Source organism: Falco cherrug, chromosome 9, assembly GCF_023634085.1.
Source record: "Falco cherrug isolate bFalChe1 chromosome 9, bFalChe1.pri, whole genome shotgun sequence".
Taxonomy (NCBI): Eukaryota; Metazoa; Chordata; class Aves; order Falconiformes; family Falconidae; genus Falco; species Falco cherrug.
The window spans coordinates 9,771,988-9,840,866 of NC_073705.1; the positions used below are offsets into that span (position 1 = coordinate 9,771,988).

A 68,879-nucleotide genomic window follows, 5' to 3' on the forward strand; every position below is an offset into this window, starting at 1 on the left:
TTATTTCCAGTGGCCAGGGAGGCCTGCCAGGAAAAGAATTCGCCCTGTGCTGGACTCTGACACTTGGAGGAGATACTGAGCCAGTTGCAACACAGTGGCAGCTCCAGCCAAACTGTGCAATGAGAGGGAACCAGCTGGGGAGTTCGTGGCATCTGATTCCAGGTACCCCAGCATCCTACTCAGCACCCCAAATTGCCTAGACCTGCCATTCCCACACAAGTACCCCAGGAAGACCTAGGTACTGATTTAATATACCCAAGGTGCTGGGTACTGTTTTCATGTCATGCTTCTGCTAAATACAGTTGCTACCTGGCAGCAGTGCAACAGGACCCAGCAGCTTGCTCAGGGATCCAGCCCTGCCTTTGAGCTCAGTCCCTGCCCAGTGGCTCAGCCGGAGGCAAGACTGGGAGCTCATCCCTGTGGCAAGACTGGAGTCTTTGCAAAAGAAATGGTCTCTGTGCTGAAAGCCCCACAGGCTGCACCGCTCCCTCCTGCTCTGCCCCAACCATGTCAGTACATTTCCATTGCTATGTGGCAGCACCACCCATTTTTTCTTCTCCAAGAAGCTCCTGTGCTCAGCCCAGCAAGTGTCGATGCAGATGCTGGAGTCCATTTTTCCTTGGAAAAAAGGGAGCTGGAGACATGCTCAGGAGCAGGAGGATGGGATTGCTTATAAAAGTTGACTGCAAAGAGAGGCGGTGGCACCGCTGCAAGCGGTGTGCGCTATTGCAGGCAGAGCAACCAGCAGCCCTGGGGCGAGCTGGGGTTGTGGAGGTGCTGTGCATTCCCCATGCGCTGAGCTCAACTCGAGGAACAGCCCCGTGGCACAGAAGCTGAGCTGATGTTCAGTTGCACTCACAGGCTTATCCCAAAGGCCCTGTGGTATTGCTGTGTCCCGTGGCACTGGCACACCCTGCGGCACAGCGCCGGCAGCTCTGGCGACCCAGGAACACCAAGGCTGAGCACGCTGCTTGCTGTCTGTGTACAGGGGGAGGGCACTGCTCCTACTAACAGGGCCTGCACCAAGCAGGTACCGAGTGATGCTGTGGAGTAAGGGGAATGCCCTTTCGGAGGCAGGGATGGAGATCCCAACGGAGATCAGCTTCCCTTTCCTCTCTGTGGTGCATCTTGCCTCAACTCCCAAAGCTTCAGTCTCCTGCTGCTCCAGCTCTCAGGGGCCGCTGCACAGTGGTAATTACTGCAGCTCCCCAGGGAAACAGGATCTTCATCTTTCCTGTAATTACAGCTACATGTCCTCAGCAAAGGGATCAAAGGCAACAGAAGACGAGGGGATGAGGAGATTGCTGTCTCAGAAGCAGGTTGCACCAGTGTGCATGATGCAGGCACACTCAGGCACGCGCTGGCCATGAGCACCTAACAGAGACACAGCCCTGACAGCTCAGCACCATCACTTGAATCCAGCCCAGGTGGGGCACGTTATACCACTGCTGGCTGGTGGCCTCCTGAGATGAGTCTTTGACATGGGAGACACAGCAAACCCTTCTCCAGTGCCAGGCTGCCCATCAAGAGAAGCCTTTGGCTAATGGCTTTGCCTTCCATGTTCAGTCCATCAGTCTCCAGGTCAAACACCAGCCCCTTCCACCAGTACAAAATCCATTAGAAACAATTTGATTCCTTTTATTTATGCATGACATTTGGGAAAAAGCCTAATCCTATTGCAAATGGGGAAAATAAAAAAGAAAAGCAATTCCAATTTTACAGCCTTGGGACCAGAGGAGCTCGAGTGCAGCAGCCAGCGGAGATGTGGTTTCCAAGGCTGTGTCCTGTGCTTGGTACACTCTTATTTTACTCAGAGCCTCAGCTGGGGCGGATGGTGCGATGTCTTGCAGAGAACATCAGGTGCAGGGGGATTTCCAGCCTGGGTGTAGAAATGCAAATGCAACAGTAAGAACTTGCAGCCTCATGTTTTTGCTGCCTCCTGTTTTTGGCACAGTCTGCCAGAAGAAAAAAATAAAAAGCAGTGCTGGGAAGCATGCTGGGGTGTAAGCCCTAGTAGTAATCCTTGACTCCTGGTACATTGACTCTGCAAACACCAACCTCCAGCCTCACTGACAGCCAGGGGACAGTGCCCTGGCACTTAGTGGGGCTGCTTGTGTGGTGTTCCTCATGCGGATAAGCACCATGCCAAATCAGCCTTGTATCTTAGGTGGATTTAAATAACTGGTTGCGTTTTTCAAGGCAGAGGTAAGACAAGATCAGAGAAAGCAGATCTTTAAAAAGCACGGCTGAGAAATGGTTTTAGGTGGGTTAAGCAGCAGGGCTGGGTGTCCCAAGGCACCTGCAGAGCACAGGCTATGTGAGGTCTGAAACCTGTGAAGCACCCCAGCCCTGACAAATGGGGACCATAAAACTATGCCTGGCTGGAGCGAACATCCGAGCCGTAACGCACTTGCTTTCTCAATCGAGTTATGGTGAGTAAAGGTTACAGGAAGGAAGGCTCTGTACCTATATCTAATATATTTTTGCAATATGTTCCTCTCTTAGTTGCATGTTCCCGGAGTCAAACTCCCTCAGGGTGTCTCTTTCCAGTGGCCAGCGGAGGCTGTGCATGCAGAACCCCAGCACCACGGCAGCTCAGCAATCTCATGCTTCTGCTTTTTACGCAACCCTGTTGCTACGTAGTCCTGTGGGTAACTGCAGTGCTTACATTCAAACCACTCTGAGTCGACAGCCCAGTTCCTCCCCAAGTGTTTACTCAGTTGTCACGAGCACACTGACGTGTTACTGCTTAAAAGCACAGCAGCTAAAGGGAGTGACCGCTGGGCAGCAGGAGCCAAGGCAGCAGCTGGGGGGTTCAGTCTGAGGCTCTGCCTGTGCAAGCGTGGGCTCAGCCGTCGGCTTCCATACCACCCACATGAGAAGTAGCAGGAGGACTTCACCTCCCATGCACTGGTGCCCCTTTTAAGCTGAAACAACTGGGAGGGAAATGGGATTCACCCACATCCTCTGCACAAACCGCTCTTAACCACCAGCCTTGCCTTGCCGAGTGGCCTGCAGTGGGCTCTGCAGTGCACAGCAGTAGATACAGCAGAGCCCAGGTCAGAACTCTTCACTGTCCTTGCCAGGGCAACACTTCCAGAAGATTTCAGTGATGCCTTCCTACTGGTGTCAGCCCCTAGGGCAGCCTTGCTTACTGATGCAAAGACGCTCCAGGTTACTGGTCAGTAGCTCTGCCTACATGGGAACAAGCTACAGCAGTGTGGCTACCTCTGTATCAGGATGCTGAGCTGTTTTCTGTACCCCAAGCTACACAGAGATGAGACGCAGTGATGCCAGGCTCTGAGACGTCTCTCAAAGCCAGCTGCTAGTTGAGACAGGTAAAGAGGGAAGAGGATGGATCAGTGGATGGGTGGATAGACTGACATAGAGGTCTGGAAGAAGTTTTATCACATGTGTGGATCATCTTACTGTTGTCAGGTTCCTGGCAATTGAAGCTGCTTTGCAGCACCCAGCAGCAGGGATTGCTGTGTAGGAGCTTGAGCAACCCAGGGCTTTGCGCTGCCCACACGACCAGCCCTTCCTGGGAGGCCTCACAAGCCACGCACATGCATGCCTTGACATGGCCAAGAATGAAGAAGCTTGGCTGGGTACTTCCTCCTCCCCCTGCTTTAATGTCACCAAACCCAGCTGCTGCTTTCATCACATGTCCCTTGGCAGGAGGTGAAGAGAAGCAGGCTGCTGGGTACAGTTGCCAAAGACACCGCAGGAAGTCAAGGGCAGATGCATGGTGTGGCAGCCAGGACTGAGATGCTGCTCTGCAAACAGACCCAGCCCTCCTTCTGCTCAGCCTGTGCCTCCCGGGAGCACCCGGCTGGCTTTGAACCTCCCGCTGCTCCACAACCTGCTCAGCCCCGCATGCTGACTCCAGGCGATGGACACATCTCTCCTTCCTTCCTACCCTGCTGAATGCCTTCCCTCTTTTCCCTTCTCTGCTCACCTTCTCCCCACACGCGTAGGAGATGTTCTCCCTGGCTCCATTTCTTTTCCAGTCAGAAGCTAGTCATCAAAAGCAAGGTTACATGTTTCCAAGGGAAGCAATAAATTAAGGCAAATAAAAGATAAAAAACACAGACGAATTATTATAAGACATCAGAAAACTAAGGCCAAAGTTAATACTCTTGGCTTTATGGCTTGCCACAGACCCAGCCACAGGAATCCCACCATCAGCAATGCTGTGTGGACCCTTCTCCTCACAACGCTTTGCTGTTAGGGCTCTTACTTGAGGCAGCTTTTTGAAGTCTCTGCTGAGGGTGCTGAGAGGCACTGGGTGCCACATACACCCTCAACAGGCAGCCCCTGCCACAAAGGATTTACTGCCTGCTCGGCACTGGCTGGGTGCTCGCTTCTGCCAGTGTTTGTGGACCCTGCTCAGCTAGACTACCTGCAGGGTACACTTGCAATGCATCTAAATAATTCAGTTGGTAGTTTAAATATGCAAAACACACAGTGCAATCTAGCAAGCTGGTTATTTTTTTTAAATAATTTGGAACTGCTTCATTCTGGCTGCTGCTGCTTGGGAGGGCAAGGAGGGGGTTGCCTTTGCCTCTGCCCAAAAACAGACATGTTTCAGGGCTGATGACGTGATCCCTGTTGCGTTATGCAGCACACTGAGGCTCACAGGCCCTCTTCCATCAGGCAGTTTGTTATGATAATGTTAATGCACAGGCTGTCGTCATCTGGCAGCATAACCACTTGCCTTATGAAATAACTCAGTGTGACAGCTCTGCTTGCTAGCAGGCAGGCCCATGTCTGGCTTCTAATCTGGCATCAGAAATCACTCCCCTTCCTTGAGCTACAAACTAATATCAAACATTTCATTTGCATTACTCCAGATAATCTGTTGGAGAGCGTGGGGAGAAGAGAATTACAGCTGAGCTCCTTCAGGAGCCCACACACAAAGCAAACGTGCAACTACCATCCCTACCATGCTGTATCTGCTAATGCTGTTTGCCATCGGCACCATGGCTGTGCTGGAATTCGCATTTCACTTTCCTAATGTCAGCCGGCATTTGTAAGTTGAGCGGATTGGATCGCATGATGCCCCAGTGACAGATCACTAGTGACTTTCTTCCCATGTCAACAAAAGCGAAAGTCACGAGGATAATGCAGAATTGCTCTGGGCCAGCATATGTTCAGCTGAAAAGGTCTCAGTGACTTCCCAGGCATATGCTGTCTGGCACAGCGCTGGAGCAAGGCTCTCTGAACAGCCTGTACAACGCAGGCTGAAGGGATTAATCTAATGCTGCATCGAGATGCTAATACAATAAGGGTTCTTTGTGGCATTAGCAGGAATCATGAGACCAGCTCTGAGATGTCATTGCCTGGCAGCTGTAGGGAGTGCCGGCCCTGAGCTCTCCAGCAGAGAGGAGCTTGTCTCCTGCTTCAAGCATTAAAGCTGCTCAGGAGCAGTAAAAATGCAGTGAGCCTCGCTGTTTTGGTGAAAGCTCATGTGGGAACAGCCCACTACCTCTGCTGTTGAGTCTAGGGAGAGCCGAGGGAACAAGCGTTATTTGGAAAAGGAAAATCACTTTTCCTTGAGTTTTCCAAGAGCTGAAAAGCTGTGGATGCCAAGAGGATGCTCGGGACTGCAGTGCCAGGGTCACATCTTACCCCGGTGAAGTCACCGCCACCCACGGGACTGGGGTTTTGCTATAAAAAGTGTTGCAAAACCTGCTCAGGCCAGTGAAACAGTTTGTGTCAGTTCCAGCAGACATGCTTTCATCTGCCTTGCCAGCTTCGCACCCCCAAAGCTGTTGGGCCTGATGCTGAGCTAACCCCAACGCCAGTGGGGAAAGCTCCATCCCACTCAGCACATTTGTGCCAGTGGAAAACCAGCATCAAGCACCAGCAGAGGACGTGGGGGAGATGAGGGGCAGGGAGATGGGGGGAGTGGGGATCTGTCACAAAAATTCATTACTGACTCATGCTGACCTCAGCCAGTTAGGAATTTTTGTGATGGACCCTAAGACCCCACACTGTGCCAAGAAGGACCCAAAGACCCAACATGGCACCATGGGGGGACCCAAAACTCTCACATAATAACAAGAGGGTACCCAAAACCCCACACCATGCCATGAGGGGACCTGAAGAGCCTACATGGCACCATGAGGGACCCCCAAAGGCCCCATAAAGTACTATGAAGGACCTGAAGATCCTACATGGCACTATAAGGGACCCCAAAGGCCCCATAGGCACCATAAGGGACCTCCAAAGTCCTCCTCACCATGCCATGAGAGACCAAAAGCCCCCACACAGCATCATGAACAGACCAAAAGCCCCTAGACCGTAAGGGTCCCAACCCCCCCCACAGCACCATGAGGCACCCAAAGCCCTCACCATGCCATGAGGGGACCCTAAAGACTTTATATGGCACCACGAAGGGTGTGAAAACCCCCACTGATGGCACCATGAGGTACCCAAAGACCCCACAAGACTCCACGAGGTGAGGAAACCCCCTCCTTTCCATGCTGTGAGGGCACCCAGACCCACACTGCAGTGTGAGGGGACACTGAGCCCCCACAGCTCCCTGTGGGGACACTCCCTCCTCACCTGAGGGGACCGGCCCGCTGCACCTGAGGGGACCGGCTGCCTCGCCTGAGGGGACCAGTCCACAACACCTCGCCTGAGGGGACCAGCCGCGGCACCTGAGGGAACCGGCCTGCTGCACCTGAGGGGACCGGCCCGCCCCGCCGCGCCTGAGGGGATCGGCCGCGGCGCCTGAGGGGACCGGCCCGCCCCACCGCGCCTGAGGGAACCGGCCCGCTGCACCTGAGGGGACCGCCCCGCCCCGCCGCGCCTGAGGGGATCGGCCGCGGCGCCTGAGGGGACCGGACCGGCTGCCTCTCCTGAGGGGACCGGCTGCCTCGCCGTACCTGAGCGGACCGGTCGCAGCGCCTAAGGGAACCGCCCTCCTCCACCTGAGGGGACGGGCCCGCCACGCCACGCCTGAGGGGAGCGGCGGGGCGGGGGAGCGGCGGGCGGGCCGGGCCGCGCCGTCCGCGCCGCCCACATAAGGCGGGGGCAGCGCATGCTGCTCGGCGCGGCGGCGGCGGTGGTAGTGGCGTCTCGGCCGAGCTGGGCGGTGAGGGATGGAGCTGGGGTGGCTGCTGTGGGGCGCGGCGGTGCTGCTGCTGCTCCACGTCCTGATGGAGCTCAGCCCCGCCGTCAATTTCGCGCTGCGCATCGGCCTCTACTGCCTGCTGTGCGTCGTTGCCTCGGCGCTGACGGTGCCCGCCTGCCTCCTGGTCAACGGCGGCCGCACCGTCAAGAACATGAGGTGGGTGAGTGGGGGGGCGCCTGAGGCGGCGGAGGGAGCGAGGCAGCCCCGCGGACACGGGTGGAGTGGCAGGGCTAAGGCACGGGTGGGTGAAATGCAGGCTGGGGGGGTCGGTTTCAGTCCTCACCTGGTGGTGGTGGCAGGGGGAGGGGAGTGGTGGTGGTGGTGGCCTCTTTTACCTCAGGCCTGTGGCAGCAGACCCTCGGGTGGCCACCCCTGTGGCAGCAGGGTTGCCTCTTGGCTCATGGAGGGTGCTGGGAGCTGCTGTGGCCCATGGCTGTGCCCTTGCCCTCAGAGGGCCCTGCTGAGGGATGAGGGGCCTGGCAGGTGTGAGGATGGTGGCAGGTGACTGTGCCCCAGGGGCCGCACAGCTTTTGGGGAAAGCTCCATGACACCAGTGTTTGCTTGGAGCTTTTTTTTTTATTTTTTCCCCACCTCCAGAAGCAGAGGTGATGCCAGCAGGGCTGCCCACTGGCACACGGTGTTTAATATGCTGCCCTTGGCCTGGTGCAAGGAGCAGGGCAGCCATGCTGCGGCCTGGAGCACACTGCTTGTCGTCAGGCCTGGCTGCCTGTGTCCTCTGACAGGGTGCCTGGGGCGGTGGCTGAGGAGCTGCTGTTGTCCAGCAGCTCCTCTACATGCGAAGGCACATTTTAAGGGCAGGGCTGGCACATCTGCTGGCAGCACAGGAGAATGTGGGCTCCTTGCTTTGCTCTCCTGTAGGCAGCTATTTATGTGCTCTAACTATCCATTGTCAGGGCCAAGTTGTGTGGGTGTGGGGGGAAAGGGGAGCCCTGTTGTCTTCCTACATCCCTTTGGATCAAAGGTTAGGCAGTGTCTCAGCTGATGGAGTTGGACTTTGCTTTACAGTCTGGCACTCACAGGCAGGACTTGGGGTGGAGTGAGTGGGCGCAGGGCACCGACATCCTGCCTTGTGGGCTCTGCTCTGCCTGCCCAAGTCGATGGTCTGTGATCTGCTGTGGTGCTGTGGCCCAGACACTGGAAACAGCAGTCTGCTCTGGGATCTCCAGCCTAGCTCCGTCTCCAGCTTTGGCTTGCTCAGGAGTAGCTTTCTAACGCACAAACAGCTGTGCAGCTGGGAGAATTTATGATGTCAGTTACAGAGGCACTCTCAATTTTTTTTTTCTTCCCCACCCGTAAAACTTTGCAAATAATCTTCAGTAAACTTAAAGGAACTACTTGGGAACAAGAGCTCCTTGCACTGGACAGCTTCTCGTGTTGAAACCCAGAGCTGAATTCTGGCCAGAACCACCCTTTTCCTGTAATTTAAGCCCATCGTTTCCATGTACTGGCATTGGGTGGTGATCCTAGTCAAGTATCGCAGCCCCGGGAGGTCTGTGGCTGAGGTGATCCAGTGAGTTCCTTATTACTGCAACATCCCAGTGTGCATACTCTGGCTCGGGGAAGGGGGTTGGAGCAGAGCATGTGCTGGTGGACAGACAGTGATAACAGTGTCACTGCCTGGTGCAGAACGCCCCGTCCTTGCTGTGCTCCTGGCTCCAGTGCCAAGCTGGTGTGACTTGGAGGAGGTTGCCCTCTGTGTCTGGTAGAGATAGAGCTGTTTATCTAACAGCAAAATGTCTTGCAAGAGCTTCCAATCTGGTTAGCACACTTCATTAATCCTTGAAATCAGAGGATCCTAAAAAGGCCTCTGTCACAGCCTGTGAAGCAGAGCGCATGAAGCTGGGGTCTGCTGGCTTTTGAACTCAGGCTGTCACAGATACACTGAAAAGGCACATTTCCTTTCAGTTTTCTACTCTCTCCTTGTATCTGGCAGTAAGGATGCCAGATTTACAGCTCTCTGCAGCTTTGACTGCACCAAGTCAGGATCATTCATACCAGCAGAGAAGCAGCTTGCAGGGTTAGAGGGGAGTAGGACCCATGTGCTTAACCCTGTGAGTGACATGGCCAGCTCAGCAGGGCTGCCAGTCACCTGGTGGTTCTTTGCTTGCTCTGAGCTCTGCCCCTTTGCCTCTTTCAGTGACTCAGGCTACATCTTGTGCAAGGAAGCTCTGGCTACTTACTGGTAGGAGGAAGTTGGATGGTTGCTCTTGAGTAATGTGTAACCAGCCTCTCCTAGCAGTTAGTGAGCAGTGTGACTTCCAGAGCAGTGACCTCTATTTTGGTTGGCAGTTGGAAGGGAGGAGAAGTGGGATGTAGGTCAGTTTGGTGGCATGGCATCCACCATGACCTCACTGATTTGTGTCACCGTGCCTCTCCTCACCTGACCCCTCATCTCGTCACCTGAACTGCACTCCCATAACCTCTGTGCAGGCCCGTGGTGCTCAGGAGCTCTGCAGCCTGTGTACTTCCCAGTGTCCTTTCCCTGGGTGCGGCTCTAAGCTTTGCAGCAAGTTTGAATGACAGGGACTGAACAGGGCTGTGTCACCTGTGGTCATTGTCCTGACCTGAACTCCAGTGTCAAAGCCCATGCCTGGGCGGTCTGCATGGCAGGGCACCCCACAGAGGTATGAAATGCACTGTGAGTAGGTGCAAGCTGGAGAAGGTTGCATTGACAGAGGTGTGTCGTTGAAGAGCTGGTAACAGGGGTGGAGATACTTCTAAGAGTGGATGCTGGAAGCTGCTGCCAAGCTAGGATGAAATGCTGACCAGGTGCTCGCCTCCCACCCTGGGCGACAGGGATGCTTCCTGGGCTGATGGTGCTGCATGGCTCTCCAGCTGGACTGTGTGGTGGGGGAGAAGCTGGTGCTGTCCCATGGTCACCTCCTACAGAGAGGAAAGCTCCATCTCTTGTCAGCCAGGGAGAAAGTGGGCCCTGAAGCAGGGCATCCAGATGCTTGCTGGGAGGGCAGGTCAGCTCCTGAATCTGCTCTAGGGTAGGGGAGAGCAGAGCAGAGGTGGTGGCTGCTTCTGGCAGCTTTGTTCATGTGCAAGCTCCTCTGCCTCCTGTTCTGGCAAATGGCTGCTCCCCTGCCCAAAATAGCCACTGTGTGCTGCCAGCTTCTGGCTGTGTCCTTTGGCCGAGTTGGAGGATCCCCAGCTCCCACCTGTCTGGGGGTGGCATAGATGGGCCCTACTCCCAAGAACTGGCTGGGTCTTGGCCAGCGAGCCTGGGTGGGATGTGTGCAGCAAGGGCATGGCAGCCTGCTCCATGCGTTGGCAGGGCTGAGTGGAGCTGCTGGCGTGTCCAGCATGCTAGCTGGGCCCCCAGCCCTCAGGGGTAGCGGAAGAAAGCTGAGAGCTTTGTGAACAGACCTGTAGATCTGCTGGGGAACTGAACTGACGGGCAAAAGTTATTAGCTTGAAGATGTGTTTGCCAGAGGCACCTAGCCTCTGCCAAGCTGTGTGGGGAGCATCCCATTTGCTGCTTGCATCCTTGCATGGTACAGGCAAGGGTTTCTCACCTTCATTCTCCATCTTTCTTGGACTCCTGTGGAGTAATGGCACCCTGTGTTTGTCTGTATTTTTAAGCCGCATCTTCCAGCATTGCAAGGAGCAGAACTGGCAGAGCCTTCTTGGGTGATGGGTGTTCAGGCTAATACCCGTGTGCTAGGGAGTAGCAGCTCCTAGGAGAACTGTGTAAACAACTTGTGGGGCTCTGCTCATCATTGGTAGCATTGGAGCAGACTACAGCCATGGCATAGGCCGAAACAAACAGCACTGAATGGGTAAGACTGGCAGCAGCAGGAGTGGTCCCTGATCCAGTGTTGAAACCAGCATCCCTCCCTCCTGGACTTTGGAGGGCTTCCAGTTTGCCCTCTGTTTGCAGGGCTCTTGCAGCTGTGCTAGGCTGGACTTGTCTCTCCCAAAGAGCCTATAGTGAGCCTGGTTGTGAGCTGATGCTGACAGCCTGAAGGAAGCATGAACCATTGAGTCTGGCTGTACCAGCCTCAAACTTATAATCAGCTTCTCCTAGACTTCCAGTAAAATTCCCATACTGGGAGTGGACAGGGCTTAGCATACAACTGAAGCACGTGGAACTGTGCAGGACAGACACCCAGGTGGGCCACAGGGCAAATGAGACTAGGTTCTCTGTCACAGAGCTCTTCTTGTCTCCTTCCACCCACCCTGTGTATAGCAGACCCTGGCACCTCCCTGTCCTCTGCTGACTGCTCTTCTCATCTGCAGAATCATCAAAACTGTGGTCAAGACCTTCAAGTATTTCTTTGGCCTGAGGTTTGAGGTGAAGGGACTCAAGAACTTCGAAGTGGAAGGCCCTGCTATCATTGTGTCCAACCACCAGAGCATCCTTGACATGATGGGTGAGGAGCTGCAGGGAGGGAGGGGGCAGTTCCCTTGCTCACCATCAGAGAAATCCTGCTCGTATCTCCTGGCCAAGCAGCCCCCTGCCCTGGCTGGTCTGTGCTACTGAGCCAGCTGGTACAGCTTTCTCTCGGTGCTGGCTGCAAGGAAGGGTCTTTCCTAGTGCTGAACAATCGCACCCCTGCTGAGCTTCATGTGCTTCTTGGCTCCCTCTTACTTCCCTGCCTCTCTGATAGCACTGGCTGGCCTGGCATGTGTGTCAGTGTGCTGGGCGCCCCTACTGAGCACCCTGGGGCCAAGGAGTGAGCTGCCTTTTGAGGGGAATTGCTATGAACTGCAGCCACTCTGCTGCTGTAATTCTGCTGTGCTGAGTCTTCTTCTGCTCTGCTGATGGCAGCAGAAGCCAGCAGGGAAACGAGGCGCTGGCCTGTCCCTAGTACCCCTCTCCACACCTCAGATTGTGTCTCTTGTCCCATCTGAGTGCAGGCGGGGGGGGTGACTGCTGGGTCTCACCCTCTGCCATCACGTTAGGGCTGATGGAGGTCCTGCCCAACAACTGTGTCCAGGTGGGCAAGAAAGAGCTGATGTACACCGGCACTGTGGGGCTCATCATCTACCTCGGTGGTGTCATCTTCATCAACAGGAAGAGCACCACCAGTGCCAAGATGGTGATGGCAGAGGTGGCCAAGACTATGGCAACTGACAATGTGAGTGTGACTGTGGTGCTTGGTGGGGTGGCATGGAGGGATGTGGCACTCCTGGTGCTGGCTCACCTGGTTACAGCCACCTGCAGCTCTTGGCAAGGCTGTCTGGTGGCTTGGCCTTGCCAATCCACACTGCAAGTAGATTGCTAGAGCAGAGCTTTACCTTACCACATACAGGTGAAGGTATGGGTGTACCCAGAAGGCACGAGGAACTGCACCGGGGATTTGCTGCCATTCAAGAAAGGAGCATTCCACCTTGCTGTCCAGGCACAGGTAACAGTGCTTTGCCCCTGCATGGGGACCCTGAATGCTTTTGCAGTGGCCTTGCAGACTGGTCATGCAGTGGAATAGTTTATTTGCTCTCAAGTAAGCTATGTTCCCAGGTCATAGCTGAGCTCCTCAGCTAAACCATTAGGTATCATAAGTCCCAGCAGGAGCAAAGAGCCTTTTCTGTCCTGTGTGACAGGGACTTGACCCCTGTGGGTGGGTGACTGCAGACAAGAGAAGCTGCTTTGTCCTCTCTCCTGGCTGCCCCAGTACTGCAGTCCCAGTGTCCCATCTGGAGGGCAGAGCATGGGGCACTGGCACAGTGGACCCCCTACCTCTGGGCTTTGCAGGCACCTGGCAGTGTGGCGGTGCAGTATCTGTGCCCTGCTCCTGGGAGCATGGCTGCAGCACACAGCTGGCTTCTGGCAGGGAGCCCAGCGGGCTTTAAAGCTTGCCTAGGGAATCCCAAAGCTGTTGATGCATTTCTCGGTCCCCCAGGTTGCAATAGCATGGTGTTGATCCAGGATGTTAATGCTAGTACTTTAGAGCAACATCTGAGCTTGCTCTGTGTGGAATTAGCTGCTCCCTCCCAGACAGCCATCTGGTACTTCTTGGTGGGCCTTAAATGCATTCTTTCTCCAAAATTACAAGATCCACGAGCAGTTAGTGGGGGAGCAGGCAAACTGCTCCTTGGCTTTGGAGAGCTAGAGCTGTCAGTGCTCCAAAGGAGCAGCAGTGCTTGTCTGGGCAGGGTTCTGGGGCAGTGTGCCAGGGACGCTGAAGACCTGGCTGTGCTGCGTGGGCCCAGGTGGTTGCTGGCAGCTGGGCCACCCTGCTTGGCTCCCAGGTGCTGGGACCTAGGTGCTGGAGAGGCAGCTGGGAGGAGGTGGGTGCCTTGCCTTCCCATGCATGCTCTGCCTCACTTCTCAGGACCGGGATGACTTGAGGCCTGAGGGGAAACTGCTTTCCCTAAAAGAGGTGTTGTAGCAGGGATCCTGGAGAAGGGAGTAGGTGCCAGATCTTTTGCTGGGTCTGATTGGCCAAACCCAGGGTGTAGCCTGCGTTGTACCATATATCCCCATTCCTGCCAGGGTGATGCAACTGAGGCAGGGGCTGGCAGCTGCTGGAAGGAAAGTACAGTGGAAATGGTACCCACTTCTGCCAACAGTCCCCCTGAGTCACCGGCTGTAGATAATGTCTGTTATCAGCACTGAAATAATGACTCTGCCTGCCTTCCTGGCTGTGTGTCTGCCTGACTGAAGCTTCCCTGGGAGCAATTGATTGGAAGTGGTGACTCCTTTTATTAGAAGCTGAAGGCACACCAGCTGGCCTGCTTGTACAGCACAGCAAGGCCTGTCAAAATAGGCATCTTTCAATGTTTGCAGGTCAGAAAATACCTGGGTTTTGAAGCCTGTCTTGGGATGAGGAGCCCTTGAGAGCCAGTGCTGACCTGAGACTGAAGTGTAACTTGGCCCTAGTGCCTTCAGTTGCTGGGGAGTGGGTTTGGTCCCATTTGACTCTTGACTGTCCCAGCCTTTGGAAGTGCATCTAGCTTGTGGGGCTGTGTGGACCCTGTGTGTCTGAGAGCTGGGCCCGGTCAGCTCTGCTGCATGAGGTTTGCTGCTTATCTCTGGCCTGCCTTCCTGCATTGCTGCAGTGCAAGTAACTTCTCTTTTTCATCTTCTTCCCCAAGGTACCAGTGATCCCTGTGGTGTATTCCTCCTTCACCACCTTTTATAACCCAAAGAAGAATCTGTTTACATCAGGTACTGAAGAGCCCAAGCGTCTTTACAGTCACTTGGAGACAGGGTTGATGCCATACCATGTGAAGATCTGGCTCCCAAGGGTGTGGGAGGGAAGCAGAGTTGGGGTGAACAGGATTCCCTCTGGGAGATGTGTGGAGTCAGTTCAAAGCACTTGGCACCAGACCCTGGGCTGGGTTAACTCAGGAAAGAATGTAATTAAATACAGTGAGGGATGTTCCCATTAATAATTGGACACCGCCTCTCCATGTCATAACTGGCACAGCCCAAATCGTGTGGTGAGGGCTTGGGGGAAGAAGCAAGTGTGCTCTGCCTCCTGATCTTTCAAAGCAGAGACCCCTTTCAAGGAAACAAAGGAACCTGGTCATACCAGGGCTCTGAAGTCTGTCACTACAAGCGCTGGACAGAATGTTGGCTTTCAGTCAACTTGGAGCACTAATTCATTTGTGGGAGGAAGCTGTGCTTGCTGTGCTCCCTGCCTGGATGGCTGGAGCCAGCCAGAGGCAGGAGGGTTGGACAGAAGCAGATGAAGGGAGCACCTGGTGCTGGCTGTGCCTGGCACAGCCCTGAAGCTGAGTGGGTCCATGGCCCTGGGCTGCCCCTGCTCTCTTGGCCATCAGGCTGGGGCAGAGCAGGCAGCAGCCTTGCAAAGGGGCAGGCTTTTGCTGGGGTGTCAGTTTGGGGCACAAGGGAAATGCTCACCTGGCCCAGCTGTCTGAGGGCAGGGTCTAATCCCCAGTGCAATCTTTTACCGCTGAGATCAGCCTGTGTCCCAGGGGTGGGTGCCTGAAGCCCTATAAGGGTATGAGGGCTGTGCTGGGGCTGTCCAGGGTGCAGGGAGCAGGGATCCTAGGAGGGAAGAGAACGGTGCTCCTGTGGTGTGTGGATTTCTTATAGGCTCTTCTCTTTTTTCTAGGCAAAATCAAGGTTGAGGTTCTGCCTCCAATAGAGACCAAAGGCCTGACATCAGATGATGTCTCTGACCTCACTGACAAATGCTTCTGCACTATGAGGGAGACCCTCTTCAGGCTGTCCGGCCGTCCAAATGAGGCAAAGGACTCATCCTAGATGCTTCTTCAGTGGTGTCACCACGTGGTGGTGGCTGAAGCGACTTCTCTGTTGCCAAATACTGAAGGAACTCCTGTTCCTCAGCAGTGACTTCTAACTCTGGGAACACCATGGAAATGGCACACACAGGGTGTCAAGCCAGCGCTGAGGTTCCCTGTTGAGTGGATTTCTCTTATGGGTTCATTTTCTCACAATGAAACTTCTCCTTTTTCTGAATTTCTCAGGCATCAAACTTGTGCTACCAAAGGGCTCAATGACCAGAGAGGTGAGTTCTCCCAGCCCAGGCAGCTGGCATGGGCTGACAGCGAAAACCTGGCTGGAGGCTGGGCTCTGCCTCACGTGAGTGTTCCTGCAGGCTCAGCTAGTGCTGGCCTGGCCCTGTGCCGTCCCAGATGGAAACCACCAGGCAGTAGTTTGTACCTGCATAACTCTGCTGCTCAAACAGGGCTGAGAATCGGGTGAAAATCTAGGATCTGGCTCCTCAGCAGTGCTGGGAGTGTGGCATCCTCCCTGGGCAGCCCAGAGTGCTGCCATCTGGCACGGTGCAGCCCACAGGGGCCATCTCTGGGGCAGGGCCTGTCACCTTGAGAGACCCTTGTGTCACAGCAATATCTTGTGCTGGGGCTCTGCGTTGCCCAGGTACTCCTGAGCCAAGTCTTTCACTTCTGAAGGAAGCACCTAGGGCCAATAACCTCAGCTGGGCCACAAAGGGGAATGTGTGGAGCCAGTCTTGGTGTCTCTTAAGACTTGATTGCCTTGTCTGAACAAGTGCCCTTGGTCATTGAGGGGGTGCAACAGTGGAGAGGGAAGCTGCAGTCTGACCAAGCCAGCATATATGGTCTGGGCAGTGTTTAGGTGAATGCTGTCCAGTCTTGCTGGCTTAGTCACCTTCTGAATGAAACCCCATGCCTGTTTCTACCATTCAGAGCCACCAGCTTGATTTTGAAAACTGCACAGATCTGCTGGAGTCCTGGGCAAACCTGTCCTCATGTGTGGTGGCACACCTCTGGATACTGTGTGTGTTGTGCACCTGGCTTGGCTCAGAGCCTCCTCGGTGTTGGGGAAACTGTGCTGCCAACCGCCTGCCGTGGCGGTGGTTCAGCCTGGTTGCAGCAGGCATCCTGGTGTCTGCAGTACCCACTGAAGATGCAAAGGGCTCTGTCACGCTCGTTTTGCCGCTTGTCATGGTCAGCACTGGCCGAAAGATGGTGCCTATCCCGTGTGTCTTTGCTGATCTCGGTGGAACCGCTCTGCAGGGCTTGTAAAGCTCCTGCAGTGCTGCAGGGTGGGTGAGCTGCAACTGGACAGGGGCATGGAAGGCTTCAGCTCTCCCTTTGGGGGAAATGAACTCCTTTCCCTGTTCAGATAAACGGGTTTCCCCTGTGCTTTGGGGTGATGGACTAGCAGGGCTCCTGGATCCCGTGCTGGGACCTGCCCAAGTGTTGATGCCACCTGCAAAGAGCAAGGCTGGGTCAGGCCCATGGTTCTGGGGGGCTTTAGCTCTCCTGTTCATGGCGCAGGCTTTATAACTTTGCGATAAGTCACCTGTGGCTACTTGGTAACCACTGAATCTGGCTTTTGCTGCCTGCGTTGGTGGCATTGTGGTCATATGGCATTTTGGGGTTAAAGCCTCAACTGGGACTGGCAGGGAGTTCCCATAGAGCCATTGGTCCCCGAGGGAGGGAGCCTTCGGGCTGTGCTGGTGGAGGCCAAGGGGCTTTACTGGAGGGGCCTTACAGTACAGACTCAGGGGTCAGACCCGCTGTGGGACGGGTCGGGGTGGGAGGATGGGAACCAAACCAGCACTTTGTAAGAGTGGCAGATAAAGGGCTGTCATGGAGGTTAAGCCCAGGAGGGTCCTGGGGGTGATAACCACATCCACAGAGTGAATCCTGCAACATCCGAGCCTGGGAGGAGGGAGCAGTGCCTCTGTGCAGTTCTCTGCTGTTCACTTTTAATTGGGTTGAGAATAATGTTATGTGCTTTTAAGGAGAGAGGAAAAAAAAAAAAAAGTACACCTATGGTTATTTAAATTAAAGAGACTCCTGGTCTTCTGTGGGAGCTGAGGGAGGAGGGCTGCTGCAAGGGGGAGAAGGGTGCTGACCCCTGGGCTCTTGCAGGGGGTGGGTTTGGTGATGGAGGGGCAGGTCCCTGTCCCCACCTGTGCCCCACAGGCAGAAGAGCTGTGCCCCAGCCTCATGCTGAGCCACAGCTTGGCCTGAACTAGGAGGACAAATGCCTGCAGGGTCCTCTCACAGGGGAAGAGGAAGGTGCGTGGATGTGAGCCCATGCTGGAGCAAGCACCTTCCCAGCCAGTAACGATTCCCCAGCCTTGGTGTGTGCAGCAGGAGGTTTTATTTTGGTACAACCCCTGCAGCATGCTGTTGCCCACATGGCACACAGCTCATCCTGCAGCTCCACTCTAGGTAAGAAGGAAGGTGTTGTACCATGTCTGTGGTGTTTGCTCTGCTGTACCAGTGTCCTTGGGCTTGAGCAAACAGTGCTGGCGGGGAGGTAGGGGGGTGTGTGCCGCAGGCTGACAGCGCCGTGGCTGTTGAGTCTGGGAGGGACCAGCTAAATCGACACCCGGTGCTTGTGCCAGTGTAAACACCTGGGTGTGCCAGACCTCTGTTCCCCAGTCCAGGCATGCAAAGGACTGTCCCTCCTTCCTTGGCCTCACCCTGTTGGCAAACTGAGTGGCACGGGTTGTCCCCGTCTGATCTGTACTGATGATGGGAGTGTCACAGGGAAAGGTTTTCTATTAAAGGAAGTGAAATCAGATTCTCCGCACCTTCAGGCCCCAGTAAAAGCATCACCCTTGTTGCTGCTCTGTGGGGCACAGGGATGGTGCAGAGGACTGCAAGCAGGGACAGGTAAATTCAGAGCAAGCTGCTGCAGTGGCCACGCTAAGCAGCAGTGAGGCCCAGCCACCTCCAGCACTTCGGGAGGGAGGCTGGTTCCAGAGAGCAGAACAGGAGCTGCAGGGATGGGCACCCGCTCCCTGTACCCAGCCAGCGCAGCACCTCTGCGGGGAACAGTCACACCCGTCCCCTGCTCTGATGCCCAGCTGGGGGCTGTCCCCTCTGCCACAAGCCCTTTTGGGCTGTAGCCCTCCAAACGCGGGGCTTGTCCCCACCTTTTTTGGGTGGGAGTAGGCAGGGGGAGCATGGCAGGGGGCAGCTGTTCTCTCCGGCCAGGTCCATGCTCCGCTGGGCAGGCAGCGCAGCCAGCCCTGTGCTCCCTGGGAGCCCACGTGCCAGGGTAACGCTAAGGAAAAGCCCAGTAAAGCAAAGCACCACGCGGCTTCGTGTACAGCCAGTCTCTCTGGCACAGCCGGACAGGCACTAACGGCATGAGGTAAGGCATTTATTTTCTGCCTCTCCAGCAGGAAGGGGGTGAGATGCTGAGGGCTCAGAGTCCGGTTTGGAAGTAACGGCGTGACCTTTGATAAGGTGAGCTGGAAGAGCAAATGATGGAGATGCTGATGGGAAACCAGCCTTCTGCTACCCCGTGCCTTCCTGTAGGTGGTGTGGCTTTGTCCCCAGCCTGGGGCCTGCTCCAGTTCCTTGGGTGCTCTGCTAGAGTTCATTCTTGCAGGAACCTGGGAAGATGGAAAAAAAAAACCAAACACCCAAACAATGCAGCGATGCTGTTAGCCAGGGTTTCGTTTGTCTCTTTCCCCAAGAAGGATGAGGTTGACCTCAGCCTCTCTGAGCGTCACCCACACTTGCTGCTTTCCCTTTGCCAAACAGCCCCAGGCTGGCTCTGTCCTGCCACATCTGGGAGTGTCACTCTCGCCTCCCCGGTGTGCCGCAGTCCTCGCCTTGGCCTGGGAAGGTCTGAGCGAAGCGTCCCAAGGCACGGGGGACAATAACACTGGCTGTCCCAGGATGGAAGGCTGGGACCAGCCTGTCCCCACTGCAGACACAGCCAGTGGCTCTGTGTGACAGTAATTGAAAGCAGGTGCTGCTGGTCCCCAAAGTCCCCAGTGCCCGGGGGGCTCTGTGGGCTGGGGAAGGGACCGCACGGGGCAACTGTGGCACAGCGACATGCAGTTGTGAGCCTGTCGTGCTGCTGACTGGCTGTGTCACAGCCAAGCATTGCCAGTCTGTGCTGAACTGCAGGTAATTCAGACTGAGAGGGGCTAAAACGTTTATGGCTTCAAGAGATCTGACCTTGTGCCTTCACTGGTGGTTTAAAGGAAAAGTTTTTCAGTCCCTACACACATCCCCACTGGGCAGATAATTGGAGAGTGCAGTTGTGTCTCAGCATTCATTGGTGACATGCTTCACAAGGCACAGAAAATGGATGGCTGCTTCACTCTCTGTGGGATGCCCTGCAAGCCCCAGTGCTTGCTGGAGTACGAAAGGACAGGCTCATGTCCTCCAGGGACTTTCAAGACCATAAGAGGGACAAAAACAAGTTTTGCTTGCCAGAACAGGCTTGGCAGAAGTTAATTTCAGGACTTAGGAGTCATCCCTTGGAATAAATCCATGTTACCTTGTGATACTGCTCACATTCCTTGGTGCTGTCACTAATAATATGTACAGGGCACTACTAGGAAACTCTGTCTGCTGGAACACTCGGTGGTTCTGATGATTACCCCTTTCTGAGATGTTTTTTAAGTGTCTATTTGCAGCTATTTAGTCTTCAAACAAGTTCTTTGAAGTCTTTTATATCTAAGCCATTACTGCAGGCAGTGAACTGGGACTGGATATGCCCTGACACAGTTTCCCCTTAGACTTTCCACCCCTCTGCCATGAGCACCAGGCTGCTGCTGCTGCTGCACACCAGCTCCTGAGCTGGCCCAGCCATGCCTAGTTTCTGGGCGTGTTTGGCTGGAATTAATGGGAAAATGAGCTGCAAAGAGCTGCCTAACAAAATAAAGCGTTATATGGTTTGTGCTCTGCTTTTGAGTCAAGCTGCAGTGCTCCAGAGGGCTCTGCACACACCTCAGGGACCCGAGGGGACACTGCCCTGTCCTGCTCTGTGGTGCCGTGGGGACACAGAGGGCAGGACCCCCCGCCTTCAGCCATTTCACACATGACAGCTCTCACCAGCCTCCCTTCTTCAGTCTGCTACTTGCGAGACCCTCTCTGGTCCACTGCTTGGCAAAGGACTGGTCTGTAGGCTTCAAAAAGAAATGCCTAAAATTTCCCAGGCTCATAAATCTGCCAGCTTCTGCATGCTCCCTAAACTTTCCTGATTGACTTTTTGGACAGTTAATTTCCTAAGGGCTGGAGTTCCTTTTCTAAGGACTAAGTTATAACGGTACAGGAAGGGAATGCAGCCAGCGAGGGTGATGACTACGTGATATGACCCGCTGCTCAGAGTGGGCTGTCTCTGCCCCAGAGCCACATTTCCATGTGCTGATCTTAGGATTTTTGGCTGCTACAAGGGCAGGCAGTCAGATGGTGCAGCCATAGAAACAGCTTTGAAATTAAGCTAATGGGCTGTTTGTGTTCATCTTTTATTAATTACAGGCTGCTGAGCTTGAGGGAGATATAGATTAATAATGGCATATGTGTTACTGATCTCGTTGGCCCACATCTGCTCACCGTGGCCGGTGTGGGAGGAGTGACATACTTCACCCCTGCTTTTTCCAGGCACTTACATGTTTCCAGCCGCTCCTCAAGGAAAGAGATCTGCTCACTCAAGGAGTCAATTCTGTCCAGTTGTTGGAGGGAGTGGGACAGCCGGCTGATGGGGTCTGCGCCGACATCCTCCGGCGCAGATGGCATGAGGTTATGGAAGGGGGCCAGCACCAACTGCAGCTTCTGCAGGGAGAAGGGGAGCTGTGAGTGTGTCCTCCCCAGCCAGGAGGACCACCCAGCGGGACGCAGCACACTGCTGCCGGGGTGCACCCCACCGGGGCGGCACGCCGAGCGGCTCGTGGGGCTTTGGTTATGTTCAAAGGGTGTCGCTGGGCTGGAAGAGCTGCTGCATGGGCACTGCTGCAGCGTGGAGCACAGCTGGGATCGCTGGGGCCTGAGGCCAGCACAACGTTAAAAATAGAACCGGGGCGGAGGAAAACCCTGGCTGCAAACAGCCCCGGGTGGGAGCTGGCTGAGTGCGGTCTTGTGCTGCAACAGGGCAGGGGAGGCCGGACACGGCAGGGCCGAGGCGTGTGCTGAAAGCTCACCTGCTCCAGCGCTTCCACTCTGCTCTTCAGGTCTTCCATTTCTTCCTTCATTTCACTGGGAGGACCTGAAAAAGTGACCAAGAGAAGGTCACTGAGTAAAAGCCCATTGCCTGGGGTGAAGCGGAAGGTACTGGGGAGAGACATTGCTGCAGGGCTCAGGCCAAGCTCTGCTGCTTTCTGCTCCCCTCCTAGTGAGCCCCCCAGGTCTGCCCCGTCAGGACCAGCCCTCAGAGCATCAATCGGATCCAATGCCTGCTGCAAGCACTGGCATCTAGTCCTGCTGCTAACGTGCACAAGCCTCTCCTTGCTGCTGGAGTACCTGCAACGAAGTGGGGAATTTTTCAGGCAGTGGGGTGATGCTTAAAGGATAAGACATCTGATGAAGCCTGGCCTTTCGTGCCCATGTTGTCAGATTAGTGGGCATCCGGGTCTGCCCTGTCCCAGGGTGTGCACAAAGGATCGTCCACGCTGAGGGCCCTGAACAGGGGATAAAGGCAGGTGGCTTGTGGGGCACGTGCAGACGGTGCCCTGGTCTCCCAGGCGTTTACTGCATGATGCCTGTGCTGGCCACAGCGCATTATTACTCACGGTACGAGTTTGAAGTGTCACAGCGCGTACCAAAAGTAATAATGGGCCATCACCAGCGGCGCCCGCCGCTCCTCATGGCTCCGGACTTGCCCTGCAGGAAGGATGATGATGATGGAGAGAACAGCCATGTCCCAGACACCGCAAGCCACAGCCAGGCTCTGTCACCCTTGCAGACAGACCAGGGGCCGGATTTGTGCACAGGAGAGGTTGTTTGGGTGGTAGAGGGACTCCTGGGTCACTGAGAATAAAGCTGAGGGGTTCTGGCTGTCACCCCCCCTCCTGTCTCTTGTCATTCCTGCTCCAGCCACCCTGCAATGCTGAGTGTTAATCCCAGCTTTCACTGAGGGCCCCGAGCAGCCAGGGGCTGAAACGGAGGGACAGGTTACCTGCTTGGCTGAAGGTTTCGGGCTCGGGCGCTGGCACCAGGGGCTGGCACGCCTTGTTGTCGGCAGTGAGGCTGAAGCCATCCCGGCAGGCACAGTGGTAGCTCCCAGCCGTGTTGACGCAGAGCTGGCCGCACCCGTGGCTCTGGCTGGCACACTCGTCCATGTCTGAAACCACAGCTACAGCTCAGCGAGGGCAGAGGTGGTGAGGAGGCGCTTACCAGGGGCGAGGGGCGCGCACGGGCTTAGGCACAGTGAGGATGCAATGGGACCCCAACAAGTGCCCAAGCCATGCGCCCCAAACAACTGGTATTTGTGCTGGGCACAGGTCTGGGTGCTGTCAGCACTGCAGGGTGTGAGCAAAAGACCTGCCAGTGCTTTTGCACCCGGCTGGAGTAAACCTGGGCCAACCTCGAGGGGGATCTGGCCTCCTTCCCTCCGCCCGCTCCCCTCCACAAAAGATCCAGAAACAAAAGCTGTGGTCAGAAATGTCCCAGCTCTGGCCAAGCGGGCGCAGGCAGCGCTTGGCTCTCATCCTGGATTTATGGCCGGGGTTTTGGTTCCAGCCAGCTGTGGCGAGGAGCTATCAGCCTTTCAAGTGTGTACAAAACCTAGTAACCTCTCCTCACACGGGGGAGTTATTAAAGCTGTTCCCACAAAGCAAAATGAGCTGAACCGCTTCCCACGCCCGGGTGAATCTGTTTTAGGCAGTGGGAAAATCCTTTCCCCCCTGCGCTGGAGCCGGAGCTGTCAGCGATGTGCTCAGCCCTCCCTGGCCCAGCATGGGTCAATGCCACACACTCCTCCCCTGCCTTACTGGAGGGTGGAAAGCCGGGAAATGCTGTGGCAGGGGTTTGGACCATGCTGCCTGATTTCCCTGTGCTCTGGCAAGGAGCATCAGGCTGCTTTCATGCTGGAAAAGAGCTCGGTGCCTGGAGATCACCAGGCTTCTCCTCCACCCCTGGATATTTCCAGTTTACAGATTTAGTCTCTGCAGTAAATGGGCACCTTAGTTTACAGCAAGAGTTTACAAAGCCAGGGACATGGGTGATTACAAATATGCAGTCTCAGGCCCACTCCACGAGTGCGACGGCTGCTCTGCAGAAAGGCTTTTGCTGGCTGCACAGTTGCGGCGGAGTGCAGCCTCTGTTCACGCTGACCCAGCACAGAGCAGCAGCAGAGAGGCAACGTGGATGCCAGGGCTGCACACGAGGGCTGGGAGCACTGAGGCAGCCACAGGGAGGTCAGAGCTCCCCTGGGAGCTGAGCTTCCCATCCTTTCCTGCCCAGACCATCAGGCATCACTGCCCTGGAGCAATACGTGTAGGTGTGCACGTGTGTGTGCAGAGGGGTAACACACTGGTTCCCCTCTGCGGTCTAAGTAGCACCAGGCATGTGCCAAGGCTTGGTGAGGAGCCATGGTGCTGGTCCCTGTCCCCCCCCAAGGGACTGGTCCATGGGCAGAGGACCTCCAGAGCCCTATGGCAGCCCTGTGGCTCCCAGAGAAGCTCTCCCAGTGGCAGTGGGGCAGGCCCGATGCAGGGAGCCCGGAGGGGAGCAGCATGGCCAGTACCTGTCTGGCAGGCTTGCCCCGTCCAGCCGGGTGGGCAGGCACATCTGCCGGGGAAGGTGCAGCTCCCGCCGTTCTGGCATGGCACCCAGCAGAGAGCTGCAAGACAAAACACAAGAACAGTGTCACCAGGCAGCTCTGGGGGTCCCAAGCTCCCTCCCTGCCACCGTGGATGCGTGTACACACACAGCATGTACAGACACCCCAAAACGCACCCCAGCACCAGCCTGTGGGCAGGATGCTCTGCCCCAGCCCTGCACCGGTGGAGGGGTTGACTTGGCCGGGGTGCACAGGTCACAGGATGGGTGGGATGAACAGGACCTCGGTTTTGCAGCCTGGAAGAGGCCGAGACGCCTGTGGCCAGCACAGGGAGGGGGGGCGACAGGCAGCAGCGGGTCCTGTGAAGCCTCTGGTGCTGTGCTCTGAGCTCATCTGGGGATGGACTAGCTCCTGATGTGTTTTGCATTTGTTTTGTGTTGTACATCACAATTGCCTCCTGAAAGCATTTCTCTTCCATTACCACTGATTTATACAGCAAGGACTTACTCATTTTATTTATCCTCTGGTAACTATAAAGTTAATAAGCGATCCCAAAGGAAAAAGGCCTGCGAGGCAGCAGAGAAAGGCTGGGAATTAATCACAAATTGAACCGCATTTGGTTGTGACACCAAAAATTTAAATGCTTTCCTACAGGGAGAATCTGCCTGACAGGCAAAGTGCTGGTGAATAAGAGAGCTGGCTGCTGGGGCCTCATCCAGGGACATGAGCTACCCGGCCCACCGGCCTGGGGAAGGCCGAGCACTGGCACCGGGGTGGCACGGCAGCCTCTTACCTCTGTTGCAGCTGAGCGTGTGGCTGTTAGCCCTGCTCCAGCCGGGGCAGCATGAGGCCACAGGCTGGGATATCTGCTTGTACGCCTGCCGGTAGGCAACCCTGTAGATGGTCCTGCAATGCAAGGATGGAGCTGAGCTGGGTGACGGAGCATCTGCCCCTCAGCCCCCCATCCTGTTGTGGGTCAGCCCCCCTGCGCTGGCACCCCCTGCCTAGGGGCAGGAGCCTCTTCCCCGTGGATCAAGGCAGGACTCCCCGCTTCCACAGCCCCCTCGGGTCGCTGGGAGCAGGTCCGTGGTGCAGGCAGCTGCCCTCACCTGTAGGTGCTGCAGAGGCGGTGGCCCTGGCAGGTGGTGAGGTAGGGCTGGTACACGGGCTGGACGTGGGACTCGGTGTAGGCGGCTGCCTGGCTCTGCGGTGTCGCGGCACAGACTCTGCGGCTGAGCAGAGGGGAGCAGATCAGACACCGGCTAAAAACCAACCCACTGCTCCTCCCTGGGGCAAAGGCACTCCACCGATTTACACCAGCTCGGGGCACGGCCTGACAGTTCCTCTCTACAAAGGGCTATTTAAACGGCAACAGCTAATTGCCCAAGTGACCCAGGAGGCTACTTCAAGCTGTTTCAGGGCAGCAACACAAAGCTTGAGCACTGCAGGCTGCACGGCCTCCTCCCCAGCCCCTGCCCGAAGGCGCTGATGCCTCCTCGTACACTCACCCGACACAGTCCCTCCATCCCAGGGGAGCAGTCGGGGCCCAGATTTAGGGGAAATTTACTCAAAGCAGTTCTCCTTCCATTCATCACCTCCCTTCCCCTAGAATGACTCACTTTCTGGGTGGATTTTTCCTTTCTGAGACTTTTGCACTCCTGAAACGGATGCCCCTGTGGTCACCAAAAAATTGATGATTTCACAGGAAGGGTCAAGCTCACCACAAAACAGTAAAGGCCAGATGAAAGTCGCCCTCCAGTCCTCCTAAGATAACTGTGATCCAGTCAAAAACTTTCCCAAGGTTAACAGCCAAAGTGGTCTTGGTAAAAAACTCTTTTTTTCAACACTTTCCAGCCCAAGCAGGTCAGTCCCACTGAGAAACTCATCTACTTGTCTCAGCCTCCCAGCCCAATTAGAAACTAGAATAAAAAGCCTGGGAATTAGCATGGACATCAGATGGCTTCCATTAACTTCAGAAAACTCCTCTCAGCCTCACTGATTAATGCTATAGACGATGCAATTTTTAAATGGCAATTGTTTGCTTTGCAACATTTAGACTAAAGCTATAGCTGCAGCCTGTGCGTGCAAGCAAGGAATTCAGCCTGTGGTTTTAGTCATGACCAGAATGCAAAAGGTTTAATGCTAGAGGAGAGTATTTCAACGTAAAAACAAACTGCAGAAAATGTGAGCTGTATCTGGGGGGCGGGTGCTGAGTCGAGCTCCTTTTGGCTGTGCAAGAAACTGGGGCACTGAGCTCTGGGCTTGCTCTGACCCAGTGGGAGCTGAGCTGTGCCTGTCCAGGATGTGCTGGGATCCAGGGCGCCTTGTCAGACCCAGTTCCTGGAAAGAGAAGGGGAATCACAGGAGCTGCCACTCCTGGGCTTATGGGACCATGGACCGCAGCTGCCGCAGCATCCCAGAGAACACAGGGCACAGCAGGCAACAACCGCTGGGGATTTCCACCCCTGCATCTCCTGGGCAGTGCATCTCCTTAGAGCTGGGAGGCAGCATCCTCCTTTGATGGCTTGTTTGCAAAGCTCGATTGGTGTGATAGCAACATTGCACACATATTTTTCTGCAAGGATGTGCTTGAAAGACACAACAATAATTCATGAACAGCTGAGGGCCTGATTAGCTTTTGACTCTCCCACATAAAAAGCTCAGAGTGTCTTTGTGTCCTCTGCACGGAGCTAAACAGAGCCAGAGCATTTTCTCTGAGAGGTTTTTTTGTTTCCCTGACAAAGCAAACAACCAGCAAAGGGCTGTTGAGCCCTGGCTGCCCCGAGAGGACTCGGCAGAGCCTTTTCCCACCTCCCTGCCAGCCCGGTGAGCTGCCTGTGCACATGAAACCCGGCTGTCTGAACAAGGGCTCTTACCACACTGCACCTCGCTGTGATGTGCAGATGTGCACACCCGAGGGATGCAGACTAAATGGGGGCTTACCCTGCCCTGGCAAAGCCATCTGTGCTGGTCACACTGAGGATGAAGAGGAGTCCCGAGATCAGGGTAGCGATGCAGTGCATGTCCTGTCCGTCCCGCGGCACCCAGGGCTGCGCGGCACAACCGAGTCTCGTTCTTTGGTGGGATGCGCTGGCTCCTACCGCATGTCTCACCCTTCAGCGGGGAACCCTGCAACCGAGAGAAAAGCGGTGTGAACACACCGTGTCGGTCCCAGCCGGTGACGTCTGACAGAGCTGTGGGGTCGGGGTCAGCCCCCGCTGCCGGGATCAGAGGGACAGTGCTGGGTCAGCGCAGGCCCTCTGAGGGCAGCACAAGGGGCTGGGGCAGGAGCACACTTGCTGGCAACAGAGCAGTGTGACATGCTAAAGCCCAGGGGAAGCGGGGACACAGCCATTGCCAAGTTGTTCCTGTGAACCCCTGGCAAGGCAGGTGCTCCTCCAGGCACAAACCCACTTTGCCCCACTCAGTTCAACAGCGATTGACCCTGGGGGGACGCCTGGCCCAGCACACAAGAGATGCTGGGGGCCACACAGTCACTTCTTGAGGGGCAGGGAAGGGACCTGTGTCGCATGAAATACCCTGCCAATTCCAGGCAGCAAGGGCAAAACAATGGCCCTTAATTTCTTAATCCATACAGCATTGTAAAGCTGCTTTTCCCACCACATAACACACTGAAATCTGATCTTCTTCTCTTTAAAATACAAGTTCTTGCCAGAGAAAAGTGCTGTAAGGGCCATATGTACCGTCTGCAGAGTCAGTACTGACTTGCAAATAAAGAGGCTTTGATTTTCTAGCAAAGGAAAAATATGAAACGAAGCTGAAGATGGTCAATAACAGTATCTAATGTGAACAGTATCTAATTTAAACAAACCAGTTGGCCTCCGGATGGCAGCAGTTAAAGGAGGAAGAAATAAAGCAAGCCACCTTAAATATATGCCAATTAAAGAAAGAATCAGTTTTTCTAATTAAACCTTGAAAAAGGAGTGGCTTTACAGGGAGGCAACACAAGAAATACCCTTCTGAAACTGCAAATATGGTGAGCTGCAAATAAATGTTTTAAAATCCCCAGGTGATATGCAGTGGGATTGGGCTGGAGAGTTGCAGGCTTATCCTCAAACTCCTTTGGGACAATTCCTAATGCCAAGTCAAGTTGTTGCAGATAACCATTCCAAATCTGCAGACCCTGCAGGTCTCAAAGCCCTTCTCCAAGGCACTCCATAACATCTTTTCCTTTGTGCAGGTGAAGAAACCCAAGGCACGCAGAGGTGAAGACCCGCATCTGGAGAGAAACCAGCCTGGTGCCTTCCTGCCCCTTAATATCAAACATCTTGTGCTTATTTCCACGCAGCGATAGCGCTGAGCAAGGCAGATCGCTGGCTGAGCAGCCCCTTCCCCTCCTCACCCAGCCCAGGACTCATCTCAGTCCACGAGCAGGGCACGCGGCTCTGCCTGGCTGAGCAATAGGGAGGATTTTTGTCATTTGTTATTTTGTATTGTTATAAAATGCAATCAGGACCTCACTCAGTCCCTGAACTTGGCAGAAGCTGAGGGTCTGGCTCCAGGTCACAACACACCCACCCTGCTCCTACCATGGTACCAGCTATTCCCATGCAGCTGCAGCCCAGCAGGGAACTGCAGGTGCCCAGACCCATCTTCACCTCCATACAAGCCCAGCTTTGAGGGTATAAGCATGATTTTGGTGATAAAAGCCTGTAGTCCTCCATTCTCCTCCCAACGTAACAATAAATTTCATCTTCTAATGATTAATATATGGTATCTCCACCATCAGGAAATGGAATCTTGGTCATTCTGCAGGAAGGATTTAAAAATATAGTGAAGAAACTTGCTTTCTCCCCAGTCCTCCTGGAGACATCCCAGCGACACTAGTGTGCACAGATGGGCTAACTCCCCACTGCTCAGCCAGCCAGCTTTTCCCAGGGCTATACTGGGACACATATTTTCCTTACAATCACAGATGCCCAGACTAGCGGTGCTTCTCCAGAAGTCTCTTAAGTCAAACTTTGCCAACCATCTCCATCCTCCCACAGGATTCCCGTGACTGCTGTGGGAGCTTTCCCTATGGGGAAGGCAAGAAACACAGGGCACAAGTCTAAAATATACAGAGTTTGGTTTTTTGCTTTGAAATGGAGCAGCATTGCCCTACTTCAAGCGGTCACAGTGTCCCTCTGGGTCATAAAATTATAGTTGCTTCATACCAGAAAAAGTTTCAAAAGTGGAAACATGGTAGTCTATACTTGTCTTTTTCATGAATTTATGAAAATCAGCCTCTTTAAAGCCACAGAAGATCCTCCAACCTGTTGCCACTACTATTCTAATACTCTTAAAGCCCACAACTTAAGGAAAACCTTTTCATGCTTAAGAAAACAAACCCAGAGTTTTTTGTCACTGCCTTTCTAGTCCCTGAAATGAAGATGTGAAGCCCCATGGTCTGGCAAGTGAAACTATGTGGGTGCCTCTGAGCTTGTGCTGTTTCAGGGGGGCAGCAAAGTCTCCCCCGTGCCTCTGTGATCTGGGGGTCCCTCTCCCACCAGCCAGAAATGTTCCCATAACTCCCCTAAGTCTGCTCTTGCATAACTGGCCACAGCAACCAACGGGAAAATACAACCCACCGTGTGAGTGAGCAGTGTTTTGTCCAGCTCTTCCCATGAAACCAAGGCTAAAACTCCAGCTGATGGCAGCAGCAGGAATCGGGGTCTGTCTGCCAAGGGTTGCAATGAATCCAGTCCCTCAAGAGGATGCAATTACCCTCACGGGAACACAACAGCAACAGCCTGGCCTGGTTCTACAGGTGAAACTGCTACTCCCAGCTGTGCACTGGATCCGGTCTGTGCCCTTAGAGCCAAACCGTCCTGGAGAGGGTCAGCAACCGCAGCGGGGAGATGGATTTTCCCTTACAAACACCTCCAGCTGTCCCCTGCGCAGGCTGGGATGCAGGCACCGCGGGGCACAGCCACAGGGATGTGGGTGCGGTGGAGCAGGGAGGGGGACACGGCGGAGCGGGCTGCGGGGATGCAGGCGCCGCGGAGCAGGGATGCAGGGACACGGGTACCGCGGAGCGGGCTGCAGGGACACGGGGACGGAGGACTGGGCTGCGGGGACACGGGGACGGCGGAACGGGCTGCAGGGACACGGGTACCACGGAGCGGGCTGCAGGGACACGGGGACGGAGGAGCGGGCTGCGGGGACACGGGGACGGAGGAGCGGGCAGCGGGGACACCGGTACCGGGGAGCGGGCTGCGGGGACACGGGGACGGCGCAGCCCGGCGCAGGGATGCGCACCCCGGCCCGCAGCAGGCCGAGCCCCGCTCCCCGGGCGCTGCTCCCCGCGGCAGGCGGAGCCCGGGCACTGCCCGCAGCCCCGCCGCCGCCGCCGCCCCGGGGACACCTCCCGGGCCGCCCCCCCCCCGCCCCCGCGCTCCCCGCCGGGACCCCCGGGCGCTCCCGCTGCGGCAGCGAGTCCCGCTCTGCGAAACGTCCCCCGCCCCCCCCGTCCGTCCCCGGCGGAGGATGCGGCCGGGGCCCCCCCGGGCGTGCCGAGCGCGGGCGGCGCCCGCTGGGACTCACCGGTGGCGGCGGCGGTGCCGGAGCCGCGGAGTCGCCGCCGCGCCGCGGCCCCCCGCGCATTTCCTCCCCCGGCCCGAGCCGGTCCCTCCGCCCCGGCCCAATGAGCTCCCGGCGGGAGGAAAGCGGAGCCTCCCGGCCGGGGGGAAGCGCCGGGGCCCGGGGAGCCTCCGCCTGCCCCCGCCCCGCCGGCCCCCGCCAGCCGCCACCTGCCCCCGCGCCCCCGCCGAGGTGCCCCGGCTCCCCGGGGGACACGCAGCGACACGGCAGGACCTCCCAGAGAAGTCTGGTCCTGCGGAGGGGACAAGCAGGGACAGGGCAGGACCCCCTGGAGAAGCCTAGTCCTGCAGGGGGGACATGCAGGGACAGGGCAGGACCCCCTGGAGAAGCCCAGCCCAGGGTGGGGACACACACTGGTGTTTTGCCCCATATGTTGTCGCTGCCTTGCTGGCCCCAACTGAGATGGGATTGCAGGGGTTCCCTGCCCTGGCATTGATCTGGAGCCTTACCTGCAGGCTCCCCACGGCAGGCTGCACCCCACAGCACTGCCAGCCCGTTTCTGCATGCCCCACACTGCGAGGATGCAAGACCCTGCCCCCCCCGCCCCCTTCCCCAGATCAGCTTGCCTGCGTGGGCAGGGGATTAATGGCAGGAGAGGGAGATCCCACCATAGCCCACAGCCCCTTGCCCAGGGGTGTTTAGACTCCCAGTCCATCACCAGTGCAGTGGCCAGGGCAAATTTTTTTCTTTTTGCTAAAAAACCCTGTGGTTCTGCACTCCCCAAGAGGACATAATCTTTCCCTAGGTTGCAGACCTCACACGCCGCACCAGTCCATAGCATGTCCCCGTGCCCCGTTAGCCCCCCACGAGCTCATTACAACAGCAAAGTCCTCCAGAAGCAGACAAACTGCCAGGACAGGGAGGCTGGTTTGTAGCGAGCCCTAAAGGATGCTTAAAGGATTCCCTGGATCCCCCCTTAGCTGTGGAGCAGCCTGAGGATCGACCCGGAGAGCCACCCAAAGGCACCAGACAGCCCCACGCAGGGTGAAGCCCTGCTGGCTTGCCAGCACCTGCCCTGGGACAGGCTGGGCAGGCCAACCCCCCAGCTGCCTACAGGCTTCTTGTGTTAAATGCCCAGTTATTTATCAAAGCGATTTCTGCAGTTCGGTTTGTGCCAAACTGCCACTTGTTTTGTCTGCATTTTTCTCTGGGAAATTAGAGTACAGAGGCTTATTGTTTTTCAAATGACTTAGGCGCCTGCCCATGCACAGAACTAGCCTTAAAGATAGCAGGGGTCTGATGTGCAAATGAATGGCAGGATACAACCCCCTGGGAATATTTGTTCCCATTAAGCTTTGCAATTTTTTTGAAAGCATGTAAGCATTTAAAGGAATTATTTACCAGTTAAGCCATAATGGCTCCAAAAGAGCAACTGAGATCACTGGCCCATCCCCTGTATTTCCTAATGGATATGCTGAGGCTGCTGGTTGAACTGGAGCTGCCTCAGGTCGTGCTGCACCCTCCAGGGAGGCTGATGGGTGCCAGGTGTGTTGGCATGGGGCTTTCGGGTGGACCGGTGTAAAAGGAACATAAACTGCTTTGGTGAGATCCTCCCTGGGGAGGGGAGCAGAGCAGAGGGGGATTGGCTCTGGGACATGCTGGTGAAGATGGAGCTTCATTGCTGGGAGGACGGAGCGCAAGGGAGACGGGATCCCTCCCAGCAGCAAGGACGAGGCTTGATGATGCTGGTGGAAGTGCAGCTCCGTGTTACACAGCATCTCACAAGGCACAAACATGTTTGCTCACTGTCTGGATCCAGCCTACCTCTGGGGAATGGTTTCAGCTCACTTAATCTCATAAGCATGAAGCACAGGCAACTTTTCCCAAGAGTCTTGAAGGGACGGCAATTATCTCATTATGCAGAAAGTGTTATTGTTTTTTCTGGTGTATGGGGGAGATGATCAGAGCCTGATACCCAACTTGTCTAATAATTGCAAAATGCCTTTGGAAGCCAAAGGAAAGCTCCTCCATCTGACCATACTGAAAGCACAAGATTTAATTTTGCCGCCAAGACACTCACCTTATCCGTGGTCCTCCACCACTTGCCCTGGGCAGGGATCCTTTTCTTAAGGAGCATCTTGATTTCTTACTGTTAGAACAGAAAAAGCCTGCTGTTACACCCCCCTTGTCATGCAGGCAGAGATCAGTGACTTGCTGGTGTGGATGGACCTGGTGTGGGGTTCCCTGGATGCTCCCAAAGGTCCTTGCAGAGTGGGGTGGAGGATGAAAGTCGGATCGTGGCCACAGCGTACCTGTGTCTGGCATTGGCACAGAGCTCACACCGCAAAGGCTCGTTGGTGTGCCGGAGAGGCACGGACACTGTGATAGCCATGGTAGGGCACGGAGAAGCCCATGCCTTCCCTGCTGTGCAGTGCAGGCTGCACAGTGGGTGTTTTAGGAGCATCCTATGGGTCCTGATCCTCCCCTTGCTCACACAAACTTGCGGCGCAGATCACCTTGCTGTGACACCCATGGGAAAGGCCAGGCAGACCCACAGTGCCTTCACACCCTTTGGGGTTCAGCAGGGGTACGAGCAAAGGCTGAGCAGGGCAGAAGCCCTGGTTCCACCTAATGTAGCTCCAGGGCTTTGCTGACCACTCAGCTATCCCCTCCAGCTATCCCCTTCCTAGTGCCCAAGGCTGGGATTTTCCAAGAGCGCAAGAGAACAGGGTGCCCCATTCCTGCTTACACTCTCCTGGATGTATCCAAGTTCCCCTACACTGATTTGTGATCACCCCCCCTGTACCCCAACGCTATATTTTACCGTTTTCAGTACACACACACACATGCTCATTTAAGGACAAAGACCCCTAACTGCCCAGGCAACCTTTGCACGAGTCCCTGGGATCCCAGGTGTAAATCTAATGGCGAGAAAGGGGATTAATTTGTTGACACCCAGCATTCCTCATGGCACTCATCCTTCAGCCCCTTGCGGGACAATACGACCCAGCACAGGACTGAGCATGCCACCTTTCAAGGTCTACGTTAAAGCCTTCTCAGCCATTACACAATTATTCCCTAAGTGCACTGCAGCATTTTAAAATTCTGCAAGTATTTTAATTGCAAAATGTTTGCTTTTCAGTTCCATTTACTGGGTCAAATCTTTGCTCAGGCAAGTGCCCATGTCAGCTGCTTAAGAACTGCATATAGCCCATTAAAAGAGCATTTAATCCTCTGTTCTTAGGGAGGGTTCAGTGTCTTATATGCTAATATTCATTATGCTGGGAGGAAATCCCCCAGGACGCTGCCTGGCAAAGTTCCCTTGAAAGCAGAGGAGTTATGCCAGTTCAGAGAGGGGGAAGATCAGATCTGTTGGCTCAGTTAGTATCGGTGTGATGAGTTTCCGACAAAGGCAGTAAGGGATTTTGGCTCCTGACTGCAAGTCTGTCTGAATTTGAAGTCCTCCCTGGACCAGCGTTTTACATGTTTCCTCCAAAGCTTTCTCCCTTGAACACTAGAAATGTACTCCCACGACATCTAATATTAATGCTTGTCTCCAGGCCAAGAAAGAAATGTTTCTGCCCAGCCTCCCCCTTAGATTTTACAATGTCGAAATCTCCTTGTCTCCCACTGGTTTTACCAGCAGTGTGAGCTACGAGGCATGCTGAGTGCTGGCCTGGAGCAGGTCTCAGGCTGAGCACCAGGCTGGCTGAGAGGGGGAGATTTTCACACCCCTCCCCATTTCCTAGAGCCCGTCCTGCAGACCTGTCAAGCACATCGCACCCGCCCGGGCAGCGGCACCAGATCCGACATCACCCTGAGAGCATCCCTAGTGGATTGAGGGCTGGAGGTGTGGGCTGGGCTGGCAGCCGGTTCCCTGCGTGGTAGGTGAGCTCGGAGGGTGTGAGGGTGTCTGGAGCTGGGGTGAGTGGGCTCAACTTTGCTCTGGTTCTGGAGGCATGAAAAAGGAATGATTAACAGAGGAAAATTAATAGGAAATCAGCACTAAGGTCCCACATCAGGAACCCTCTCTTGAGAAAGGAGTGCTAGCAGCCCATCACGGTAAATGGGAGATGCCCAAGCATGTGAACGCTTCCCCAGACTGGGGCTAGAGATGCTGAAGTGGCAGATAGAGAGAGATGAATGGGGAGACAAACAGAAGAGTGACACACATACAGATGCAAAACTTTTTAACTACTACAAGCCATGGCTGACCCCATACCTGCTGTGTACAATGGGCTCTCACTGGCCTCTGCAGGGTATTGCACAGAACTGGAAGCACTTGCTAAAGCAACAGGAATTTTTGGTGCTTCTGAAAAAAGGAGGAATGGCTTTTCCTGGTTTAGGACAAACTCTTCTGCTGAGGCTTTTCATAAAGCTGTTTGTAAACTTTGGAGCAGCCCCTGTTCTACAGACCTCTGTAAGGAAAACAACCTCCCACTATTGTATTATGTCCCATATTGTTCTCGGTTGTGTCAGCTGCAGACCAGTTATCTCAGTGGAAATCTAGAAGCATCCGTTGATGTCAGTGGGATCAAAGCAGGTCAAACCAAGAGAAGTACTTGGCCCATAGCTCTTGGTCTGTCGTCACCAGTTGCCCAGCGCTATGCATATTATGACTGGGGTCTGATTCCCACAAAGTGAGGGTTTTTTTGCCTGAGTAAGGACTTAGCAAGCATTAAGTATCTCAGGACCGGACCGATATGTTTATAACTTAAGGTGACCGTAAAGACATACAGCAGCCTAGCTGTAGCTGTGCAAAAACAAATGTGTGAGCAGGACAACATCCTGTAGCCAGGTTTATTTTCTCTTCTGTGCACACAGATGAGCTCTTATTTAAATTTAGGCAGTAATAGCTGCTGCATAGAAGCTAGCAAGTGATTAATCTCACCCAGGAATAAACCAAATTTTGCAGCTTTTTATGAAATTTCCCTGGCAAAAAGTGGCATTAGTCATCAGGGAATGGTCCTTCACCCCACCATTACCCTCTGCATTTTCCCAGTGAATCACTCCCCAAGGAGCGCATGGGAAATGCAATGGGAAAAGCTGTGTGTTGCACGCACAGCTCGGTCCCTTCATCACGACCATCCCAGTGAGCAGCTCAGGAGGGAGCATTTCACACAAAGCTGGGGTTTTGCTCCAGTTATCCTTCCCTGTCAGAAGAAAGTCTCCAGCTCTGGAAACCTGCACTGAGCAGAGCTCCTCTCTGCAGTCACCTCCCAGGTTACAGGCAGGATGGGAATCCAAGTGTTCACTTTGGGAGAAAGGATGGAGAGTGAAACAACATTTCTGATTGTCCTCTTCTGTTTGCAGAGACCCTTTTCTTTATCTGTCTGGTCTGAAACCTCAGGTTAAATCTTCCCTTGTGTTTTGCCATGCCCTTCTGGTGCTGATGTGACTGTGAGTCAGGTTCGTTTACTCTAATTTGTTGCAGTTTGTAAATCTGCCTCCCCAGAGCCAGCCCCATCTGCAGCAGTTGAGTCTGGGAAATGGCTCAAATGAGTGTGCAGCCCAGATTCAATTTCTCTTCCTTACCTCTAGGGAAACTTGTGCAGAGCTGGTAGTTTAAAAGCATAGAGGGGGACTAACTCAATCAGCAGAATGAATGCTAGATCACAGGGAATAACATTAAAAATCTGCCAGGGCAGACTCGGTGTTTTCTGCTTCTACCCCAAGGAGAGGCGGATTTTTAAGGAGGCTCAGAGTCCAGCCACCACATCTGGGCTTCTGTCTCGCACAGCTTCCCAAGCGGTAGCAGAGCCTCCCAAACCACTTTTAAATTAATTTTATCACTGACAAAGCCTTGTTATTTCTCCTTATGTTTGATTCTCTGCCCAGTGAATTGATTCAGTGAATTTTAAACCCTAGGAAAAAGTATGCTGGATTATTTCTACCAAAAGCCATTCACTGCCGTGGACCTACTTCATATTCCCACACAGCCAGTGCCTGGTATCCCAGCTGCTCCTATCCACAGTCAGCCTTTTATCCCCAAATACCCCAGATGCCTCACTGAAAGCCTCCTGCTCGCCTTGTGTAATGCCACAGATTAGGATGGTGGGACCCACAAGCCTGCAGGTATCTGAAAACAGATAGCATGCAAATCGCCCAGCTCCACGGGTATCAATTTGAGAGGCTTTGCTGAGCTCCTGGCACACACACCCCGGCACGCTCCAGGCTCGGCCATCATCCAAGGCAAGCCTCAGGTCTGCAGGAGAGCAGGGATGCTCCCTGCCCACCTGTCCTGCCCCTGTGCAGGGGCCAAATGCTGCCGTGGTGCAATCTGAAATCAGCAGCGTGGTGTCACGGTGCGGGGTCCCGCCATGCCAAGGGTGAGTGGCACCACCGTGCGCTGCACAAAGGGGAGAGAGCGTGGGCAGAGGCAGCGCAGGTGGAAGGATGAGCAACATAGTGGTATATCAAAGGTGTTCAGAGAGCAGGCAGATGGAAAAAGAGAATGAGTTATGGGAAGGAAAGAGATTTGCTAAGAATTTCCAGCTGTCTCACAGGTATTTGTGCAAGTGTATGCAGCCTTCCTTTACATGCACAGGAGGTAAGATTTACCTTCTGAGTTCTCTGCTCCTGGAAAACAGTCTGAGTGCCAGTGAGGTGAATTAAAAATAGTAATTCTGCAAGCTGGGCTCTGCTCTGAGCAAAGTGGTGCTGGAGAGGCTCCTCGGCTCGGCACGTGGCATGGCTGACAGCAGAGCCAGCCTCGCTGGGAGCAGCCGAAGGATGCTTTAAAAATCCATTTGCTCCGGCAGCCCTTTCCCAGTGCTGTATGTCCAACCGGCCCCCAAGGCTCCTGCCATCATCTCTGCCTGAGCAGAGGCAAAAACCCACCTGGAGCTCACAGGGTCCGGCCTGGCGAGGTCACACTCCCACTGCCCCCAGTGCCAGCTCCCCATCCCGTCCCACCCGCCCCATCCCTGCTGCCGTGATGGCTGCGGCTCGTACGGTACCTGCTCCCCGCCGTCCCCTGCTGCGCCGGGAGCAGCCCCACCGCCGTGCTCCCCCGTGGCTCCCGGCGGCCATCCCTGCCTGGCCGCCCTGGCTCTGGCGGGCCTGGGCACCCACCTCGCACCCCCGGCATGGCCGGCCGCCGGCCGCGCACAGGCAGGAGGTGGCTGCTGAGGTGGAAGGGCGGCTTTTTATGCTTTTCTTCCTGTATAAATCAGGCCGGGGATGGACAATCCCAGACAGGACTTCCTGTGTGTGTTGTGCGCTGATAACGGGCGCCACGAGGAGAACAAACACGGCCGCCCCGCACCCGGAGGGGGAGAGGGGCCGTGGGGCGGTACCCCCACACCGTGCCCACCGGGGACAGCCACAGGGTGCCAAAATGCAGAGGAGGCAACCACCGTCCCCAGGGACATGGGGAGGGAGAGAGCTGCCCGGCTGGGCTCCCTGCCGGCACCTCACACCAGGCCCAAGATGGCTGCTGCCCCCTGCCCTCCTGCCTCGCTGGCGTGGGGCACATTTCAGCAGCGCCCACCCAGGCACCTCTCATTCCCCCTCAGAGGGGGTGGATGGGGTCTGGCCATCCCTCACAACCTGTGCCAAGCATGGCAGGGCTGGCGGCCATCTTAAGAGGGAGCCATGTTGATGTTAGGCACCAATGGAGCTCTTTTGGGGGTATTTGTGATGCCCTGAAATTTGGGTTACAGCGCAGCAGTCAAGTCAGTTTGTTGGATGGCTTGTCATCGCTGTGACACTGTCCCCGTGTCAGGAAAGAGTGAGGTACATGGCGTTTGGGCCTCTAAACCTGCAGGACATCACCCAGCAAAGGTGGTGTCTTCAGTGATGGGCACTAGAAAGAAGTGTGGAAACAACCGCCCCAGTGCCCTAATTTTCAAGACTATTCTGATGCAAAGCTGATTAAGACTTCAAATTTAATATGTCTGTATGTGTGACTTGGAATAGTACAATTTTAAGTGGAATGTGAAACTCTCATCCAGACCATGCTAGGAAAGGAGATAGTTTGGAACATGAGGGCTGTGGCGGTAGGTGCAATCAGGCTGCCAAGCAAGCAGCCCTGTGGCTGCCAGGCCATTGCTGCCTGCAGGTGGGGGCAACAAGACCCCCCCAGAAGCCTGTACATCTTCCTTCTGTCCTGGCAGAGTGCACAGCACGGGTCTGGGGACATGTGTCATCTGGGGCTCCCCTGGAGCAGAGCTGCAGCCCCAGCTCATGCCGCACACGCCTGGGTCCTCCTGATCTGGGCAGCACAGAGTGCTTGTGCACAGGCTTACGCTGAGCAAAGGATTACTCCCACCCTTATTCAGCAAAGTATTACTCTGGGCAAGTCCCCTGGGAGTTGCAAAATATTCTGTGTTTATTTATATAAATGCATGACTAAAGAAAGACCCCACTTGTTTTCCTTGGCAGACCGGTTTTTAAAAGGCTATTTTCTGCCACTCATCCTTCTCTCCAGCAATAGGTGATTTTATATACTGCGTGCTGCCTGCAGTGAGCATTGCCAGCTGATGAACTCCATGGGAGTGCATCTGTCCAGGGGAGTCTCTTCCAAGCGAAAAGAGTGTGTTTGTGCTTGGTTGTGCATGAAACGCTGTGTGTGTTTGTGTGCATATGTTACATTAACTTGTAGGGAAGGTCTGTCTCCCTCTGTTTTTCTGCTCAGTGCTGAGCTAAGTTTTAAGCAGCATCTCCCTGTGGAAAGTTACAGGGCTTGCATGGACAACACACACCATATGCAAGAAGAGGCAGCACTGGATGCTCGTTTCAGATCAGAAATGCTGGACACTGGAAACTCAGGTCCAGAGCTGACAACTTTCTCCACCATCAGCAGACACACAGGCTTAATCCTGCACATGTACAGAGCCTTCACAAAGGCTCCTAGCATCCTCCCCCAAAACTGAAGCCCATGAACTTTGGGGAAAACTCTAGACCCAAATTTTATCAGGCTGCAACAACCACCACTTGGCCCTGTGCCATCTTTCCTGTGTCCTTGGTCCTAGAATGAACACAGGTCGCGGTGCACAGCTGGGACACTGGCCACCCACACCTCCATGCACACGTGCAGCTGAGCACGGAGCTGGACTGCTCTGGCCTCTGCAGTGAAGCCACGGGAGTGCAAAAGGATGTGTGGAAAAGGCTTCCTTCAGACTCCCAAAGACTAAACCCCGTCTTCAGTATCTTTAGTAGTAGCTGCTGGAGCAGGAAGTGGTCAGCAGGGGCCATATGAATGGGTATTTTTAAATTTGAAATCATGACGCTTCATCTTGCAGAGCCGCTGCTATCCTCCAGTGGAAGCTGGTGCTGGCGAAAACCTGGGCATCAGCCAAGGCTCAGTTATGGTGTGCAAGAGGGAGGGAGGGAGCCACGGGGTGTTGGTGCTGCACACTCGGGCACGCACGGCCATGCCTCCAGCCCCGCTTCTGCCTGCACCTCCCCATCGTCCCCAAACCTCCTGCTGGCAGCCCCTCCAGCGCACACTGAGGCACAAGCTCCCTGGCAGCCTCCCCAGCCATCACAAGGTGACCTTTTTGGTAGCCCACGGTGGCCGGGGGCAGTGGGACCCACCAAAAGCAGAGCGTGCAGATGGGCAGGCAGCCGGGAGCCAGGACACATGCTTTTCCGAAGTCTGTGCAGCCTGCTCTGGCCACTCTGCCCCACTCGGTGGCATTCAGGGCCTCTCAGGCATGAATTGAGTAAGGGGATGGAGAGGGCTTTAGCTCCTCATTAGCACTAGCCAATTAGTGTGGCATGCTGCTTTCCTGTCAGCTGATGTGGCTGCCGTTGAATATTCCCTGCCCACGCTGATCCCTTTAAGTTTGAGGCCATGTTTGCTTTATGATCAGTTTTCCTCCACGGTTTTGCTACAGGAACTTTTCTCTTAAGTGTGTTTTTTACCTCTGAGTTTCAACTCCTCCTGAGAAACTAAATCCTGCCTGGTTTGTTTTATTGGCCTTTTTGGGCTGCTCTCTGCTGGCATGCTGCTGTCTGCTGTGATGCTGCAGTCAGTCAGGGTTTAATCAGCATACATGTGAGTATCAGGGAAAATGCTGTCCCACAGCAACATTTGATACTTTAAATAATAAAGTCAATTACTATGCAGCAATCAAAATCAGATGGCAAAAAAACCCCTTCAGTTTGTAGAGCTTTGCCAGCGCAGTGAGCCAAGGGCAGCCCGGCTGTGTCTGGCAGGGATGTGCAGGCTGCTTGCAGAAGGAGAGGGTCAGAGCCTCAGCCAGCATAAAGCGCTGCTGCACCCCCCCAGAGCTAGCCCAGACTTTTCTGATTTAGAAACACCATGCAAAATGTTTCCAAGCTTGGGCCACTCCAAATCCCTGAGTGACAGCTGCTTCTTGGGGAGCACACTGCATCTGGGAATGGTCCCTGGCCACTGAGTGTGGGCATGGGATCCAGGCTGCCCGGGTCCTGTTTCCACCGACTTCCTGTATTCTCCATGGAAAAAACTATTTTACCATCCCTTGCCTGCTTTCTCATCGGCAGATAATAAAAGCGCCAGTCCCACCACAGGGATGTTGTGCTGCTTGCTCAACTAACAACCAGGAACTGCTTTTAGATTCCTGCGTGAAACCTGCTACATCAATTTAACTCCTAATTTTAGGTGTTGTGAAGTTTTTGTGGGGTTTAATTCTCTTCTCAGGAGAAGCAGAAGATGCTTGCTTGAGCATCAAAGTGTAAGAGGAAATGGTATTTCAAACCCGAACCTCTTTAGGGAGCAGGGCAGGAAAAGCAAAACCTTCAGCTGCTTGTCCTCCACTGAACCTGGGCTGCCATCCTCATGCTTTAACAACCTCTTGATTTCTCCAGCTGCTGAAAATGCTGCACATGGGACGCACAGGGCACCCGTGGGGACCTGGAGCCAAGTCCCAGCGCTGCTCTGCAGTGTGCCCATGCCATTGCCAGGGTGCTCAGAGCCACCAGTACCAGGGCAAGATCCCCAGCAGCCAGGTTTCAGCACTGCGGGGGCTTTCTTACATGCCCTGTGCACCCCACCACCCCCTAGATGAGCTGCACCCCAGCCAACTCATCCACTTGCTTGTGAGGCACCAGGTCCTGCATGCCCACATCTCATGAGCTCCTGGGGCGGAGTGGCAACTCTAAAGCTGACTTGGCCACTCTCCAACCTGCCCTTGAGGCGAGGATGCTGGTGAAAATAACAGGCGACAGCACTGGGCAGAGTCCAGCCCGGAGATTACGGTGTGCCTCCTGCGTGCCGGGGCAGGACCAAGAAGTTTTGAGGGTGCCGTGGGAATACCCTCACCATGCAGACGTAATTAATCAAGTTCAGAGATTGTATTCTTCATTGCTGCTTCTTGCTGCGCAGGGAGAGCCTCATGAGTCTGGCAGGCAACTGCAGCCTGGCTGGGAAACAGATCTGTCTTCTCTTGGTAAAAATCTTCTATGAAAAGGAATTTTATCCATGTTTAGCAGACAATGTTGCAGATTTTAGAGAAATCGGAATTCAGGAAAGAAGTTCCTCTGAAACTATCAAAGTCTCCCAGTTAAAACACTTGAGGTTTGAACTTTAAAGCCCCAAAGTCTGAACAATTAGTTGAAATTTTATTTTCCCCATTCACATTTCCTGAAGGTTTAAAAAAAGCATCACTGTTAAAACTTCGCCAGTGAAGTGTCAGGGCAGGCCATGAGCCCAGGCACAGGATGGCTGGTTTCGGGGTGGGGGGGTTGGGGGGGGTAGCTGTGCAGTGTGCTGTGGGGTGACAGGCTGAGACAGGTTACAGGATTCCGTTTGCAGAGGGGTTTGGGGGGTCACTGTGCAGCCCTGTGCCCAGCAGCACCCTCCTGCCAGGCACAGAGAAGCAGCAGCGGGGGAAGTCTCTTTTGGCAGAGCTGTTCAGGGAATATTTGTTCCCTCAGTGCTCTGGTAATTATCTTTTCATTTAAAAAGAAAGATCATAAGCAGAGGTAAAGAAAAGATGCTTTGGGACAGTTGACTTTTCCACAGCCCTTCCCTGTTGTTTCAGCTTGCCCAAGGATTTTTGCGTCTCTAGATTTTTTATCTCATGGTAAATGCTTATTTTATCTCTGACAGTGAGAGTCGGAAAGGCTCCTGATTTTCAGCGCTTGGGGAGCACTGTGCAACATCATCCAGGGATGGCTGACACTGCCGGGACCACGGGCTGCAGATGCCACCGGGGAGCGGCTGGGTCTCCTCCCCAGAAGCCAGCCTGGGCCCACTTTGCACAAAGACCTCCTCTTCGTGCAGGTCTCTCGTTCCTCATGAAAGTCTCCACTTTTGCAAGAAACACATTTTTCAAGGTGTCCTGACACTCATAAGTCCGTCTCCCCCTCCCATTGGTACTAGTAGCTGTTCATCGACAACAAAAGCTAATTGCTAATAATTTTTTAATTGGATATTCAACAACACGTTGCACAAGGAGTTGGTGTTGTGATGACAGAAAGCTGGAGGTTGGCCTCTATAATGCTGACTTTAAGTAGTGTTTCCTACAGAAGATTGGCAGGTTCTTCCAGGACATCTCTAACATGGAAATAAGCCAAAGCAAAGGCTACGTGTGGGACACAGCCCCTGGCCAGGGAGGTGTTTCTATTGCAGACAATACCCGAGCGCATGTTTAAAGCCCTGCACGTGCTCCTGTGCTGTCAGAGGTACCAGGGAACTAAGCACCAGTGAGCTTGTCAGCTTGTCCAGGTCCATAAAAACAACAATTAAGACTGAAATCAAAAGATCAGCCAGACCTTACCACGAAGCACCTTATACATTTGTGCTTTCCTGAATAAGAGCCTCCCTGAGACACCACTGAAGCACTCCCACACATGTAGCTGCCAAGAAGTGTGTACTAGTCACCAGGAGAGCTTGTGTGTGATTTCCCGTGAAAAATACATTCCTGTAAGACTGGTGGTGGGCAGCTCCTGCGCAGGCAGGCTGAACAGCATGCCAACCCTTGATGTGCTTCATCTGAGCAACCCTGTGGGCTCAGCCTCCGCTTTCACTCTTGTTCTCATTGAAAAGTCCAAGGAAAGCCTGATAAGAGCAGGGGAGAAAGTGAGTGAGACAGGGAGCAGAGACTAAATATTGTGCAAGTTGGTGTCTTGCACACAGTCAGCAAACCCTGGGCTGGGGAACAAACTCCCCTGCTCTGCAGCAGTGCAGTCTGGGGTACCACTGGGACCTCGGTGTACCCAAGGTCAGGGATGTGGCCGTGCCTTGCTGCTGCTGTTGTGATAGCATCGAGGACAGAGATGGGAAAAAGCCTAGAGCCTTCTTTTTGCTAAGCCAGCTTGGTAAAGGGCTCCTTTATCTGCCCTTTGGTGTGAGATAAGGTTTCAGTGTTGTCCTGCCGGAGCAGCTTTATATCCTTCACAGATACCTCCCCTTGCTACAGAAAGGTATCAGGCATTCAGAAAATATTTGAGCAAGACCATATCTTTTTGAAACCCGTGTGCAATGGAAAGACACACAGAGTGGATTAGATCTACACTGTGAGGGTTTCAGCATCTCCTTGTCCATGCAAGGACAAAGCATGTTTCCTCAGCTTGTAGGACTGAGCTGCAAGGGCCTCTCATTGCAAGTCCCTATGGAGGGGAATTATCACAGACCAAATAGGGACCTGGGCTCCTTACTGGGCTGGGAAACCTCCATGTTCCCCCCCAGTTCCCCAAGGTATGAGATGTGGTCCCTGCCCGTCCCTGGTGCCTGCCTTGGAGCCAGCTCCCACCAGCACAGAAAGATGAGAAAACATTTTCCACTGCCAAGATTTCACCCAGTTAATCCAGCTGCCCTTTCCTTGCACCGGGAGCATCTCTATAGATGGATACATTTACAATCACTCTTTTATTTTTACTATCCTTCGACAAAAGAGTTTAAATCCTAAACGCAGAACTTTTCTTTCAGCAAAGATCCAAACACGCATTTTGAAATCTTCCAACAAAGTAACACAAAATGATCAAGCAAGTAAGGACCACCACAGACCTGCCCTCATTCTGAGGATGCAAAAGGAAAACATCCTCTCCCTGCTTCAAAGCTTAATGGGTTGCTTTGGTGATACACAAACATCTTGAGAGCTAATCAAGATTAATGATTGTTTTAATGAGTCAGTGAGAACTGTGTTTTATTGCAATAAGCCACGTACTTTAATGTTCCTGAAGTACGTGCATATTTGAAAAGGACGAGCTGGATTTCTCCAGGATGATTTATCACCATCTGGGGGTTGAGCTCTTCTCTTTGTGCTCTGCCCTCCTCTACAAGGGACCTGGGCTGGAAGACCTTCAGTGACCATTTATTTCTATGCAACACCATGAGGAATGACTGGGAGGAAAAGGCATATTATGAAAACAGAGGATAAGGAATAAAAGCCATCCCTTTGCAGGGTCTGACAGAAGAGCTGGACACCACACCGGAGCAGTCATGCAATTCGGGTGGCGCGGAGGAATGAACCTCCCGGTGCCTAAAGCCGGAGGCTTGCGCAGCACCTTCGTGCCAGCTCACACAACACTGGCTGCTGGGTGAAGGCACCGAAGAGGGAAACATTTCCTTCTCACCACAACAAAGCTGTTTGTGTGGCACAAAATGGTGTTAGATCCTGGGGAGGCAACTTCTTCTGGGCTGCTCCATCCTCCACCAAGGTCCTGAGGGCTAAGAACCCTCCTCCTCCCTGCTGCAGCTGACACTCCCTTTCCCAGCAACTCTGGTCATTACAGACAACAATAACTGAAATTTTAAAACTGCCCAGTTGCAGAACAAAACACTTGCAACTGATTAAAAGGTTTCTAAGTCAAAAATATTGACATGTATTGAAAAATGCACTCAGAGGGCCAGTTCTGATCATATTGCGTGGGACTAAGTCCAGAGGAGGTCTCCATGGAGAAGACCTGAGGAATGGACGGGACGTTGCAATAATGGTGTTCTACAGAAATGATTAAGCCAAATAACATGCAGCTGAATAGAGCTCAATGTCTTTTTCATAAAATTAATAAGGCATGTAATAGATAACTCTCTCCCCATTAGTGGATCTAATACCTTGGCTTAAAAGTCCTGCCCAGGAAACTTTCATGGCTTTTCTGCTGACTTCACTGGATTTCAGCAACATAATAGAGAAGTGGAATTCAGCCTAAAAGTCAGATAGTGAATGCAGAAGTCAAGACTTAGGAAAAAGATACAAAAAAAGAACTGTTGATACGTCTCTTCTCTGACATGTCACAGCGTATCAAAATGGCCACTGCTTTTATTTTGTTTAATCACTTATCTCCACAGAGGGAAGAGGAAATTCCCAAGAACGCATGATCGTTAAAAATATTAGCCAGGGCCTGGTGATTATTTTTGGTAGCTAAAAACTTCCTGACTGAAGGGGTTTGCTTTGCACTGGACTTCAGTAAATGTTTTAGTGTAACTTTCATAAATACCCATTATACTCAAATCAGTGTGCAGTTTACAATTCAACTGGGAAGGGCGGGGATATGTTTCTCTTTCTTTTGTTTGACCATGCAGCATGCTAAAGTGCAGAGCGCTACACTGAATTAGCATTTAGCTATTTTCTTGTATCCTTATATAAAGGACTAGTTCACACAGTCAGAAATCTCTGTTTCCTTTTGGGCAGGAAAAAGGAAGTGAATGCGAAGGGCAGATTTGGAGTTTGCTTGCAAGAACAATTGAACTCCCATCCAGAGGGGAAGGGGATCTGCGTCAAAAGGAATTCACTTTTTTTTTTTCTTTTCTTTTCTTTTTTTTTTTTTCTGGAAGGGAAGAGAAAATGACCTTTAGTTTAAAAGCCTGAAAGAATAAAGGTCTGAGCATTTAGAGCTGCCTGCACAAATATAGTCATAAAGGCTTCTTCCTGACAAAGGGCTCTCACAGCCACTCGTGCAGGGCCCGACTGCAAACGCTGCACCGCGTGCTCCCCTCTTAGTTATCCTAGGTGAAGGGCGTCACTGAAACCTGTCAACAGTTCCTGGCTAGGAGGGACAGTCCTGAGTTCTTTTTGCAAAATATTTACCGTTTTTCTCTTTGTCCCTCCCCAGTGTTGCCAGGCTAGTGGGTCAGATGAGATTTGGTGGATGGGATTTAGTGTATCCTCTTGCTTTTCTTTCCAAAAGTCCTATTTTTAGCTGTCTGTACAAGCGGGCAGCACATTGACTCAACCTGTTATATGGCCAAGACCTCGCACTGGCCCCAGCATTTTTGGTCCCTTTGCAGTCAACCACAAAACCCTCTCCAGCTTCACTGGAAGAGGGTGTGAACCAAGGCCTTGGGGGCTTGTTTAAGTGTCAAAACATGATCTATGTGGCCTCATCTATGAGCCCTAACCACTTTAGCCCTCACCACTAGCCTCCATTTTAGTGGGCCCTGAATATCCACAGAGTATTTTTCTCTCTATCTCTTTCTCCCTCCATGTACGAAAAATTCCCAAGGAAGCTCCACAGCTGGAGAATACAGGGGTTGAGATCTTGATAGGATGTTTAAGCATCCCCAAGAGCACATTTGAGGCAATCAGTCCCAGAGCCAGTCGAGGCAAGTCCCGCAGTCTGGAACTTCCCCGTTGTACTCAGTGCTTTACCAGAGCAATCCCAGAGCATTGGTTTATAACCTACTGCAGCCAAAGGACTCATAGCCCTTCCCTCCGTCTCACAGCACCAGTCAGACCTGTGCAGAACCCCTGGCACAAACCTGCATGAGGGTTTTCTGCCCTAAAATCAGAGCTCGGGCTAAGAGTTCGCATCGTGCACGCTGCAGCGAAAGCAGCACTTTCCCAGGCCTGTTTTCCTCCAGGACTGCAGGTAATAAACAGGGATGTGAGAGAGCACAGGGATCCAGCTCCAGTTTGGGTTCCCACATATTCACACGAGCTCATCGGTGCAGTTTTTCTCCCATCCAAGCAAAATATTTGCTCAGAACGTGAAGTTGCGGCTGGGCAATGTCAGCAGCAAATGTCAGCAAGTGTCAGCAGGAGAGAAACTAATTAGACAAAATGGGCCAAATTTCTCCCGGGGGGGAGCTCCTCTGCGATCACTGCAGAAAGGATGAATGTGGCCTAATGGTTAAATAGATTATTTTGTGCTCTCTTGTTGCCACTATCCTCGTTTTATTGAGGCAGGCAGCCTCACTGATTTTGACCAGAGCCAGCCTGCCTGTCCAGTGGCTCACCTGGCTCTAGTGACTTACCCTGGAGCAAAGCAACCCAGGCACAGAGCCCCCTGACAGCACATCGCAGACACCTCACAGCTGAGCTTGGATGAAATCACTTCTCGATACTAAAGCCGTAGTTCTCCAAATACATCTTGGCAGGTTTCCACTTTTCTTCTCCGAAGTTGTCCGGCCTCAATGCGTGCAGCTGGAGGAATGCCCCCGCCAGCACTCAGAAAGACAAAACTGGAGCTGATATAGAGAGCCAGAGGGACAAACACAATCAGTTCTGATGGGCATCATCTCTGCTAAGGTCACACGTCTGCAGAGCCTGGCGCTAGGCAAAGGTGCATCTGGAAACACGCATCTGTGATGACTCACTGCATGAGGAAATGGTGTCACCCTCCAGCTCTCTGCAGCAGGTCTGCTCCCTTGTCTCCACCGCTGCTGCCAGCTCCAACACCCATTTTTACCTTTTATTACCAAAAGTTTCAGATCAAGCTCTCCCAGCTGAAGCCTGAGTAAAAAACTTCAGGTTCTACTTGTGGGTCTGTTGACACCAAGGGAGCCAAGCTGGGCGAGCCCATCCCCATGTCCAGCCCGAGTTGCCGGCAGGAGAGTGGTATGCATGGTGTATGGAGCAAGTCAGGATTATGGTGCACCACATGCATAGGAATTTGCCAGCCCCATGGTTTTCTATTCTTATTTCTGTTCCCCTTGAACTCCCAGCCAGCAGCATGGTGCATAAAAGTAATTCATTAACCTGCAAGTATGAGGACGCCTAAACTTTTCCCTAGTCACTGTGACAACGGCAGCTCACAGTCATGATGCCGGTGTGTTGAGGACAGGCTCCCGGAGCAGTGCCAGCAATGCAGGGGATGTGTACACAGCCCGGCAGGAATGCACCCTCCGAGCAGGGGCTTGGGGAGAGGGAGGACTGGGGGGGGGGGCAAGGGAAAGGCACAAAGTCCAGGAAAGCCCGGAGGGCACCCTCAGGGCATGGTCAGGGAAAGGACAACACAAATCCCAGTTCATCTCACTCATACCCACTGGCTTTCCGCAGTGGGGCAATCCCTATCACACAAGAGAAAGCGCTGCATAACGGTCAGGCTGGTGACACAGAGGCACCACTGGTTTGCAGCATAAAAGCCAGCGGCACATTATTTGAAGAGCAGGGAGCTGGCATTGGTGGAGTTGGATGTATAAGGCTGGGTACCAGGAGGTATTTTGTTCCCCTCACAGGAAGGATGGGTTTAGCAGAGTCACAGTGCCGGGTTTGGGACTCCAGGCCATACTGTAAGGACAAATGCTACTGTGGTGGGACCAGGCAGGCTCCATACACCACCCACAGGGATACCAAGGCAGGGCAGAGACCAACAGCGTTGTGAGTGCTTGTGCAAAGCCGGGGGTAGCGTCAGAGCTGAAGGTGCAATGAGAGGAGCCCTGAGCTCCACATCACCTGTGGGGCTGCAAAGTCCCCTGTGGGGCTGGAGTAAGCTCATTCTTTCTCCAGTCCTTGCTTCGCCCATCAGAAGGCAGCAAAAGACAATCCCAACCAGGGCTGTGAGCAGACATCATGATTCTACCCCACTCCACTCACATGAGTGTCACCCAAGTGCCCCAACAGAGAGAAGGCAACTTGTCTAGCAGAAACACTGGGAATGACCCAGCTTTCACTGAGCAGCCAAAGGACACTTTCCCTCTATTCCTGGAGGCCGTGCCAGCCCAGCACACTGCAGGGAGCCTTCAGCTGCTTTATTCATAGAAATCCACCAGCCCTGGAGCTGCTGCCTCCCTGGCGCCAGCCCAGAGAGGGTCTGTGCTCCGAGCAAAGGAACAGGTCAGCAAAGGCACTACAGCCAATGTCACAGTGGGAGCGATAACATCTAGATCAGCCAGTTGGTAGCAGAGAAATCAAATCATTGGAGCAGGACATCGTCACGTGCCCAGTTCCTCCTGCTGCACAAATGAACACTTCAGTTTGGATTGTGCATCTTATTTTCCATAAACACATGAAATTTTGCAACCTGGATTTGCAGGAGAGTGCTGCTGGGACAGTGCTTTGAGCTCAAGTATCAGCCTTAGATCTGAGCTTTACTGAGATTAGTCCCAGGTACACAGCCACCAACACCCAGTAAGTTCTATATGAGCACAAGAATTGATTAGATCAGGATTCCTGTGGCACACAGTGAACAAAATTACTTGTCTGTTACTTCTAAATTCCAGGGGTTTTTCTCTCTCTTTTTTTGTTTGGGTTTTTTTTTTCTTACTTTGTTTTGATCTTGATTTATTTTTCTGCTATCATAGGAAGCAGCTCAGAGCTTGATTTTTACATACCCAGGGCTAATTCAGTGGAAAGCCTGTTTTCAAAAGGAAACATTTGCCATCTTGCTCCCAGCTTTGATTTGCCTGTCCCTGCTCGCTTGCCAGGGCTTATTCGGCGATGTTAATAGGGAAGTTTCTTTGCACAGAGCCAACCAGCTATTGTGCCCAAGTGATTTTATTCAAGGAATAAAAAGCACATTCACTTCATGTTCGAGGAGATGACATTTATTTGATTGCTGTGTTTGAGAGCTCGGTGGGGAATACAGCAGAGAAAAACATTCTTGTGAGGAGCTATTTCAAAAGAAAAGAAACAAGAATCCAGGAGAGATAAGAAAATGAATGTTTGCAGAATCTGGGAAAGCCTTGTGCAGAGGGACGGGGACCAAGCACGAGAATGCACTTTATTTGTGACAAGCTTTCCATCCTGGGCAGCCAAACAGGACATCCTGCTTCAGTTCTCCTTCCTCTCTTTAATTAGAGTTGTGTTCAGGACACTGCCATTAATGTCGTCTCAGCATTTCCATGACAAAACCCTGTTTTTTGCGGGACTTTAGGAACTTGGACCTAGAAAAATCTGTTATTAGTGTAGAACTGCTCAGCCTGGAGACTGGCAGGTTTGTAGGCAGTTGCTGTGACATTTCCATTACAGGGAGCCGATGCCAGCTCAGAGCAAGGTGGCCCTGTCTGGGACATGGGAGCAGTTGAGGAGACTGAACCCCATCTCTGGATATGGTGGGGTTAGCGGTGGGCTGTGCACCACAGCCCATGCCCAAGCAAATATCTCTGTTTCATATCTGAAACGTGGCACCTCTCTGAAGTCCGTGTCACTGAAAACACAACGCCCACATTTCCGAATCTATAAGTCATTGCGGAAACTTCTGTATTCAAATAATTTAAAACAGCCTGAAAAGGAAATGGGATTCTCCAGCAATAGTATTTTTACTACCTGAAAGTAGGGCCTGGCTACAGCCCCCCTGGTTGAACTTGCCCTAGAAATGGAGACCCCTAAAAACTGCTGTCACACCAGCAGAGCAGATCGTTGCGGTGTAGCACACCCTGCCCTCCCCAGCTCGGGGACACGCTGCTGCAGCCTCCCAGGGCTCCCTGACCTCTGTGGACACTACAATTTCACGCTGAACCGAGACACGGAATGGCACTGACAGAAATCATTTGCTTTCCTGCTGGCTTCTTAATTGCCACCCTTCCCCTTTGCTCAGGGCCGGCAGCTCAGCTCTCGCAGGGCTGGGGCTGTCGCCGCTGCTCTTTATCATTCCCACATGTTGGAGAAGCTGCTGTGAATGGTGTCTTGTCAAACCTGCTGTTTGCAACAGCAAAGCAAGTAAGACCAAACAGGGTTGTAAAAGTAATCAAAGGGTGGCTGAAACCATACCGGGGCTGTGTGGGAGCTCTGGGCCAGGGCAGCGCTGGCAAAGAACCTGACTGACAAGTGAGCTATAAAACATTCGAAGGATACTGAAATGCACCTTAGACAGTGCTGAAACCTCCTCTAGTGATAAACCTGATTCTCATCATGTTTTGTGATGCTGTATAAACCCCTTCCTTCAGGTCTCTGCGACAGGACCTGGGGTTTGCACACTGGTTCTGAGCACACAGGGAGGAGAAATCCTTGATCCAGTCCCGCCGCTGGCACTGAGAGCCCCGCAATGCCAGGCCAGGCAGATCATGCTTCACTAAAAGAGAGGCAGCACAAGCAGAAGCCATAGCTCAGTTCAGCCAACACCTTTGGGGGCTGGTTTTGGCTCAAGAAGTGCTAAATATTATTAGCAAAAAGAAAACACTTTTTTTCATGGTGGAAAAAACAGTCCTGCCAACTGAAAATATTATTGAAATTCTTCCACTCCTAAAGGGAGATAAAACAGACTCCTTTGTTTCTGTTGAAGTCCCAGGTGCATTGCTGGCATCCAGAGCAGAGGGTGCTCTGGAAGAAGCTGTAAAGCAACATTTCAGCACAGGATACTCCAAAGCAGACAGGGTTAAGTTAAACATCCTTTTACTGCTACTCTTTCACTTCCCATTTCAGGGAAGATGATACAATGGTCCTGCACCCTGTACTAAGGCTGTGCTGGGGGGATCCCAGCCCTGTACAGTCATCCCTGGGTCCCCCAGGGCCAGTTCAGCTGCAGGAATGGGGCTGCATTTCTCTCCAGCAGCGATGTGCCAGCTTCCTGCAGCTCGGTGGCATGGCCAGGCTGGCTCGTCCCCTATCCCAGGCTCGCGTGATTGCCAGCCTGAGGACCACGTGCAGTGCCCTGCCCTTTCCTACCCTCACTGTCACCCCAGCACGGGGGGCTGGGAGCCAGCAAACTACCAGCAGTGCTGCTACCAGCTTTCCTCACGTGAGGCTCTGCTGAGAAGCCAAGTCAGAGAAATGATCTGATTTAAATGAACTAACAAGGTGAGGAAACAGTGGAAAGCAGCTGGTTTGGGGCTCTTCAAGCCAACCAGAGCTATTTGACCAGTTTCCCCACCCACTGGAGCAAGCCAATTTGGGTAAATTGGCCACTCTGACCGATGAGCTGCCCCAGAGATGAGAAGCCCACCTGGCTTCTGGTCTTTGGCTTAGTTGATTTAGGATGTGCTGGCACTGGGACTCACAGAGCCCCCCAGTGCTGGGCACTGCCAGGAGACGTGGCTGGGCTCTGTCCCCCTGCCCAGGGCCCACCGAACCGCAGCGCAGGGCAAGGCAGGGCAGGAAGGGAGCTGGCGGAGATGAGTGTTTCCTGACTCTCAGGAGCGAAACAGAAAAGCGCTGTCACTCAGCGGCCCCTGCAAGTGCAGCAGCAAGATAACTCCAGACACAGCCGCCATCACTTCCCCCCTTTGTCCCTGGCTTTTTTCAGGCCTTCCTGAGCAGAAACGTCCCATCTCCAAAGGAATGTCATTGCTGCTGGCCACCCATGAAACGCTGAGTGGCTGTGCTGCTTGCACGAGCTGCCGGCTCAGCTGGGTCATGGGTGCCCCGGGCACCCTGGGGTGTGGAGCAGCCAGTAGCCCCTGGGCTGGGAGCTGCCGTGCAGGAGCCCAAGGAGGATGTGCAAAGCATCCTGACATGGTGGAAAGAGGCCACCACGTCCCCCGGTTTCCTGGCCTGAGTCACTCCTGAGTGCAGGAGATGAAAGACTGTCGGGAGCTCGTGGAGGAAACACCACTCAGGAACCCAGGGCAGCCCAGAGCCCCAGCAAACAGCCCAGTGTTGAATGCTGTCCTGCATGTGCCTTAGGCTCCCAGGACAGTACGGGTCCCTGCCAGCCTCAGCAAACATCCCAGCCCATGGCTGGAGGGTGCTCATGGGGTGTTTTGTGGCTGTGACAGTCTCTGCTACTTGCCTGTCCCTGGCCTGGTGCCCTCTGAGCCAGCTCAGGGTAACCCTCAGGGACTGCTGTCCCTGGCAGGGGACACACATCCCCTGCATAAATCCCAGATGGACCCTTCTGATCTGAAAGAAGGGAGCACTTCCACCCCTTCAATTAGGCTATATTTTTTCCCAGGTTCCTTCTTAAAAAAAGGGCTCTGGGTTTGGCTCTTCAGATGCAGCTCACCCTAAAACCACCTCTGCCTCTGTTCAGTAAAGACCTAAGTCAATGCCCCTTCCTTCCCGGTAAAAGATAACAACCAGCTGGTTGCTCAACTCTGCCCAAGGCCCCAGGGCCACTGCTGGTCATGGAGCCAGTGCTGCATTTGCTGCCAGCCGAGGACCAGGGCGGGATGACCCTGCCAGGGATGCTGTGTGATGGGGAAGAGGTGGGAGCCCCGGTCCCCAAGGCCAGGAGCAGGCTAGGCAGATGCAAGAGCAGCCCATAGTTGTAGAGGAGCAGCCCCACATCAGATGCTTTTGCTCCCACAGCAGCATGGGACAAGGTGGGGCTTGATAGAAACAAGGGGGCAATGGGGCACCCCCAGACAGGGCCCTTGGGTAGCACAGCATCAGTGTCCCCAAAGCCAAGGCTAGAATGTAGTGAGGCTCTTTTATTATCTCCCTCCCTCATCTCTCAAGGACAAAATAATCTAATGGTTGTAGAAACACATTTTGCACCAAGGGATTCTTCATTAGTGCTTGTTTCCTCTCCCAGCTCATTTCCTGGAAGCAGTTTGTGCTGACAGAGATGGGCAGAAGCCGGCCACAGCGCAGCTGCTGTGTGATGCACGGGCTGTGTGCGTGCATGTGTGTGCACACACATTCCTTCCACACTCAATGGCCTGGGGTTACAGCCACGCTGGGGACACACCGCATTGCTGCTGGCCACTGGCTCTCCATGCCTGGAAATCCCCAGTGATGGATCTTTGTTGGAACAAGACTTTTTTTTATGTTTATCATAAAGTGGAGGCCCAAGCACCTTGCAGACAGGTCCTGGTGTACGTAGCCCAGAGCCCACCCAGCGTCAGAGCAGAGTGTGCCCTGGCACGGCATGGATAGCCAGCGGCTCCAGCTATAAAAGCCTTCCTCTCAGGCGTTTATAGGTCAGCTGTAAATATTTGCTCCTGGCTGCAGCTTTCCCAGGCAAGATTTCAGCCCAAGAGTGATTGCTCACTGAGCTAGTTCTTCCCTGGTTGTTTACTTTTAGAGTTCCCCAGAGTTAAACACAGCTTTATTCGTAAAGCGACTGGAATGGCGATATCTATTATAACCAATTATTATAATAAACCAATTATGGATCTTGTGGCAACCAAATAACAAAAAATTACCCTGTAACTGGTGTCACTGACAGCCTAAGAGAGCTGAGGTCCTGCCCTCCTCTGTATGGCCTGAGGCTGTACACTCGGACAAGGGCTTCAGGGAGCATTTAGCTGCCTTCTGAATACCTTGCACGGAGTCTGGGCTTTGAGGTTTGTGGGTGCAAAGCAAAGCTCAGGTCTCCCAGGTTGGGAAGGCTGCAAAAACTGTCTGTACAGTTTGGTTTTGACTGACTTCAGGGCATTTGTGCAAATGCCTGTGAGCCCAAAGCAGATGCACACTGCACAGGACACACTGAATTAAATTATCCTCCTAAGAAACTCTTACTGAAAGTACTGCAGTTTGCATCTTTTGAAACCCTATCTGTGCGCTGAATTAGCTGCCACCCAGCCGAGCCCAAGAGTGAATGTCCCTCACATCCACTAAAGTAACCCAAGCCCAGATGACCCAGGTGCAGACACAGGGCCCGGAGAAAGGCTGATGAAGGTGGTGGGAGCCCTACACCCTATGGGTGTAGGAGGGAGGACTCACATCACCCTGCACATCACTTCCAGAATCAGCTCATGGACCTGTCCTTTCCCTGAGCAGAGCCCACCATTGGTTTTTGCCCTTCTGGGTTAAGCGAGGATGTCCCTGCATCCACCCTCTGCCTTCAGTGGCAGCCAGCCTGCCCCAGCAAGGGAGTGAGCTGGCAGCAAGAGGAAAAGGATATGGTGCTTCTGGGAGCTGCGGCCGTTTGAAGGCTGCGAAGGGAAACAGGCCAGAGGGTTATCCAATCTCTCCGAGCAGACATTTCCGCCTGGCACGCCCCAGCGGCACAGTCACTCCACTTCATTAATAAATCACTAATCCCGCCTGCTGTGGCTGCCTTGGGGAGGAAACTGGAGCCTGTGTGAGCGGGGCCGGGAGCGGGGCACGTGTGCGTGTGCCTGCAGTTGTGTGCACATGGGGAGGGGTACAGGTCACAACCAGGAGCCCCACAAAGGTCCTCCTGGGCAGGCACAGCTCTTTCTCGGCTTGCCTGGATCTGGCTGCATGCAAAGGATGCTAAGCCGGCACCTTGGCCATGGCTCCCTGTGGTCCAGATGACCCATGACCACAAGCATGTGTGACACAACCTGGAGATGAGCAGGAACCTTCCTTCTACCAGCTGTCACAAGCTCTATTCCCTCTTTCCAACTGCCTCTTTATATTTATAGAAAGCCAGAGCTTTCCAAGGACTCTGAGGCTCTCCAGGACACTATTTCGGCACTAAACAATGTCAGCAGCATTGCTTCCCCAAGAACACAAATACAGTTTATACAAGGGCTGCTTGGTAGTTTGGTGGATTATCAGCGGGCAGAGGCAGGGCTTTCCGGGCCTTGGGGTGGTGGCTGCCCAGCATCCCCAGAAAGGCCACAGCCCCTCTGTGTGAGCAGCAGGGCCAGTGCTGGGGTCCAGGGGGCTGCTTGGGCCCAGGCAGTTCCCTAAGTAGGCGCTGCTCCCCCCGATGCAGTTCGACAGGACCCGAGCAGCCACAGGACAAGCTGACGCATCCACAGGTAGCAATTCAGAGCTGGGAACCAGAAATCCAGCCCTGGCACTGCCCACCACAGCAGCCTGGCAGCAGTGGGGATTTTAAGTGCCTGCCATGCAGGAAGGCATCCTGGAGCAAACCCCATGGCTGCCATGGCATGTCCTTACAAACTGAACACTGATGTAATGGCAAGGTACAGATAGTTGAGCACAGATAACACAGGGCGTCCCACTGGACCCAGCCATGTGCTGCTCCCCATCACGGCACTGAGGCCACCGCCCATATGAATGGTCCCTGGCCCTTTCTCCTTTAGTACACACTGCAGGGAGCCACTCTGCACTGCATGGCGTGTCTGGACTAGCAAAGGTCTGGTTTGCAACCCCTCATCCCTGTGATGAGCTGGGGCATCCAGTGCTCCCCAGGCAGATGGGAGGCACAGCGTGGGGCAAGGGCTCACATCGTGCACCTACCCTGGAGTCAGCAGCAGCAGGACACATTCATATTGGAGCTGGAGGAGCAGCATGTGCAATGGGCATTGCTCTTTGCTTGGATACATCCTAACCCCTTCCCTGGTGGCATCCACAGAGCCCCGACCCCAGTGGACTTGGGGGGGCACGTACATCAGGGGTGATGGCAGACCCTGTGGCACCCAGTCCCACTTGGGATGCGATGATTGCCCACAAAGACACCTTAGCTAGCGAAGGAGGGAGGACAAGGGCTACCTGGTGCGTAGCTGCTTGAGACCCAGCCTCCAGCAGCATGATGCAACAAGCCTCAGCCCCACACGTCCCCAGGACGTGAAACGCTAAACGAAACAAATTCCTGCCACCAGCACTTGTTTCCTGTTTTCCTGCTAAAACAGATCATGCTTCCCTGCAGTCCTTGACCCGGGGGACCATGCTAGAAAGGATGCGACAAACTGCACCCCCAGCCAGAGGCACGCAGGGCTGGCCTAGGGGCTGCCCCGTGCACCCCAAGCCTGTGGCCTGTTTGTTTGTCCATCTGTGCAGACACAATAGCCACGCGATGCCTCCAGAGCGGGTGCAGCTGCCAGCATCCTCTGGGGAGAGGATCTGATAGCCGAAGGGGGAAAGCAGAGCCACAGAACAAAGCAAAGCCCAGCACAGGAAAGCAAAGCCGAGCCTTTGATTCAAACCCTTTTTTTCCCTCTCCAAGCAAGACAACAGGATTCTCTTCTCACTTGCACTTCCCCACGCTTGCAGCTAGATCTCCTGCTTGTCTCTAGCAGACAGAGCCAGGTCAACCAAAGCTCAGGGCTTGTTGCTTTCCCTGCACCAGGGAAGGGTTTTCTCCACTACTGGCTCCAAACTCCCTTTCTGGCATATATTTCCCCATTACAGAGGCAAGGACACCTGGCTTCCCAAAATGCTGAGCAAAGGAAGGTGGGATTTCTGTGACAGCAGAGGAAAGTAGGTCTCCCCAAACTCCCGCCCCAGGCTCTGCAGACCTTCACAGACACACATGTTTAAGGAAACGTCTCAGCCGGGGCAGGTTGCTGCCTTTCACCTCCTTCAGAGAGGCACCACCTCCTGTCCCTGCTAGGAAATGATGCTATTGTAACTTTTCAGGATTTTAAAGTGTAAAGTAAATGTGAATCAACCCAGAATGATGGGTGTTTCACTCTTTTTTTATTGGGTTGACATGACATTTCAGCTCTGGTTTTGTTTCATTTTCCATCTGTTATGGGAGTGTCAGAAGTCACAAATCCCTCCACAGACAATTCAAACCCAGGTCTCCCCCAGATGGCTTCACAACAGGAAACTCCATACACATACATCACTGCAGTGAGGACAAGCCAGAGAGCAAGAAACATGATCAGGACTCTGGAGAGGGGGGAAGCACAAGGGCAGTGGGTACCAGTCTTCAACCAGTATCAAGCAAACCCAACGCTTGTGACCATTCGTGCAAGGGGCACTGTGGCAACCATTTATTTCAGGGCTGAAGGCAGCTTTGCAAGCACAGATCTCCTTTTCACCCAACAGTGCTCAGCCAGACCACCCGGCAGCTCCAGGCTGTCCTTCAGAGGCATCATCAAAAGCTCTGCTAAAGGGCTCAGCTCCCACAAAGTAGACGTGAGGACACACTGCCCCACAATGCTCCGGCCAGGGAGACATCCTCTGACCACACGTGGCTGAGTGCTTTGCAAAGCACAGGTCGGCAGAGCTCACCCCTGCTCCCACTTTGCAATCACAGGCAGATAAAAGTCTCCCCCTCCCATCGAGCCGGGCTCACGGCTCCTGTTACAACACACTTAATCCTTGAGCCAGTTTGACATTGCAGCTTCAGGCTGATTGCATGACCCAGTTGTGAGACAGCGAGGCCCCACTGAGCTCAGAAATGTTAAATACATTGTAATTGGACCCCCGGTGCCTCTACTTTTCTTTAGATGAAGAGGCCCTGGTAAGTGAATTTTCCAGAGCGTTCCCGTGCCAGCGTGACAGCCATGGCCCTGGAGTGCAGCTGATTCTCAAACTATCCCTCACGGAAGATTTGGAGGCTTTTCCCCATCTGCCTGTGGCAGCAGTGTGGCAGGGAGGTCTGGGTTGGCCACATCAATTGGATCAAAAGGAGACCAAATCCACCCATTCCTGGTTTATCCCAGAAGGAAACGGGAGTGGGACTAGATAAGGAGTGAACTCCCTGGGAAAGGGAGGGGAGAGCTGTGCACTCCCTGTTCCTACTTTTGCTCTTTACTTTTCTGTACCTTTAATATCAAATCTTCCGCGCAATGCTGCCAGTGTGCAGACCCCAGTGAGGGCATGCTGCACCACAGCCCAGGGAGCCTCCACCGGTAGCTAACTCTGCCTTCATGCAGTTTCAAGTGACTTGCCAATACGCATCAACCAGCTGCTGTTGAATGTTACCATAAGCCACTTGTTCATCTGGGGAATCAAGGAGAGCAGTTGAGTTGGTGAAACGTCGGCCCTGATGTGCAAGAGGCTGCATGAAGAGACAACAAGGACACTTGTCCCTGCTGCACGCCTCTGTCTCTCAGGGTGAGCCATGACCTGCCTTTGCCTGGGAAGACTGGAGGCTCCTTGAGGCAAGGCTGTCTCCATGGCCATGGGCAACACTCCCAGGTGCTATTTTGGTGTAAAGAGTAGCTCTTTCCCCAGCTCTGAAACCCTTTCGTTCTTTGCCAATGCACATGAATGCTCCTCTTGCAGCTGCCATCCCCTCCAGAGAGGCTTTGAAGGACATCATCACAACATCAGCAAACTGGAGCAAGAGACTGAAAGATACACAGGCACAGGAAACATGCAAAGGGAGCCCTGAAACGGCCTTATTTTGCTACCAAACATTGTGAGGACAAACCCAGTAGGAGTGTGAAACATCTCAGCCTCTTGGGGGCTTTAAAAAAAGCCAGTTTGTTCTCCTGAAGTTTCCAGACTTGCATGTCACAGCCAGTGGGTTGAGCTCTTTGGAAAAAGTGAGTCAGAAGCTGCTTGCTGGCATGGGGCTGCGTCTTGCTGGCTGTGCTAGGGCAGAGCTGGGGGAACAGCAGGTCCAGTGGGTGATGGGGAGCACCCGTGCAGGAAGCAGACAAGCTCCAGGCATGTTTCCAACATGGCTGTTGTGGGCTAGACCTCAGAATCAGTAGCCATCTGCACAGAAACAGTTTTGATGCTTCTGAAAATCCTGGAACATCTTCCCTGGGCTGTAAGCTGTGAGGGGCCTGAGCCAGCCACCACCCCACCCCCCTCCCCATCAACGCAAGAGCTCGTGGCTCCATTGTGGCTGTTTGTCTCTGGCCATGGGAGGGTAGGACGTGTCCCAGACCTGGGGTCAGCAGAGAAGGGCTGCCTTGACACGCTATGCAGAAGCACTTCAGGGAGGGAGATGCTCTCGTTGTTTGCCTTCCTTTGAAGTAAAATCCCTTGAAAAGGGAGGAACACCAGAGCCTTCTCCAAACGCACTTAATTAATTCAACTTGTCACATTAACAACATCAAAACAGGGCAACGGCAGCATAGTCTGGGCCTCATCTCACACCCACTGAGCCAAGAGGGATCCGCAGAGCTTCCCCCTGAGCTGGGTCAATTGCCTGCAGTGCAAAAACTTGGGCAGGATGCAAAGGATTCAAGGCGCGAGTTGTGCCTCAATGGCATTTGTACAGCATTGCGGACAACGGGGCCAGGTGCCCACCGAACCTGCTCGAAGTCCACTGGCAACATGGACTGCTCAGAGAACCTGCATTTTCTTCGCTGCCCTCCTTCCTCCAGCTGTTTCTGTATCCATGAATTTGTGTGTGCCCTTTCCCAGGTGGCTGTTGGGCAGCAACGTAAAGATGTCTGTTACGGTAACTGTACCCCAAGGTCACGCTGTTGTCTTGCTGTGCATCATTGTAGGCAGCAGCCAGGTTAGAGGGGTGGCTTTTGCTGAGTGGGGCTGAGCCCCTGCACTCAGCACACACAGCCGCCCTGGCACCCCAGGCCCCCCAGCCTCCCATCACCTTCCCCCCAGCAGCTGACCCCAGCTGATAACCTTGGGAAGTTCCCTGTGACCCTGAGGAGCTGGGAGGGGGAAAGAGGTTGACTTTTAACTCCCTGCTGTGCTACATCCTCTCCTAAATGTGCTGAACTCTCCCTTGCTGCCTCCTCTCTACACCAAACCCATCCATCTCCTTGGTGCTGGAGCCGGAGGCCTCCAGGTCCTCCCACGAGCCCATCTCACAATGAGGACGAAAGAGCTTTGCTTACAACCTTGCTGAACCCACAGTTCGCTCATCACCCTGGCCCGTCACCACAGGGCAATGGGACCCCAGCAGCAGGTCCCTGGCTGTCTGCCTGGTGAGGCTTGGTCACTCAAGGGGACCTGGGGGGCAGAGCAGTTACGACAGGGCTGCAGGCAGTGCTGCTCAGTGGTTAAACCACAGACTTCGGCCACATCACCCAGCGAGACAGACCCTGACCCCTTCCCCTCACAGTCTGTCTGAAAGGAGCTGGGGAGCAGCCCCGCACCCAGCCAGGACCTGGCAATAAACGCAGGGCTTTGATGTGGAGAGGAAAGGATGCTGTCCAGTGCAACCACTTATCTTGCTTTTCTTCTATCCCCGGTGTGAATGAGTGGTGTGGGAAAATGCACTTTCCAAAAGGCATTCCTGGAATGGATGGGTTGGATTACCCCAGGAGCCACGGGACAAGGGAGTAAGGGGTTGCAGCCCAAGCACACTGTAAGCCATGCATGGAGATACACTACATGACAGCTGAGAGCTGCCCGTCTGTCACGCCAGGCCAGCCACGTCCCCAGAGTCACTCAGGAGCTCAGACACAAAGCTGGGGGACGCAGGCTGATCACAGGAGACGCCAAGCAACTCGGCCAGGCCCTGATCCCCTTGCCTCCTTCTGCCCTCCTCCAGTGTCTGTGGGTTTTTTTTTTTCCTTGGATCCTTCTCATCGGCTGTGCTGGCTAAACCCTGCTTGTTCATGTGGAAGCAGACCTTTAACGAAGCCCCCAGCATGGTAGGGATAATTATCGTGTGCTCCAGGAACTGCCCTCATTATTTGTTATTAATACTGGATGGGGTGTTCCCAGTCCAAAGAATTACCATAAGAAATCCCAGCCCTGATCCTGCCAGGCGCACCACAGGAGTCGTGCAAAGGGGTTTGCAGTGTCTGGGACTAAATATAGACCATGATGTGATGAGGAGGAGGAAGCAAGACCAAGAGTTGGGAAGAGGAGTGACACACATGCAGTTCCTTGGGCGGAGTGAGAGTTGGCTGTGCATGCTGCCTGTGTGTGCCTGTACTGCGCTCTCGCAGCAGGCTTAGGAAGGAAAAGTACACCCCACCGTGGCTGTTTGCGCACTCGTTAGGGCGGTTTGCATCGAAGCATTCCCTGATGGAAGAGCACCCAACTCAACCCTTGATGCCATCCACCAAGGGATGACTTTCCAGCAGGCAAACCCCAGAGTGAGGGAGCGTCGGGGCTGGGAGCAGCCCTTCACACGCCACCACTCTCCTGGCAGGGAGGAAAGGAGATAGCTGCTAGCAGGAGGCTTTTCCTCCTTCAGCTGTCTGCTCAAGAGGGGCAAAAGACTCTGGAAATGGGGTGTTCTTTCGTGCAGAAAAATCAGTGTGTCCCCTTGCTCCTCTGGACAGTGTAGGCAGGAGATGGCTCTCCAGGGAATGGCCTGAGCTGCTGCAGGGCTGCTGGGCTCCTGCTGCCACTGCACAACTGAGTCCCCATCTCGGAGTCGCACACCACAGCATCTGGTCTGCAAAAGGCAGCAAGAAGAGTGCTGGGGGTCCGGAGGCTTTTCTTAACATTGTTTTAAACCTCAGAAACACATTTCAGGAAACTGGAGGACAAAATATATAAAGCAAGGAGGAGCAGCATCTCCAGGCGACAGGAAGGTGGAGTGGGAGAGCCACACTAAGCAGGAGCTGAACAGTTCCAGAGCAGAGATTTCTTTGGTTTTACAAATAAGAGATTTAAAGTTTGGAAATGAGTGAAGCTGTCTGCTTGCATGGGTCACATTGAGAGAGCAGCTTCACAGAGAAAGGAGAAGGAGGATGGGTGCAATAAAAAGATTGAAGTACTTTGCACCATGGCTTGCCAATAAAAAGTTTAATTCTGGAGTTGCTAAATGTTTTGTTTCATCATTTTCAGATACGAAACGTGATTTTGGGCAGCAGCATTTTCCCTAAGAAATTGTTCCCAGCCTAAAAAGAAAGAGAAAAAGCCTTTAAATGATATTAAATAGCCTCCAAGAAAGAAAGGAAGGTTTCAATTTAATGTGGAACACAACATTTGCACAATGAACCAGAAAAAGAAACATGGCAGAAACTCTCTTTTTGGGTCTGAGCCTGGCTCTGATTTTGTCCTTGCAGTTTTTGGTTCAGATACAGAGCAAAAACATCTGTTGGTTCCCCCACCACCACCACCCCATTTCTTCCCCTGAGCCCTCAAATGCAGCCCTGCTGCAGGCATGGGCATGGGACCTCACAGCCTGGCAGTGCTGCTTGGAGTTGCAGTCGGGTGAGATTAATTCACTTTAGGTGTTGCTGGTCAAGAGCCTTCCACAAGCCCCAGATCTCAGCTGCAGCTGAGGTTATTGCTCTTCCGGGCTCAGCCATGTGTTTCTGTTTATTTGCTCTGTGTGCCAGCAGAGCCCCCGCATCCAGATACATTATGTTTGCATATAAGCTGCGAATTTGAGTTTGATTTGGTGGGCTGGAGCCTTGGGGGCCTCTTGGCTGCCTTTGAAATAGGCGCTGGGTCTGAAAGGTCTCTAAATGTGTGGAGCTGTGTGGTCCAGGAGAGGTGCTGGGAGGGTGAGTGGGGAGAAGACCAGGAGGAAAGGGAAAGGAAAAGGAGAGGAGAAGTATGTGGATAATAAAGGAGAAAATCCAGACTGGAAAAGGAGAAGCAGAGCCAGGCTCCTTGGGGCTGCACCCAGCACAGTGCGCTGTGGAGCCCATCTTATGGTGAGGACACAGGACCCTGCCTGTCCCACAGCGGCACAGCCAGTGCCCCAGTCACAGCAGATACAGCCAGACCCCATCTTTCCACTTGCTTTGCCAAGGAATGTACACAGAGCTCATCTGTGCATCCCCACCCCGACAGTGAAACTCCCTTCCTCAAAACAGCAGAGACAGAGCAGGCTCTGGCCACCCCAGCAAGGCAGCAACCTCCTTGTCTCACCCTCCAGTGCAATCTGATGGTGGCTGTCGCAGAGCCCAGCAGCTCCCATCCCTGTCCCCCTGCTCTCCCCCCAAGCCCACAGGACCGCCATGCCCTCACATCCTCCAGCACACCCGTCTGAAACACCCAGCGGGAGGCTGGGAACGTTTGGCTGCTCTCCCAAGGAGATTTTCCTTCATAAAACACAAGGCAGGCGGGGGCTTTTCACATGCAGTGGGCACGGATGAATCCCTTTTCTTGGCAGCCAGCGGGAGGAAAATGGAGGGGGGACAAGAGACAGGCCAGCCCGCACCCCCTCCTACAGCCAGCGGGATGGCCAGTGCCTTTGTTCAATTTTCAGAGGCAGAAAGAGGATGTTATGGGGGGTTTAAAGATACAGTGATGGTCCTGAATGTAGTGAAGGAGCAGCATGGGGTGGGAAGGCTTTGGGCTGCCAAGGCTGGGGCCAGGAGAGGTTTGGTTGTCAGTGCCGGTGGCTCTGGGCAGGCTGGGCACATGGACAGGGATGAGCCTCTCTCTTTGGGCATCTGTCCCCATCTTTGGGGTCTTCTTCTGGGCTTGTCCTGTTGTGTTCACGGGTGGTATTCAGGGGGCAGAAAATGTTCCCGGCCGGGTCCCCACACATGGGGCACAGGGAGACACCCTGGCCAGCCCTGGGGGGAGCAGTGGTCCTGCAGCTGGTTTCTGCAGCCAACCCCTTGGACAGGGGTGGGGTTCCCTGAGGAAAAGAACTTTTAAAAACAAACCAACCAAACAAACAAATAAACGAACACTGTTTTGCGCTTCGGTGTTTCTGCACTGCCTCACCCCAAAGGGCACTTGGCATGGAGGGGAGTCCACCATGCTCCCGCACCCAGCTCTGCTTTGCCACCTCCAGCCCCTAGTTTCCCCCTGAGGAGCTGGGGTGGTGGTGGTGACAGTGACAGGGACAGCGACAGGGACAGGGCCATGACCCACTGTGGGAAACCACCGGAGCACGGGGCCAGCCTGGCTGCCATGTCACTAGATGGCGGCGCCACCTCAGAAATGGCCGCTGGGGCCTGGTGGGGGCCAGCCTGGGGGTCCCCTGTCCTCACAGCGTGGCCCGGGGGACCCCCAGTTGCACAGGGCTGCTGGAAGGGCCCAGTGCAGCCCCCGTGCCCCCCTGGCACCCCATGTCCCCACAGACACCAGTGGAGGCCGCCATGGATCCAGGCCGTGGAGCCAGCTCCCTCTCCCGCCATGGGGGAAGAATCCTGTGGTAAAACAGCCGGCATGAGGCCAGGACACGCATCCTGCAGAGACCACAGGCACCCTGAGGAGGAGGAGAACGCAGGGGGCCATCCTGCCCACCCAGCCCCTGATTCCCAGCCCGGCTTGGGTGCCCAAGTGGCACCAGAGAAGGAGGCCTTCGCAGGAGGCCATGGCGGGAGGCACCAGGCCAGCAGCACCATGGCAGACGGCAGCATGGAGGAGCCTGCTTCCCCTCGCCAGATCAAAGGACAAAGCCAGGAGCAAGGGGGTCTCGCTGGCACTGTCTTGCCAGGGAGACACAGGGGTGGCTGTGGCTGGGCTGAGGCCTCACTGCTGCCATTGTCCTCACTGGGAAGGGCTGGGGCAGGCTGAGCTGGCACGGGTCCCGTGGCCCCCACAGCCCCCGGCGGATGAAGTGGGGTGCTCGTGGGACCCGGTGGTCTGGCATGGCTCATCTGCCACTGCGAGACCCCACCCGTGGGTATTTACCCAGGTACGGGGTGTTACTGCCATCGCCCAGGGCAGCAGATGGCAGGCAGGGATGGGGAAGAGGGGCCCATGTTGCAATCACCCATGAGTAAACAGAGACGTGATAAATCTCACCTAGTAAATTGAAGGTTTTTCTTTTTCTGCTCACTGCAGCCTCACCTTACGGGACCGTTCCTGCTGGTCCTCAGCAGCCACTTTGTCTCCAGGACAGCTCCAGCACACTCCTCACATGCACGCAGTCACCTTACCTCCTGTAAGCTTTGCTTTCTGTCTCTTTTTTTTACCCTTGAATATGACTCTATTGCAGCCTGAAGGGCTACTTCTGCTCCCAGGTAAGAAGCAGCACGAATTTATTAAATGAATCCCAGGGAATTTCTCTAATCTGACTTACCATCACAGGCCATGCTCACCTGCCAGCTGCTGAGTTGCCCATGATGTACATTAAAGTTGCAAGCAAAATATACTCAGCTAGAGAGACACAGGAAGACAGGCTTTGAGTTAGAAGGCACAAGAAAGATTTTCCAGAGGGAGCCCTAAAGCAGAAAGCCGGTATCTTCTGGGTCATGAGCAGACTCACATTGCAAGATAAAATACCTCCCTCCCATTGCCAGACTGGTATTTTTTAATTCACTAAAGTTTAAACAAGCAAAATGTGGTGGAAAGTGAAGTCAGCCTGCCTCAGGAAGCCAGTGGGTATATAATATAACCCTAAAGGGTGGTATGGGGTTGTCCCACAGCTGCCAAGCTGATCCCAAATGAGTCAGGGCTAAACTGGTCTCTCCCTTGAGGTCTCCTTCCCCTTTTACCAGGTGTTGAGTCAATTCCTGTCCTCAGGCTTTCACACCCCCTTAAACAGGTCACTTTGGCACGTTTCTGACCTCTGCTGCTCTGGGTTCACAGGTCGAGACATTCCCTCCTGAATTAATTCCTGATGAGAGCAGGCTCCACATCACTTAACCAGGATCATGTGTTCCATGCATTTCCCTCTGCACCTTCCGCTCCTTCTGGAAGCCTTTCTGAGCTGCCTGATGCAATGCAGCAGTGACAGTGAGACAGCTCACACCCTCCTGGGAGTGGGGTGGGCATGGAAGCCTGCCAGCAGGATGTTCGGCATGTGTCCTATGGCCATCAGCCCCTCAAAGCCCATCCAGGAATCCTTCTGCACCCAGGAATGACTTTCTGCATCCAGGAATGACCTTCCTGCAGGGCTGCTCTTGAGCCATGGCTGAGAGCAGACAGGAGGTCAGAGAACTGCATCCCTCTTGTTCCCCCCCAAGGAAACCCAGATGGAGAAATGGAAAAGATCTCATTTCATGCCTAAACCACCCTGAGGCTGAAGGGTGTGAACCTCCCACTGTGGTCTCAAATACCCTGCGGCACAAGAGAGGAAAGCCCTTCACAGTGCTGAACCCCCAAACCCGGGCAGATGCAGGCAGGGAGTGTGGATGTGCACCCCACCAGGGCAGGGTCCAGAGTCCCCATCCACCCCAAAATCATCAGTCCTCCCCTAGGAGGTACAGAAGCATCAAAAATGGAAAGCAAACACCTCTCAGCAGCACACATCTCCAGTATGGCCCGTGCCGAACTCCTGTGCTGCTCCACGGTCAGACCCATGCCGTGGTGTTCACGTTCCCAGTATGGCCCGTTCCCTCCAGCACTGGGGCCTGTTACTGGACAGATCTGCAGCTTTAAGGCACAGCCAGGCTGTGGAGCAGGTTGCTCTTCCCAGCCTCCAGTGACCTGCCAGAGTCAACTTAGCTGAGAGTAATTAGTGTGGTTATCAAGGGAAGAGGTGGATTAATGTGGGAAAGTCATTGATGAAGGCAGAGAAGGGCAGATGCTTTCCTGGAGTCCCCAATCAATACAGACCTTGGAGGATGAATGAGGGCTTCAAAGAAAAGCATCAGTGAACAATTGAATGCTTTTAGCTCCCGGATGGCTGCTCTGCCTGAAGCAATGAGTGAAATATGGCACAAGGCACCCTGCACACTCTAGCAATTATCCCTCGCTTGTGCCTCTGAAGGAGCCTCTGCCCACTGGGCACCCATGCAAGGGAGGAGGATGTTGGTGGGGTGGGATGAAGAAGGGCACCAAGGATGCGGAGGTCGCTGTGAATTTGTGAGTTGGAGGGGCTGAGAGCTCCCTGCAAACTCCTGTCCTCTCTCAGCCCATCAGCTCTGCCTCACACCTTCCTTTCCTGGGAGGGTGAGTGGACACCGGCAATGTGAGTGGGGCTGTCAGTGACCACTGGTGTGCAGGGCTCTCTGGGGCAGCCACAGCCTTGAACGTGGCCCACAGAGGGCAGCCCCAGGTCCTCTCTCGGAGCCTGAGCAGCATCCAGCACTACCCATTTTCCTGCCCCATGGCCATGCCCTGCTCCATGCCAGGCAGCAGCTGCTGGAGGGCTGTGCTGCCAGTCACCACACAATGTGCCGGTGGCCTTGCCAGTGTCCTCTCTCCCTGCTCCCATTTGCTTTTGCTCTAATTGTGCAATGTAGAGATATAGACAGAGTCAGGAAGAGCTGGGAGGAGCTGCTGGGAGGGGAGGGAGGGTGCTGCAAGGTCCCAGGCTGTGCTGCAGCCCCTCAGCAGCACCTGCAGAGGACATGCTCCCTGGACAGCAGTGATGCCAGGTTGGTGGCCACCATGGCTCCTGCGTGCCAGCACTCCTGCTTGCACTGCCCTGTGGTGGACATGGGATGTAGAGGGACACGTCCCTGTGCCCAAAGCTGACTCTTTCCAAGGCAAAGCCTTGTTGGTCTCCAAGGTGCAGAGATGTGGTTTTTTCATTGCACGGAAGGAGAAGCTGAGGCACAGAGCAGGGAAACAGCTTGCCCAAAGCTTTGGTAGGAGCTGAACATGCTAGTGCTGCCACACCTGCTGATGGATGGGTGCTGAGCCACGTGGGTGGCTCCAGGCACATGGGTGATTTGCCATGGCCCTTAGCATCGTCTGGTTAGCTGTTGGTGCCAGAAGAGTATGGCCACACGCAGTTGGTGGAGCCAAGTGGATCCTGGTCACAGTGAGCCTGGTTGAGGCGTGGGAGGGGAAGGCAAAGCTGCCCGTGACCCCCGTGCTGGCAGGTCCCCACCAGCAGCAGGGCAGCGCCATGCCCAGCCAGGGCTCATTGCATCCCAGCTCCTTGCTGTGCCACCCGCTTGCAGCACCCAGCAGCTTTACTCGAAAGCCAAGCAGGGTGTGACAGCTCTGCAGAGAGGGAGAAAAACCAAAACAAATCGGAGCATGTTTTTTTTGCACTCCC

General features: G+C 54.0%; 2 protein-coding genes and 1 long non-coding RNA gene across 7 annotated transcripts; 1 reads left to right on the forward strand and 2 right to left on the reverse strand.

Moving 5' to 3' along the window:
* Positions 1-1,623: 1,623 nt before the first annotated feature.
* Positions 1,624-2,692, reverse strand: LOC114016618 (uncharacterized). The gene is made up of 2 exons (XR_008733870.1): positions 2,467-2,692; positions 1,624-1,879 (listed from the first exon to the last, which is right to left on the reverse strand). It is a non-coding gene; the product is annotated as an uncharacterized LOC114016618 (long non-coding RNA).
* Positions 2,693-7,042: 4,350 nt separating this feature from the next.
* On the forward strand, positions 7,043-17,382 carry AGPAT2 (1-acylglycerol-3-phosphate O-acyltransferase 2). The gene is made up of 6 exons (XM_055720666.1): positions 7,043-7,297; positions 11,408-11,541; positions 12,074-12,249; positions 12,424-12,519; positions 14,207-14,279; positions 15,193-17,382. Exons 1-6 carry the CDS (start codon positions 7,110-7,112, stop codon positions 15,342-15,344), a joined length of 819 nt encoding a protein of 272 aa, XP_055576641.1. The 5' UTR covers positions 7,043-7,109; the 3' UTR covers positions 15,345-17,382.
* A 1,315-nt stretch (positions 17,383-18,697) lies between these two features.
* Positions 18,698-37,737, reverse strand: EGFL7 (EGF like domain multiple 7). Of its 5 annotated transcripts, XM_055720665.1 has the most exons (10): positions 37,568-37,735; positions 32,689-32,757; positions 27,009-27,194; positions 25,175-25,297; positions 24,859-24,971; positions 24,030-24,125; positions 22,461-22,625; positions 21,487-21,551; positions 20,959-21,121; positions 18,698-18,945 (listed from the first exon to the last, which is right to left on the reverse strand). In XM_055720665.1, the coding sequence occupies exons 3-10, from the start codon at positions 27,086-27,088 to the stop codon at positions 18,923-18,925; spliced, it is 828 nt and encodes a 275-aa protein (XP_055576640.1). In that variant the 5' UTR covers positions 27,089-27,194; positions 32,689-32,757; positions 37,568-37,735; the 3' UTR covers positions 18,698-18,922. The 5 variants fall into 5 exon arrangements, with proteins under 5 accessions (XP_055576640.1, XP_055576637.1, XP_027665404.1 ...); XM_055720662.1 differs by having other exon boundaries at positions 18,698-21,121; positions 37,568-37,737; XM_027809603.2 differs by lacking the exon at positions 37,568-37,735 and adding an exon at positions 37,170-37,436 and having other exon boundaries at positions 18,698-21,121.
* Positions 37,738-68,879: the final 31,142 nt, after the last annotated feature.

What these genes read in the sequence shown, in the direction of transcription:
- AGPAT2 (XM_055720666.1), top strand. Translation starts at nt 7,110, where the DNA reads ATGGAGCTGGGGTGGCTGCTGTGGGGCGCGGCGGTGCTGCTGCTGCTC. An exon ending in CGCACCGTCAAGAACATGAG is followed by an intron (nt 7,298 to 11,407) that starts GTGGGTGAGTGG and finishes TCTCATCTGCAG; the next exon opens with AATCATCAAAACTGTGGTCA. An exon ending in GAAGAATCTGTTTACATCAG is followed by an intron (nt 14,280 to 15,192) that starts GTACTGAAGAGC and finishes TCTTTTTTCTAG; the next exon opens with GCAAAATCAAGGTTGAGGTT.
- EGFL7 (XM_055720664.1), bottom strand. Translation starts at nt 27,088, where the DNA reads ATGCACTGCATCGCTACCCTGATCTCGGGACTCCTCTTCATCCTCAGT. An exon ending in GATGGCTTTGCCAGGGCAGG is followed by an intron (nt 25,298 to 27,008) that starts GTAAGCCCCCAT and finishes CCCTCTGCTCAG; the next exon opens with CCGCAGAGTCTGTGCCGCGA. An exon ending in GGGGCAAGCCTGCCAGACAG is followed by an intron (nt 22,626 to 24,029) that starts GTACTGGCCATG and finishes CTGTGGTTTCAG; the next exon opens with ACATGGACGAGTGTGCCAGC.